We start from the raw sequence: 72,089 nt of genomic DNA, 5'->3' as shown, positions 1-72,089 counted from the left end.
AGGAGCAAACGTTGAATGAAAGAAAGCGGTAAGACTGAGTTTTTAGGGGAAGAAACGACGTAACTGTTCGATGTTTCAAGTATTGGTGAGAACGTTGCCATTGTCATCCTTCAGTCGGTAGGTGCCGGGTCAGATTACCTTGGTCACCGAATAGGGTCCTTCCCATGGTAGAGAGAGTTTATGTTTCTCTTTGGTTGATTGGGTTCTTTGGAGTATGAGGTCTCCAACGTCGAGGATCCTCCCTCTGATTTTTCTTTCATGGTACCTGTGGAGAGTTTGCTGATAGCGAGTGGGGTGGATGATAGTCATCTCGCAAGCCTCCTTGAGTAGGTCGACCATGTCCTACTGAGCCTCCATGGCTCAGTCTCTATTGAAGGCCTTCGCTCTTGGGGCACCGTGGTCGAGGTCGAAGGGCAGCACTGCTTCAGCTTCGTAGGCCAAGAAGAAGGGTGTGAACCCTGTGGATTGGTTTGGGTCATTCTCAGGCTCTAGAGGATCACTGGGACCTCTACAATCCATTGCCCGATGTACTTATTGAGTCAGTCGAAGATGTAGGGCTTGAGTCCTTAGAGATCCATGCCATTGGCCTGCTCAACCTGACTATTAGTATGTGGATGTCCGATCGAGGCCCAGTCGATCCTAATGTTGTATCCATCATAGAAGTCTAGGAACTTCTTCTTGATGAAGTTAGTTCCATGGTCAGTGATGATACAGTTAGGAACACCAAAATAGTAGATGATGTTAAGAAAGAACTTGACCACCTCTTCCGAGTGAATATTGGTGATAGGCTTCACCTCTATCCACTTGGTGAATTTGTCCACCATTATGAGTAGGTGAGTGAAGCTGTCCGGGCCCTTTTTGAGGGGTCCTACCATGTCGAGGCCCCAAACCATGAATGGCCAGGTGATAGGGATGGTTTGGAGCTCCTGTGCTGGCAAATGAGTTTGACAAGCATAGAACTAGCATTCCTCACACCTGCGGATGACCTTCTCTACCTCTCATAGCACAGTAGGCAAGTAAAAACCTTGTTGAAAGGCTATTTTGACCAACGACCTCAGGGTCATGTGATGTCCATAGATTCCAGCATGGACCTCGAGGAGGAGCTATTTCCCTTGGTCGGTAGGGATGCACTTCATGAGTATTCCTGATGGACTTCGCTTGTAAAGTTCATTACCGAATGTGACAAACATCTTGGTGTGTCGAGTGATCCATCGTGCTTTAGTCCTTTCGGGTGGGAGAATCTCCTCGAGGAGGTAGGCAAGTAGTGGCGCTCGTCAGTAGGCATGATCGAGTGCTACCACGGCAACGTTGGTGGGCGATGTCATCATGGAGGCACCGAGGTTGGAGCCCCTAAGCACCTGGTTGGTATCAGGGTGTGTCTAGATTAGACCTTCTAGGATGCGAGCGGATGGCTCATGAAGGTCATTGATGAAGACCCCATCTGGAGATGGAACCCGATAAGCAGCCAATTTTGTGAGAAAATCAGCGGCATCGTTGTCCTTTCGAGGGACATGATATAGTTTGATCCCCTAGAATTTGTCCTCAAGCTTGCGCACCTCGTGGCAATATGCTACCATGAGGGGGCTTTTGCAAGAGGACTCCTTCATGACTTGGTCGACGACCAACTTTGAGTCACCGCGGACATATAGCCACGTAGCACCGAGCTCGATGGTGATGCGCAGTCCGTTGATGAGGGTCTCATATTCTGCTGCATTGTTTGAGGTCAAAAAGTGGAGATAGATCACGTAACGGAGCCTGCTCCCATTTGGGGAGATCAGAACCACTCCAGTCCCCAAGCCAGGCGCCATCACCGACCCATCAAAGTACATCGTCCAGTACTCATGGGTGATGTCTGGGGTTGGGAGCTAGACCTTCGTCCATTTGGCGACAAAGTTCATGAGAGCCTGAGACTTAATAGTGGTGTAGGGGATATACCTGATGTCGTGGCCCATTAGTTTGAGTGCCCACTTGGAGATCCATCCCGTGGTGTTGCGGTTGTGGACGATGTCTCCTAGCGGGAATGAAGTGACGACCATGACTTCATACTCGGTGAAGTAGTGTAGGAGCTTTTGGGTCGCCATCAGCATGGCGTATAGAAGTTTCTACGCCTAGGGGTATCGCACCTTGGTGTTGGTGAGTACCTCACCAACAAAGTATATGAGTCATTGGACCTTAAGGTGGTGTCCCGGCTCCTCCTTTTTGATGACTAGGGTGGCGCTCACCACGTGGTTGCTTGCCACGACATAGAGCAGGAGGGGTTCTCCTTGTTTAGGAGCAACAAGGATTGGGGCCGACGTCAGTGACGCTTTGAGGCTCTCTAAAGCCTGCTGTGCTTCCTCAGTCTAGACGAACGCGTCTATCTTTTTGAGAAGCTTGTAGAGAGGCATCCCCAGCTTGCCTAGCCGGGAGATGAACCGGCTCAGGGCGACCAAACAGCTGGTGTGCCTTTGTGTGCCCTTAACGTTGCATGTACGGCTCATGTTGGAGATGGCCATAATTTTTTAGGGTTGGCCTCGATACCATGTTCAGACATGATGTATCCAAGTAGCTTCCCCTTTGAAACCCTAAAAACACATTTTTTGGGATTCAATTTGATGTTGAACCTTCAGAGGTTAGCAAATGTTGTGGCCAAGTTCACGATCAGGTCGCAAGCTTGAGCTGTTTTGACCACTATGTCATCAACATAGATGGCTTTTGTTGGTTTTGGCTGCTCGACCTGGTTAGGCTGGTTGAGCAGGGCGATTTGATCGATGAAGCATTGTTGTATGCATCGTTGATAGGTATGGTTATGTAATAGTACAAATCATACGGGGTGATGAATGAGGTTGCGAGCTGGTTGGACTCTTTCATCGTGATCTGGTGGTAGCCTAAGTAGGTATCCAGAAAGGAGAGGATTTCACATCCTGAGATGGAGTCGACTATCTGGTCTATGCGTGGCAAAGGAAAATGGTCCTATAGGCATGCCTTGTTGAGGCCAGTGTAATCAACGCATATTCTCCATTTCTCAGTCTTCTTTTTAACAAGAATAGGATTGGCAAGCCAGTCGAAGTGGTATACCTCCTTGATGAATCTGGCAGTGTAATCAACGCATATTCTTCATTTCTTGGTCTTCTTTTTAATAAGAACAGGATTGGCAAGCCAGTCGGAGTGGTATACCTCCTTGATGAATCAGGCTACCAGGAGTTCGGCAACCTCCTCACCTATGGCCCTACGCCTCTTGTCATCAAAGCAACGTGACCTCCCATGGTATTCCTGGCATGTCAGAAGGTTTCCATGTGAAGACATCGTGATTGGCGCATAGAAAGTTGGTGAGCTCGCATTCCTATTTGGCTGGGAGCTGGGTCCCAATCCCCACCGCCTTAGTTTCCTTGAGTGGGTGGAAGGCAGTTGAGGAGGTTGGCTTGTTGCAGTCCGGGACTGCCGGAGTCAACGATTCTCTGAGCTAAGGGAGCTCGGCTGAGTTGATGATGGTAGTGGCAAGCTCATAATGCTCACAATTGCACATGTAGGCGTGTGAAAAGGTGCTACCCATAGTGATGACGTTGTTTGGTCCTGGTGTCTTCAACTTGAGATAGGTGTAGTTGGGGATCACCATGAGCTTTGCATAGCATGGCTGCCCCAAGATGGCATGGTAGGACCCTTGGAAGTCCACCACCTCAAAGGTGAGGACCTTCGAGCAGAAGTTGGCTCAGTCACCGAACATGATGGGCAGGTCGATCTGCCCTAGTGGGTATGCCTGTGTTCCTAGGATCATGCCATGGAAGAGGGAGCCAATGGGCGGAGCTCCGATCGGGGGATGCAGATGGCATCGAGGGTGTCCACATAGAGGATGTTGAGGCCGCTACCTTCGTCCATCAGAACCTTGGTGAGATGCTTCTTACAGACAATGGGGTCAATGATGAGCGAGCAGTGACCCAGTTTAGCAACGTGGGAAGGATGGTCCCTCTTATCAAAAGTGACTGGAGATTTTGACCAGCTAAGGAAATAGGGGATGACCGTTTCGGCGACGTATGCCTCTCTATAGTGCACTTTGTGCTGGCGCTTAGAGTAGATGGTATCGGATCCCCCGAAGATCATGAGGCATTCCTCAGGGTTGGGAAAGTCGTCCCCATCCTTGCCTACACGCCTCCTTTCTTGGCCGCTGCCTCCTTACCCTTTCCTTCTTTTGGTCTACTGGCCTGTCGCAGAAAGTGCTTGAGGAGTTCGTAGTCCTTGTAGAGGTGCTTGACGAGGTAGGCATGGTTGGTGCATGGACTCTCTATGAGCTTGTCAAAGTAGTTGGGCTAGCTCTGATGGGGCTACTTGCCTATGCGATCGACCATGGCGACCAAAGCGAAGTTGGCCAGTCAGCGCCGATCCTTCTTGTTCTTTTTGCCCCTTTGTGTGGAGGGGCCCTCATCTAGGTCCTCACGCTTGGCCTTGCCCTTGTCCCGGCCTCCACTAAAGACCGCTTCAACTGCCTCCTCATCGGAGGTGTGGCTCTTGGCGACATCGAGCAGGTCGTGGGTGGTACAGGGCTTCAGACAGCTGAGCTTGTGGATCAAGGACTCATAGGTTCTCCTGGAGAGGAACGCGCTGATGACATCCGCGTCAATGATATTAGGAAGGGAGTTGCATCATTTTAAGAACCTATGGATGTAATCTTGTAGGGACTCATTGGGCTCCTGCTAGTAGCTCTTGAGGTCCCAGAAAATCCTAGGGCGGACATACGTCCTATGGAACCTGATGAAGATCCTCTTGAGATCCGCCCAGTCACGGATGTTGTCGGGTGGGAGGAATTCGAGCCATGCTTGAACATGCTCCCCCACGCAGATGGGGAGGTATTGAATGATGAAGTGGTCATCATCCACTCCTTCGGCTTGGTAGGCGAGCTATAAGCCTTTGAGCCATATACCAGGATTCATTTCCCTAGTGTACTTGGTGATGTTGGTAGGCGGTCGAAAGCACTGTGCGAACGACGCTTTCTGGATGCGACGACCAAAGGCCCATGGTCCTGGGCTGTCTAAGCTAGGACTCTGGTCATCCGGTCGATGACCATGCCTAGGGTGCATTTCCCCGCTCCCCTCGATGGTCCAGCCAGGGCCCGTGCTACCTGCTCTCACCGCCCCTTGATGGATGTCATCATCACGCTGGACTTGATGCTGATTGTTGGTGACGCTGTGAGTGTCTCAGTTCGGTCCGAGGCGTTCACATATAGATGGTCAGTGTGGAGCGGGCACTGAGTCAGGACATGGTGCAGCTGCATCCTCCTATTTCACACTCGACGGTTGTAGTGGTGAGCGGATGGAGTGATTCGACTGGTGAGCCCCCATTCCTCCGGTGGGGAGAGAGGCCATGAGTTGGTGTTGCGACGTGGAGCTCTCCGCTTGTTGGACGGTGGTGGTTTCCACTAGCGCCTGGAGGTTCCGGTGGATCACCTACTCCTAGGGGTTGATAGGCTCTACAAGGCCGCATAGAAGCATTGCCGCAGTGATGATATTCTGGCCAACCCAAGCGAACTGTGGGGGATCGTTCCCCCCATCCATGATGTTATGATAGACCTTGTGGGCATGACCCTAGGTGCCGCTCGCCAGGTTACATGTGCATGGTGCAGCATGCTATGCCGAGCATGCTGATGCAGGTGGTGGCTGGCTCTGCTGCCTTTGTCGTAACTCCTCGCCATGCTCCTACATGTGCGTGAGGGCCTCTGCATGAGGGTCCGAAGGGGTGTGAGTCTGTAGAGACTCCGCAACCACCAGTGGCTATCCTAGACTATCCGCCATAGCGCACTCCTAGGTCAGAGGGTGGCTAGGTGCCATGACATCATCGATGCTGGAGCCATCGCTATCAACCTCGTCATCCATGAGGTCATTGAAAGAGGCAGGAGTGTAGCCTGCCATCCTCATGAATTCAGATGTGAGAGGGGGCGACGTCCGCATCTTTCGGAGCCCCCGTGCATTCGTGTCCACGGGAGACGCGAGGCCATAGGGGAACTGGTTGCATGGCGGTTGCGGTGGGGACAACGGGGTCCCTTCAGAGAGTCGGCGAAAGATATCAAAAAGTGAGTAAAGAACAATATGTATGTTACTCACAGTGGGGTTTGAGCCTAGCGTGGGCTCGAAGCGAAGCGCAGGTGTCTCATTGTTGAGGTCATAGGGTGTCCTAAGCCGATGGAGGGCACTCCTCCTCCGACCGGCCCTGGGACAAGTGCCTCCTCATGAAGGCGAAGCACGCTGAGCTGGTTGGCGACAAAGTGTAGGCTTCCAAAGAGGAAGGTCTAGGATGGCTCAAAGATGGGAGGAACCCATATCCCAATAGGTGGAAGCATTGGAAACTCCAGCAAGCCAAAGCAAATCATATCGCTTGAGCCCGTCAAGGCGAAGATGGTGGAAAGGTGGGCCATCCGATGACCAAAAGCGTGAACATACAGTGTCCTCCCAACGGACGGCGCCAACTGTCGATGCTAAAAGTGACCAACAAGTAAATATTTGTCATCTTGCCGTATGTTGTAATCGGATGTGGCCTAGCACTCAATGACATAGGTTTTATACTAGTTCAAGCAACGTGTCCTACGTCCAGTTTGAGTCGATCCCCGACTTTATTCCTGAGCCCAGGTGCTCAAAGTTTGCTTTGGGGGTTACAAACGAGTGGGAATAAGATGGGAGGTGTTATAGTTCCGATCGGACTCTACACTGAAGGGTTGAGAGTGATGGGAGCTCGTACGTGCGCTAAGTATTGGAACATATGCTCTATGTAGCTTTAGAGTTCTAGAGTCGTGAAGCTGTTTGAGTGCTCAGAATGTCTAAAGCTAGCAGAGAGAGAGAGTCGGAGTGACCGTCCTTATTGGGAGAGGGCGCATCTCCTTTTATAGATGAAGGGGACAGACTTATAAGTTCGAGAGAGAGAGTGTGTGTGCCCTAGTCTTGTTGCCTAAGTCGTCGGGTACAAGAAAGTTTGTCGATGCCCACAATACTATTGACGCCCAGATGCATGTGGCAGGCTCCATCGTATTCTTCTAGTATGGCAAATGTCAGCGCCTCCCATACTGTAGGACAAATGTCGGCGCCTACAACACTATTTGTGTTCTGACATGTCTGGAAGGCTGCAAAGTACCCTTCTGGCATGGCCTGATAGTACCGTCCTATAGGTGTGCAGGGTATGGTCCTCGGTATTACAGTTGACTTGAGCGCCTTACCTTATCTACTCCGCCTAATTTCTTGGGTCCTCACCGAGCGGGCGTCCCCGGTCGGTCGTTCCCAGTTGGCTTCGACCACGCCAGTCAGAGAAGAGCCATAAGCAAAGGTTCAGTGTATTCTTGGCCAGAGAAGCAGGTCGGAGTCACAAGCGAGCGTCATTGATCCCATCCTTGACCAGGCCTTCCGATCGGAGAAGTGGGTCGGAGTCAGAAGCGAGCGTTGTCCCCTCCTTGGCCATGCCTTCCGGTCGGAGACTGGATCGCTCTTTTCGGCCTGTCATTATGTATATGGGCCAGCCCAGGAGTTGCGCGTCGTTCGTAATGCCATTTGTCGAGCCGAGCATTTGCTAGGAAGCTGGCCTATTAGGAACCCTGGGTTTATGAACCCGACATCATTATTTAGATCTTCACCTACAATAAAATATATAAGATAATAGAAGACTTAAAATAAATTATAGACATAAGCAAATGGTAGCGGACAGATCACTACCTTTGTACTGAGCACCCTTCTTCTTCTTCCTTGACTTCTTTTCAACAACATTTTTTAAATGTGTATTCTTTGGACCTTTTATTACCTGAGAAATTTTAAATGATATTACACCATTTAATAGTTGTCAGGCACATTCATTTAGAGTTGGAGGAACCTGGTTTGATTTTTCATGTAGCTCACTTAGATAAGTATCTGCTTCCAAGTTCAAGTTATGTATGGCTTTCTGTAATTTATCAAGAAGTTCTTTTGATGACAAACACTTCATTGCAAGAGATGTCTGCCAATGTTTTCAAATCTTCCTTCTCAGTTCCTTGTTTCTCAATATAAAAACCACTTTTCACATATTTTGTCCATCTAGGCAGTATATATTATGATGGCAAATTGTATACTCCATTCGTATTGAAGACTCTAAGAGCATGCTTGCACAATATACCTGTACGATATAGTTGCCAATTTGAACAATTTCAATTATAGGCTACAATGTGAAGATTGAAATGTAATAGTATTACATACCTATGGATTCAAACATCCGGCAAGAGCATGTAATGCTGAAATCATCTTTGTTGAATACTACTGTTGCTCCACGATCAGACTGCATATACTTAACAAAGAATGTCAAGTTTGTCCCAACAGCTTCCAACAATTCACAAGACAATGTAAATTGTTTTTTAAACTCTTCCTCAAACTCTAAATACATTCTTCTTGTATATGATTCAGCTGTAGTATTCAACATAGGTAGATTTGGAATGTAGGTAACTAGGTTCTTTTGACATGACTTAAAATCAGCATCCAACTCATTTGCACGGAGACTAACTGCAGCCTTCTCACATTCTACAAGGAGTTCAGAAAGACTGAGTTTTCTACGAAATCTTTTCTTGAAGACATTATTCATACCTTCGCTCCTTTGGATAGAGTTCATGTCTGCTATAAAAGAGTCACGGTATACGGCAGCCCACTTTGCCCTCAAAGCATACAGGCTTGTCATCCATGAGTTATTCTCAAGATTGTATTTAACCAACAATTCATGCCATTTCTCTATGAAGTATGTCTCTTATCTATCTTCATACACACATTTCTTGAAATCTAGTAGAAACTTGTTATCCGACTCATGAATTACATGACTAAGATGTTTAGCAGCATTTAAGCAAATGTTCCACAAACAAAGATGGTGGCTTGTATTTGGGAATACATAAGCAATTACGCTTGCCATAGTTGCGTCTTGATCAGTGAAAATTGTGCTTGGGTGCTTTCCTGATATTGCTGTTAGAAAGGTTTTTAAAAGCCAAACAAATGGTTCAATAGTTTCATTAAATAGAAGCGCACACCCAAAAATTATTGTCTGCTTGTGATGGTTGGTGCCAAGAATCGGAGCAAAAGGCATTTCAAACTTATTGTCGTGTCAAATGACACAGCTTCACCAAAGCATTTGTAATCCATGATAGACTGACCATCTGCCCAAAAGAAATTTGCAGTACGACCATCCTCCTTGTCTACCTAAATTGCATAAAAATGTAGGATCCTATAGCCGTTTATTTCTCAGGTATTTAGATAGTGTTTGTGCATCATTGGCTTCTAAGTAATGTCTGCGTTCACGACCAATCTCATTATTGCAATCTATCTTAGACATAGGCATTTTGTCTTCCCCTCCATAAAACTCCTTCATGAATTCATACACTTGGGCTGGCTTCATTCTGGCTTTCCGTAACTACCCAATTAACTTCCTGTCTGCCTTTATAACCTATCATTGGGACCTTAGTTTGTGTGACTTATTTGGACTAGCAAGATAATGGTTGTGCGCTACTGCGACCTTTTGCACTGTCCAAATCCCCTCCCTGCTGATATTAAACTGAACATGAGCATCACAACCCGTCCTTGTCAGTGCGCAGCTTTAAGCATTTTGGCGACCTTGACAACCTCTGGCCTTTTTTTGAGCCGAGCAAGCTCATTAGCGGCCATGGCTAAGTTGGCGCTTGGGGTCTTGTAGACATCGTGGCTGTCAACATGGATGAATTCGTCGTCGAGGTTGCGGCGGAGTGGGCGTGGCCTCCCTTGCGAGTTGAGTTATTCTCCGTTGCGAACAGCCTCGGCTAACACAATGGTGGCCTCATTCACTTGGCGCTGCGCATGGTTGGCGCTTCTATTGACACGAGCTGCGCAGTCCTCGTCGGTTTCTCCATCATGTGGAGGACTGTCGATGTTGACATTAAAAATCCTGCCGCCTCGGAAGGGTGGAAAAGGAGGTTGGACGGCAGTGGTTTTGACGACAATCTTTGTAGAGCCTTGGGACTCAGAGTCTGGATTTTTCTCTAGGATGGTGTGGAGGGATTCTTCGGGATGTTGGCCGATTTGTAGCATATTGATAGTCGGTGAGAGCTGGTCGACGATCGGATCGATGAGAGGATAGATGTCTCCAATCTGGTCGACAAAATTGTCCCTTAGGGCATCCTGATGGATGGTGGCCATATCCCCTAGAGTTTCCTGATCGGCTTCCGATAGATCGGAACTAGAAGGTGGTCGGTGCCAAACCGGAGTGGTCAGAGTTGATTCTGTGAGGGAGAGGTAGTCAGCGAGCTTCTGGCCGACCTAGTCGATGGATGCGATCAGATCGTCGTTGCCGACCTGCTTCCTCAAGTAGCGGGGCAGCAGACGGCGAGTTGTTGGTGAAGACGACCTCAGAGGCGGTTCCGAGATCGGATCTGCTGTTGCAGGCGTTGGTGTGGTCGGCGCAGAATCAATCTGCACCGACTTGAAGATCTCTCTGTCTCCGTCAGCATTGATGACCCAAGAGATCGATCCGACCGTAAAGATCTGGCCGGGCCTGGAGAGGGCGAAGAGCTTGAAAAGTGTACCATCTTGTTCATCATGGAAATAGCACGCACTCCCTTACCTGACGCGCCAACGGTTGATAGAATATCGTCGACAGTCCTCCGAGGGGTATCCCATGAAGGTAGATTGATCGGCGGAGGTGCATGTAATCAAGAACAAGAAGGCAACAGAGACACAAGAGTTAGACAGGTTCGGACCGTCAGCACTACGTAATACCCTACTCCTGTGGTCTGTTGGTTTGTATTGGCTATCGTATGATATTGTGTGTGTTTTGAGGGGCCCCTACCCGCCTTATATAGCCGGGGGATAGGGTTATAAGTCGGTTAAATCTAGGAGATAATCGGTAATTAATAATAGGTTACTGGAATCACGGGATCGAGCATATCCTAACAGATCTCGTAGCATCTTCAGGATATCACCCTTGATGTCTTACGGCATACGCCGAGCAGCACCGTACACCATAAGTTTTTGTCTTGTGGGCTGAGCTACCTTTGGATGTAGCCTATGTCTTTGTATTGTGGGTACCGAGGACCATACCCCCACAAATACCCAACCTGTGTTATGTGATCTTCGTCTTCTCCACGACAGCCATGACTACCACCGACGGTGTCAATTGGTACCACACATGGAGCCTCCATTACAGAAGATGATGCCATCAGATCAACAGTTGCGACATCTTCTTGGCCTCCAACGTCTGCCATGGAGGCTGCTTTTGGACGGAAGCGACGGCAACGGCGTGCAACTGCCCACACTAGCTAGGCCTCGATGCGATCTGTTAACATGTCGTGCGTGAGAAGAGCAGACTCTAAGGAGCCGAGCCATCCGAGCCGTCTGTGATTTGTCTCCAGCTGAGGATTACGACCGGTGACACGCGGCGAGCATCAACCAAGGGCACGCACGCGAGACGACGCCCATGGCGCACCCAGGGATAGTTTACTCCACTCCATTGGAGTCCGCGGACGGTAGACCGCAGCCAAAGGCCACGGGCCACGGCACATTCTGTGCTTGTTTAGTTTCTAAAAAGTTTTTCAAAAAGTGCTACAGTAGCCATCACATCGAATCTTACGATACGTGTATGGAATATTAAATATAGACGAAAAAAAATAATTGCACAATTTGGTTGAAAATTACGAGACGAACGTTTTAAGCCTAATTAGTCTATGATTGAATACTAATTACCAAATAAAAACGAAAATACTACCATAGCTAAATTCCCAAAATTCACGAACTAAACCCAGCCTTCTCAACCAACTATTGTTGCCGCCTTCCGCGGGCGACGCGAGAACTGCACACCAGCAGCGCTCCAGCCTCCAACAGCAAGCGAAACAGTGAAACGCTCCCGGCCCCAGCTGCTTGTTATGCCGAACGAGACGGGGCATAGCTTTGGGCTCTGCTGGGTGCCCGTAGCGCCGTGCCGCCATGCCCGCCGCACATGCGCGGACCCCAGGGTCCATTGCCCTCGTGGCCCCGTGCCGTGCTCTGGCTTCCTCCTGAACTCCCCTGCCCCCGACGCCTCGGGCGCGAGCTCCGAAATCACCGCCCGCTCCCACACCCGGCACGAGGCGGAGGCCGGAGGCCACTCGCCACCCACCCCGTCACACACACCCAGCTGACTCGCCCTGCCTCCTCCTACCTCCGTCGCTCTTCCCGTGAAACCCTCCAGGATCCAACGAAAAAGGCGAAATCTCCGAACCACACCGCCATAATCACACACACGCCAACCGGCGGCCTAGCGGACGCGGCCGTCCTTTTTCTCACCCCCCTTGCGCGTCAGTAAGGGCAAGGCAGTGGGTACTGGGGAAGACAGACACGCGCCGTGCCGCACCGCAATGCCGGCGCCCGACCGTGCCGCGGCGGGGAGCGGTGCCGGGGGCCACCTCCGCGGCCACGCGCACCTCACCAACTGCATCCACCTCCGACACCACCACGGGCACGCGCACGGTCACGGGGGAGCGGGAGCGGGAGGCGCGTCGTCGTCGGGCCGGAGGCGGAGCCCGGCGTCCGTGGCGTCCGCGTCGCTGATGCGCGACCTTATCGCGCTGCAGTGCTCGCGATCGCTCCGGGACCCGTCCACGCGCCGCTCCGTCGAGTCGTCCAGGGTGGCGGCCGACCCCGACGCCGACACCGAGGACGACGCAGTCGATCTCCCCGCCGCCACCAAGTCCCGCCGCAGCGCCGGGGCGCTCAAGACGCTCCTGGACCAGCTCGCGGAGAACCCCCACCCCCACCAGAAACCCGGCCGACGCCCGCCCCGCCGGTTCAAACGCCGGGCCGGCCGCCGCGCCACCGCTGTCAGTAAGCCTCCGGACCGCACGGCCGCGCTCTCCGTCAACTCCAGCTCCCAGGAGGCCGTCTGCGGCAACAGATACCTGTTCCATGGCGACGGCGGCGGCGACGACGACGACGGCGGGGAGGAGCTGCTGCAGCATTTGCCGCAGGACTCGCGCAACGTCTGTGGCATTCCGTGGAACTGGTCGCGTCTGCACCACCGCAGCAAGTCCATCCTCGACATGCCCGGCCGCAGCCTTTCGTGCGGCCTCTCCGACTCCAAGTCGGCGGCGGGGCGGAAGTCTGAAGAAGCCGCCGCCTCAGGTGGCCGCGTCAATGCCTCGCGTCCCCTTTTCCCCGTTAAGTCCGAGAGGTTGGCCTCGTCGACCAGTTGGGACTCGGACGCGCTGCCCCTGCTGGTTGAGGCTGCCACCTCCGGTGCTCGCAACCGCATTGGCGCCATCTCTGGAAGCTACTCTGGAGAGCTTGGGATTTTCTCTAACCAGACCAGCGAGATGGATTCCGACCTGCTGTCTGAGTCTCAGTCAGGGCAGAAGTCACAGGCCTCGCAGCATGGCCGTGGGCGTCACCGTAGCCTGACACAGAAATTCGCACCAAAGACGTTCAAAGACGTTGTTGGGCAGAGCTTGGTGGTGCAGGCGCTGTCGAACGCCATCCTGAGGAGGAAGATTGGTTTGGTGTATGTGTTCTATGGGCCGCTCGGCACGGGCAAGACTTCATGCGCCCGTGTCTTTGCCAAGGCACTCAATTGCCTCTCCTCTGAGCACCCCAGGCCCTGTGACTCTTGCACGTCGTGCATCGCTCACAATCTTGGCAAGAGCAGGAGCCTGATGGAGATTGGGCCTGTTGGCAACATCGACATGGATGGCATTGTGGACGTCCTCGATAATGTGATGCTTTCACCAGCTCCATCACACTACAGGGTGTTTATATTTGATGACTGTGATACGCTGCCAACTGACACTTGGAGTGCTATCTCTAAAGTTGTGGACCGGGCGCCCCGTCGTGTTGTGTTTATCCTTGTTAGTTCAAACCTTGAACTTCCTCATATCATCCTGTCGAGATGCCAGAAGTTCTTTTTCCCAAAGCTGAGGGAGTCCGACATTGTCAATACATTGCAGTGGATTTGCACCAGCGAGAGTCTAGATGTTGATAAAGATGCACTGAAGCTAATTGCATCCCGTTCTGATGGATCTTTGAGGGATGCCGAGATGACTCTTGATCAACTCAGTTTGCTGGGGCAAAGGATTTCCTTGTCTCTTGTCCAAGAATTGGTAAGATATCTCACAAGCATTACAGTGTCACTGTCATCTATGTTTTTTTTTTGCCCACGTTACTCTGCAATTTCTATGGCTGAATATAAATTTCTGGAGGATTTTACGGTCAAGATCTTGATAACTTTAGTGCTGCTGAAACATGTCATATAATTTAATTAAATAGGTAGTAGTGTGCAAATTTGTTTCCCCATATATCTAGTATTCAAACGTCTTTTAAAGTATGGACAGATGCAAATTGCAAGCACTACTATCTTACTGGTGTATTCTTATTTCTGTGCTGAACTAAGGTAGTAACTGATTTTGTATCCCTGTGTCAGGGACCATAACTCTGTTTTCATTTAGTTCTCTTCATCATCTGGTCTACTCTGACACAATAGTTCCCCATTTGTTTTACAGGTTGGCCTGGTGTCTGATGATAAACTGGTTGATTTGCTTGATTTGGCACTATCTGCCGATACGGTGAACACAGTGAAGACACTACGAGACATCACAGAAACCGGTGTTGAGCCTTTAGCACTGATGTCTCAGCTTGCCACAATAATTACTGATATTCTTGCTGGTTCCTATGCATTTACTCGAGAAAGGCCCAGGAGAAAGTTCTTCAAATGTCCTACCTGTAAGCAATGTTCATTAGCCACAGTATAGTTCAAAACGTATTGTTTTCCAGCATCACTGTTCTCTTACGATAAAATTCTGCATTGGCATAATCTAGTTCCTTTTCTTTTGCCATGATTTCCAGTGTCAAAGGAAGATATGGAAAAACTACGCCAGGCCTTGAAAACACTATCTGAAGCTGAAAAGCAGTTGAGGGTTTCTAGTGACAAGACAACCTGGCTTACAGCTGCTCTGCTTCAGCTTGCTCCTGATAAACAGTACCTGTTGCCTAGTTCATCAACTAGTACAAGTTTGAACCATGGTGTGCTGATTGGTTCGTTTCCTGATAGGGGTATAGGGAGGGCCTCAGCAGTTGAGCATAAAGGTAACCTGGCAGGCACATCTTATGGGGAAAGGAGAAATGTTGAACACACAGAAAATGGTCATGTGTTGTCAACCAGTTCTCTCAGAGCAAATGAGGGAACTAAACACAGAAAAAGGAAAATGAAATGATCTGGCAAGCTGTGCTTGAGAGTATCCAATCAGATACATTGAGAAAAATGATGGCTAAAGAGGCCAGGCTAAACTCTGTCAGCCTAGGCACAGGTAAGGTTCTCAATCTGTCATCCATATCAGTTTTTGCAATCATCACAATTTGTCCAAGAATAAATTTCCGTAATTCAGTGCTTAATATTCGCAAAAAAAAAAAGAGATTCAGTACTTAAAACAGAGAGGAAAAGCTCGTTTAGAAATATTTTGTATAAACAGTATAAAAGGACATTTTAACCAAATTTTTGCTTGCTTTTGTTAGTGGTATTGGTGTTTCTAGTAACTCTTGGATTTTTTCTGAAGTAAGATGCAGTACTCTTGCTTTTATCTCGGCTCTGAACAAAGTATCGGATATCTATCATTGGGTTTATCATTATGGCATCCTTTTTAAGTGTAGGAATACAAACATTATAACTTTACTGCTGAAGTCAAAGTGTATGGAAGAAAGCAGCAATGTAGAAGCATGTAGCTAGCTAAGCTCATAAAATTCTATTTGTACTGTTTTAACTTTTTACTGTTGTTGCTTTGCACATATATTCTAAACTGCAATGCCTCTGATAGTGGTTAATTGGTGTTCTCAATCTCAATCCGTACAACTTTATGTGCTCTTTCACTTGAGTACTTGATGCAAAGTGTTGCTAGATTGTCTTTCTAGCAGATCATTTTCTAACATCAGCTTCCTTTCTTCCAACAGCACCAACAGTGCAACTAATATTTAGCTCACGTATCAATAAGTCCAAAGCCGAAAACTACAGAGCTCAGATTCTGCAGGCATTTGAGTCTGTTCTTCGTTCTGCTATAATACTTGAAATCCGATATGAATCAAAGAATGACGCAAAAGCAGGTCATGCTTCATCAATGTCTCCTTACCCTGAGAATGACTCCTCCAATGCGACACTGAGGAGGACCTTTACTAAACATAGTCCACTCTCTTCTGGAGGTGAGAATCTAATTACGAGGCTTAAAAAGGATAGTGTTGTGAAGGGAGCTATCTCTAGTAAGACTAGATGGATGCAATCTGATCCCCACATATTAACAGAAGGTGAAATAATTGAAGTTGGACCTTCTCACATGCATTGGCATGCTCAAACAAATAATGGTGCTCTTGACATAAATGAAAGAAGAAAGGAGAATGTATGGGAGGAAGAAGCTTTGTCATCACCAAACCAAGAGAGCGTGACTAATCGAAAAGGAAGAAATGGGAACATACAGCGTCGACAGAACAGCATAGTAAAAGGAAAGGTATCTCTTGCTCATGTTATTGGGAGGGCAGAAGCTTGTTCTCAACGAGGAGGCTGGTCTAGACGAAAAGCTATATCGATTGCTGAAAAGCTAGAGCAAGAGAATTTGTAAGTGTTGTTATCCTGCAATCAATTCAGTCAAACTTTTATATAAGAACTCTTGCTTGTGTGTTTTCACATTAGAAATAAAATAAATCTCGTATGAAAAAAGTTCTGCCAACACCCAACGGTCTCATAATAATTTTCCTGAAATCACAAGGACCATTAAACATTTAGGGGTCAATACTCCATACCATTGTACCAGACATGTTTTGACTCATTTGTCAATTGAGGTTGTGCATTTGTATTGCATGTTTCTCACCGGGAAAGTATTTGTACGCAGGAGGTTGGAGCCTAAATCGAGTCTACTTTGTTGGAGAACGTCAAGGACTCGTCGGAAGGTAATCTTTCATATTTGGTATTATATCATAATCTGTGGATACCCCAATGAATTCAGTGTTACTGGGTCGAAACTTTCATTTTAGCTTGTATCAGCTATTTTCATCTCTGAGACTCTGACTCGTTTACGTATTAGTCTGGCAAAAATCGAGACAACTCATTTTGCATATTAGTCTGACAAAATTTGGGACAACTCGTTTGCATATATTCTAAAAAAAGAAACTTGTCTGAAAAATATTGTGGATGTATCGAACAGACCATGGTTAATCATGTATTTTCACTGGATGGTACTTAAAGTCTGGATAGTTCCATAGTCTCCTTTCACCTGAACATGTACGTGGATTTGATATATCCTTAGTTCGGTCATTTCTAGTCAAAATGACTCTTTAAAGAAATAGATCTTAGTCTTGTCACGAATTTGTTTAAGTAGAAGAGTACCATACTACCATGCCTCTAAACAGATTACCAAGTGCCAAGGGAGAGGAACATTCTGGGACTCTTGATTCTGAAGAGAAGAGAATTGGTGTCATCTTGCATGCATGCTAAATTGATTTCTGCCATCCTTGTGGGACTTTACATCTCAATGATATGGCTGCAGAGTGTAAGCAAGTGAAGATTAGCATCTGTTTATGTATACTCCTCTGGTGATGGCAATTTTATAGATGGTATTTTGCCAAAATTGTGGTCAGAATTATAATAGCTTTTCGAGGTTTTGTGTGGCTGCAACGGAGCAAGTGAAGATATAGTGCTAGTTGATGAAAGCCGGAACATGAGTGAATCAGAAACTGGAGTTATAGCGGGAGACTTTGGAGTCCGAAGGTTTTAGACTCAGTAGAACTAAAACTGAGTATATAAGATGTGACTTTGGCACTACTACTCGGGAGGAGGAAGATATTAGTTTGGAAGGTCAAGTAGTGCCTAGGAAGGATACCTTTCGATATTTAGGATCAATGCTACATAGAGACGGGGATATTGATGAAGATGTTAGCCATAGAATCAAAGTAGGGTGGATGAGATGGCGCCAAACATCTGGTGTCCTATGTGACAAAAGGGTACCACAGAAGCTAAAAGGCAAGTTTTATAGGACGGTGATTAGACCTGCTATGTTGTATGGTGCAGAATGTTGGCCTATGAAAAGACAACATGTTCAACAGATAAGTGTCGCGTAAATGCGTATGTTGTGTTGGATTTACGGTCATACAAGAAGGGATCGAGTTCGGAACGATTATATACGTGATAGATTAGGGGTAGCACCAATTGAAGAAAAGCTTGTCCAACACCGGTTGAGATAGTTTGGACATGTCCAATGGAGACCTCCAGAGGCACCGGTGCGTAGTGGAATCCTAAGTCAGGATAGTAATGTGAAGAGAGGACAGAGGAAGACCGAAGTTGACTTAGGTAGAGGCAATAAAATGAGACTTGAAAGGATGGAATATACCTAAAGACTTAGCCTTAGATAGGAGTGCTTGGAAAACAACTATTCTCGTGTCTGAACTTTGATGGCTTCTGGCTTCTGCTGGGTTTCAACTCTAGCCTACTCCAACTTGTTTAGAACTTAAAAAGCTTTGTTGTTGTTGTTGTCGAAGGTTTTATAGGTAGGTCAGGATAGCATTAGTAGTCAAAATGTTCCGGAGAGTCTGAGTTTCTGGCCAATTGCAACATAGCATTTGAAATCTTGCTTGGCTTAAAATAGAGTTGTGCTTGATGATTTTACCTTCTCCCACTAATTCAATTATTTCCCCGCAGCTCTCGTCAATTAAGGTCAGGAATCGAAGGTCACACGCTATATCAAGGCTCATATTGTGCGGAAGATGCATTTCGACCAAATCTCCAAGATAGAAGAATTTGAATAGTAGATTTTACAACCTGTTAACTTAGCATTCATAATTTATTCCGTCTGTACCTTGTAGGCTGTAGCCATGTCAGTTTGTAGATCCTTTTTTCTCTCTCAATTCTGTATATTTCTTGACATGTAAAAAACGATGATATAAGTGGCATAGCAAATTCTTCTGTCAAAATGCTGTGTAAATTTTTTATAGGCAGACCAGAATAAAAACTTTGTATTCGGAAGTCTCTAATAAATGTCTTTGATCTCTATGGACACTGAACATTATGTCGCATGATTGGGCTGTATTTTATTAGACTTTCCACTACAGCGCCAGTTATATGCTGAATAATTGGAAAAGGGGAAAAATAACTGAGAATTTTTTCCTCTTTGAAACAATTTGAAGGTGACAGATAGGGTTTGACCAAGCTACCAACAGTTTTGTTTTAAAAGTAGCCCGTAAGTTATCTTCTTCTATTCTTTCTTGGGCCTCAGTTTTGTGTCCATGTGGGATCTGTAATTCTGAGTTGGAAAAAGTCTCCCTGAACGTCTCCTTAGTTTGATTTTCTTCATCTAACTTCAAAATAAGACATTTTACTTGCTTGAACTCTCAAACCGTTCAAATTACCTCCTTGTCCGTGGTTTGGAGTGGTTTTGAAGATGGTTTTATCTTTATTAGTCAAACAAATGATAAATACTAGGTTTTTAACCATAGAAAATATCTCTAATTAAGCTTAATTTTTTTTAAAAAAAAATCTACAGACAGATTGGGATACACCAAGTTCAAATAAAATATTAATGCTTAGAGCTCACGATAATATCTTTTAGATGCTTAAAAAATAGATACAGCTCTAGGAAAATGAAAAAATATCCAGAAAAAAACTAGAAAATTCTTAAAACATTCTAATCGAGGTATAAACGTGTCTTAAAGTCTACCACAATAAAAAAAACATAATATGCAACCAAGACAAATGCATAGCATGAATGCATTCAACATTAAGTACGCTGCATTCATGCTAGTTGCATCTCATATTTTCGCCGTGAAATTTTTTAAAACACGTTTATACACCGATTAGAATGTTTTAGGAATTTTCTATATTTTTCTAGATATTTTTATCTATTTTCCTATATCTAAATGTTTTTTTAACATTTTGAGATATTTTCACGAGCTTTAAATCTTTTATTTGGACTGGCGTATCCCAATCTATATATAGAATTTATTGGGAATTTTTAAAGCATAATTTCTATGGTTTAGAAAACCTTATCAAGCATACACTGAACTTTTTACTAAAAAATATAAAAACTTGCCTTCGAAACCAGGTCCAAACCAGGGCGTAGAGGTAATTTGAATGGTCTCGGGAGTTTAGGGGGTAAAACTGGTTTTGAAGTTCAAGGAGAAAAAATAGATTACGACTATAGGTCAAAGAGGTATAATAGACTTTTTCCTTCCGAGTTGTAACCCCAGTGGGAATGCCATCTTTTAGACAATCTTGCAGGTCCATGGGCCGTGACTTCAGGATGGTGTGCGTTTGCTTGTTCTTGAAAAAAATTCATAATTAATTCTATCAAATATTTGTTGAATTCTATTTTTCACTCAATTGTCAAAAAATCAGATATGACAACCCATCAACTATGGAAAGCAGGTAGTTACCTCATTGACTTCAATTGAAGTTGTTTTTGGCTGACATGGCATAAATGTGGCATTTGTATAGAATGGCTTTGACACATCATTTATTGACATGACATCTAATGAAAATAGAAGGGTAAAGTCCCATTTTCAACATTTAACTATATATACTTATTAAGGTAGTCCGACTTTCAACCCTAAACTACAAAACTGGACACTAAACACTCCCTACCTATCAAATCCGGACAAACACAACTCCACACAAATTCTACATCATTTTCATTCCATGTAACACCCCCGGTGTTTATCACCAGTTAAGCAATGGGTTTGAGCTCAAACATGACATGTCAAGTGGTAATCAAGGTGTCAAGGTCAAATCTACAGGATGGAGCTCTAACTTAAACTTGGGCCACGCAAAATTGCTTACATATGGACCCTTGTTAAGATTATGCAAGAGTAATGCTAAACATGCTTATTCCATGTACATTACATCCACATGCATCCATCTAGACCCGTGGAAAAGTTTCATGAAGTTTGGAATAAAAAAGTCACATGAAATGATAAGTCATATCTTTGCATGAAATGCTTTATCAAGTGACTGGAAACATATGAAGTCAACCAAACCTTGTAACCTTGCTCAAACAACTCTAATTGAACTCTACAACAAAAGTTATGAAGGGTTCGTGTTGAGCGAAGGTGGAGAAAATGTCCGAAAATAATGGAAACCCTATATTTTATAGCAGAAAGGACTTTGCGTTGACCATGAAATAAAGTTGACTTCTGAACCAGATATGAGGTTTGACCAAAAATGAAAGTTGAAGAAAAGTTTGTGTATAACAAACTTTGTTAAAGGACCAAGTCATGATTTAGCTTCGAAATAGATCAAAATAGTGCTCAAAGTATAAGAGAAAAAGCTGAAATCAACCCGACCGTGTTTGCAGTCCGGATTTCACCGACATCGACGTTGACATCCCGCGTTCTCCAAATTTTGTTAAGCAACTTGAGTTAGTCCAAAAATAAAAGTTCAAGGTTATGTTATGGAGAAGAGGATGCAAAAGGTTGCACTAAGTTTGATCGAGTTTCGACCTCCGAAAGCGAGTTTCCGTGATTGCTGTTAACATATTGACACTATCATCTTGGAGCTTAATTATCTGCTGTTACATAGCTCAAATGGCCGGGCACCTTATATAGAAATTGTAGAGCATTATGTGGGCTGCAACTTTTCTTTTGGGCCCATGTCCAAATTTGGCCTACAAATGGCCCAAATTGGCTCCCCACGCTGATCGCTTTGCTGCCCGCCACGTGCTCGGTATAACGCCTCAATGGGCGGCGCGTGTCCAGGGCGTGGCCGCCATGCGCAGAGCACTCCCACCATGGCTGACACACGTCCAAGCGTCGTGCCACGCGCTGCCTCATGCCCTGCTCTTCCTAGCTGAGCGCCCGAGCTGCCCAGCGCTCATTCGCTCGCCCTCCCATTGCCCTCTCGCTCCGACCGCGCGCCTGCTCGCGTGCCAGTGCACGGCCGCCATGGCCGTCGTGGCCGAACTCCCTTGCGCCACTGTTCCTTCTCCTGCAGCTCTCCAGCGGCGCCACCGTGAATGCCTACGTCTCCGCGACCACCTCCCCAAGCCCTAGGCCGAGCCGTGACCACCGAGTGCTTGCCGTCGACGAAGCTGCCGCTGCCGGCAACGCTGGCCTGGCGAGGCTCTGTTGCGGTGCTGCTGCTGGCTCTAGCCGGCCAAGGCCAGGGCTAGGCGTGGCCACGGCGGTCCACGGCCAAGCCCCAGCACGCCCCTCTGTGGCCGCCGACGCCCTCCAGCCGGCCGAGTTGGCCGCTGGCCGGCAACAGAGCGTGCTCTGTGTCCGTCTGTGTGTTGGAGAAGAAGATGGACCTCGCGCGGCAATAAGGGAAAAGGCGGGGGGTTTGTGAAGACTAGTGACTCCTGTGAACAGTGCCGAAAAGGATCAATGTGTTCGTATTTAATTTGTGTTTTCCGTAGGGGCCCCGATGCAAGATTTCAATTTCCTTGTTTTCTCTGGTTTTTACAGATTTGAATGCTACACTTTGAAAATCCATATTAATTAGTAGAAAAATCCTAAAATAACAAATGTGGACTTTTTGGAATCCTTGCGAAATTCTCTATGCACTAGATCTATAATATTACATGTTTTACTTTAAAGGTTTAGCTGTAAAAATAGATTTAGGAAGTTAGGTTCTTAATGCTAGTCATGTCTTGTTCTTTTTATAACTGCAGTTATTTTACTCAAATAAATGTGAAATTTTTATGGAGTGCTCATAAGGTTATTGTTGTTGTCTGGTAAAAATTTCAGAAGTGTAGGATTTATATTTTAAGAGTTATAAAAATAACAAATGTACTGTATTGCTTTGCTCCAACCCTGAATAGTCCTGCATGCTTGAATTATTTGGCTTAGTTAAGTTATGAATCATGACTTCATGATACTACATGAGTTGTAGTACTTTTATTAAGATTTTCAGAAAGCTAAATATCATGATTTTTGGTTAAGTAGATCTTGAGTTATACTTGCTTAAATATCAGTGGCTGTTTCTGCCCAAACTCTGACAGGGTTATCCTTGTTGGTATTGTGGGGCCTTCTTAATTGTAGAATTTGCTTTAGGTGTTTACAACAAAGTTGTTTATAATTTGATAAGATTTCTAAAAAGTCTAGAACCACATTTATTGGATATGTATAACTCCATTTATAGCTGTTTAAAGTGGCATGTCAGTTTCTGTCTATGTTTTGGACAGAGATGCAATTATTGGATTAATTGACCCTTCTAACTGTAGAATCATCTTATGATGATAATAAGAAAGTTATAGATAACTCATCTAACTAGCTTGTGTTAAATTTTCATGGCAGGTGGCCAAGTAGTTTGTGAGTTATGACTGTTCTAAGTTGGTCTTTAGAAATTGTAGCTTTCTCGAATTTCTGGACCAGCCTTGATAAATGTGCCTGTTTAACCTTGTTAACTTTGGAATCATGCTGATAGGTTTAAATATGAATTGTAGACAATTTCATAAGATTTCCAGAATGTCTTCTTGCAAGTCATTTGGATTTGTGTAACTTCAGTTATGCTTCTCTGAAGTTGCAATCAGTTTTATGTCCATGTCTGGACAGGTCTGAAACATCTACATGTTTGACCTGTTTAACTTTGTAATTAGCTTTTTATGTAAACATCAATCTTGTAGACAATTTCTATGGATTTTCATAAAGTCTTAGATCATCCTTGTGGGATGTTTGTAGCTTAAGTTATGTTTGAAACAAGTGACTGTTTGCTGCTGTCCAAATCTGCTTGTATCTAGAATTGTTTGCTTCTACTTGCTCTTGTTTGTATGATTGCAAATGGTTATCTTTGACACCTAGAGTTAAGGTAGCAGGCCTAAAATGTTTTGCTAAATTGTGAAGTACTTGATCATGTATAGCTAGCTGGTTGTATGACATGCTTATGTGTGTATAGTGTAACATATGCTTGTTTAGTATGCTTGTTGCATTCCTTCATGTGTATTCTTTATGTTCATGCATCTGCATCTATGCATCTCATCCTAGGTACGCTAGGTACAGCACGTGGACGTGGAGCGCATGATGTGGAGACAGACGATGGTGTAACGGTGGGCTGTCCAGAAGATGGAAGAACCCCTGAATGCAAGTGCTAGGACCTGAGATGTCACCAGGACGGTGCAACCTAACTGAACTGACTTGTGTCGGATCCCAGGCAAGCCCCGGAGCATTCTAAGCCTCCCATGTTTTTACAAAGATCTTGAGTATCTTTTATTGTTGATGATGCATTAAGTATAGGAATTGGTTGGAACCAATTGTTGCATTATATCCTTACCTTGTCCAGATAAAATCCTATGAACCCTAATTAAGTGTAGGATCGAATGATGCTTAGCTATGCTTAGACCGGTAGAAGTCGGGTGATTTCCTGTCACCTACGAGATGTAGGATGAGCTCCGATCACGGTTGGCTATAATTGCTATCATGGAAAAGAACCATGTGTTAATAATGAAAAGAGACCGGACGGGATGATGGTAGTGCAGCAACAAGGCATGGAGGTCTTAGGTGTGAATCTATCCCCGTCTATGTCATTTAAGGACCGATTCACTGTACGTCCTCATGTCATGTTGAATGCATGCTTATCACTTAGTTGGCTGGATAACTCGTTCCGACCACGAAGCTGAGTAGCTCAACTCAGGCCGAAAGACCAAGAAGTGAAAGTACGCACCCTGGCGGTAGTAAGGATGTGCGGGGAGCTATTGTTGTAAGTCCAAGGTGAGATTGACCACCTGGCAGAGTAGACTCCCTGAGGGTGCGGCGCTGCTCGGAGCCGCGATTCCTGAGATGTACCAAAGGTGACCCGAGGAAACCCTTGATCAGGTGGATTGGGTGAGTGTTAGGAATACCCCTCTAGCTAGATAGGAATCGATTCGAATCACCGTCTCTCCCAGATAGTGAGAACTTGACTGAGCAGCGGCAACGTAGACTCACTAAATTTAATGATATGGTTAAATGATGATGATGATGACTATGATAATGAGCCATGAATTACCTGATATGGTTATTATTGTTTGCAACTTAATTAAGTGATTGATTAGTATAGGTGCTAATATAGATGGTAGGTAATGGCTAAAAGTCGCTGCTAGTATAGGCGGATAATGATTATGATTACTCAAGCTTTTATGCAAAAAGGTTGTCAGCTCAGCTCCATCAAATAAAGCCTTGCATAATCCTTGGTGTCACTTTATTTCTGGTTTACGACGGGTAAGTCTGGCTGAGTACATTCGAGTACTCAGAGTTTATCCCACCATGTTGCAGGTGAAGTTCTCGGCCTGTTGAAGATGGTGGATAACCGCCGGTGGGCTCGGTGATTCTATACTTACTTCTCATCTATATGCTTTTGTCGGATGATGTCACTTATGCTAGCAATATATTTGGAACTTATATTAATGTAATCATTGGAAATCACTTATGCTAAGTGGTTTTAAAACTAAAACTTGTACTATTATTTGTGAATCCATTTGTAATATTATTTTCCGCTGCAACCCTGTGTATGTGATGTGTATTTGCTTAATCCCGCGATCTTGGTTGTGATGTTGATTTACCGAGGTCTTTCGGGACACTCGGCGGACTACCGGGTTTATATGAGTGAAAGTATGCGCGTGTCAACGTGTTAGCGGGGACAGCCGTACTTGATCTTGTATAAATTGGGCGGTTCTGTTACAGCTGGCATCAGAGCAAGATTAAGCATAATACTGTCATGTACATTGTTTTAAAAACAAAGTTTTGGTTTTAAAAAGCCTATTTTAAACTAAAACTTTAGCTACAGGCAAATTTATCAAAACTAATTTGCAAAACTATGCTAGCGACATCCTCCTTTATGCCCAGTTAAAGACTATTAGGTGGCTATCTAAGTACTAACATGGGGGTTTTTACTTTCGTCGTCCATACGGCGTGTTATTGTATGGATGCCATTCGCTTGAATGGTAATGTATGGATCAATTGTCTCTACGCCCAGGTAAGTGTGAGTTGTGAGAGCATGACCGTCCCACTGTCGGTCTAGAGGAGAGTTAGCTGTGGTTACTGGAATATTTACATGTTACACACATGTATATATGAAGGTACTTAATTGCGGGTATATCTGTCGGGTAGCTATAGATATCGAAGTATATACGTCTAGGGATGTATATATGGAGAGTATCTTAGTTTACTGCTTTCATTGTGTGCTTATTTATCTCTTGTGGGGATGGGCTGCAATAAATTTGCCTACAGGTACGCTAACCACGAATGCGTAGATTGAATGTAGCTGACGACTAGATATATATCGAGAGAGTACATGTTATGCCACCGACATAGGACGTGATTGCCACCTTAGGCTGGCAATTTTGTGAGGACGAATAGGACGAGCATGCATCATGATTGTGCTTGTGCATCAATATGCTTCCCTCACCTTGTTCTAATGCTAAGTGACTTGTGATCAATGTGATGTTACTATTTTCCCTGTGTGAAGCTAGCCAAAATGTCTTGTCCCATGCTGCTTGAATAGCTGTGCTTGAAGATAGGATGTGATTAGCTTTGCCTTGTATGTTTGCTTCCAAAGGAAATAAAAAGATAACGATACCTTACTACCATGTTTGCATGTTTGTGTGTAGTGGTGTTGTTGTAGGTGACTACTTGTTAGGTGTGGATGCTCGTTATCTAGGTAGTGCCGTAGTTGTCACCCTTTTGTCCTCGGTAAGCATATGAGTGTGGAAGAGTGCTATCCTAGAATAGCATCCAAGTTTTGGTAATCTCATGGTTGTTGTCACCCATTAAGTTCTCTCTTAGGAGCCTGAGCCTATACACGTGGTTGCTAGCCTTGAACGTTGCGCTACGAAGACGTTATCTATGCCTTTGCTTGACCTTAGGCCCAAGCTTAGTTCCCTTAAATGCTTGCATGTGTCGTGGTTGTCCCGCTCCTATGTGGGAGGACCTTGCTCAAAAAAAATTCTTGTTGGACTTCATTGCTCCTTCTCCTACAGATGATCTGGTGCAACGTTAATCTCTATCTACCCTGGCTTTGGAACTTTTTCCTCGTAGATCCTGTCATTGCTTTATCAACTCAATCCCTAGTCAGTGCATTGGCTATGTCCCTTGAATCTCATTTATTTTGCCTCCAACTCTTTCAAGTCCCTAGATGTTTATCAGTCTTGATCTCATGTTGCTGCTCGACAAGACCAAATCTCATGTTAATCTTTATCTGGTAATCACTTTGATGGACACGAGGCGTATATGGAAATTAGGCCAGAGTCCCTTGCTCAATTGTCTTCGGTAATTAAGCTATGTTCTCTTGCGCTATATTTTGATCTTTGGATCACCTCCTTGTTGACTCCTAACCTTGTGACTACCATTGTTTGCTATCCCTCCTTTTCATGGTGCTTGCTCCTGTGCAACAAAAATTGTGCCACATGAAAATTATTTTGGGTTGTATGTTCAGTAATGGTGCCACGATTAGCGATCTACGGTGCCGTGATGAAACCGAGAGCCTCCTGTGGGTGCACACACAAGGCTGTGCTGCTCGGCACGCGCTGGTATCGGGGTTTCTAGTCATGGTCCATTGCAGAACTGCACCGAGGTGTTATTTTCATGTGAACCCTTCCTTGGTTATCTCTCCATATCTTATCGAAGATACATATATCAGACCAAAAGTAGTAGAGCTTCCTTTTGAAGTCACAAAAAGGATAACCTTTGTAGAACTGGTCACCGACATAAACATTAACAGACTACAAGAGGTGGTAGACAAGTGACTCCACTTGGTTGTCCCTATAATGATGTCAGTCATCTAGTGAGCAACTTATGTCGTCCCTATTGGATCAGAAAGGTACCCAACACTTAATGTTGGACAAGTTATCAATCTAATGATAATGGATGGCGATATCATGTGGTGTAACAGGTCACCGGGTGCTAATGAACCTCCCGTTCAAGTTCTTGATCTGTAGGTGCATGATGGCCATACAGTTGAAATCAACCATCTCTAGTGTGACTCCTTATTTGCAGACTTCGATGACGACCGTCTGTTTGTGCCTTGATTGCAATTATTGTTGTGGTCAAGAGTCAGAATTTGGAACTTTGAGTGTTGAGAGACAACTGATTAGTTACCATAGTAAGGTTAATCTCTAGCTAGGTAACAACTTGTGGTAACTACGAAGGCCAGATCTCACAGAATAATGCTAAGCAAAGAAACAGCAAAACCGGTTATCTTCAAGCCGGCGATTAGTGACTCAAACAAAATCGGATTGACTCCAAACTTGGTGATCTCATTCCTTGCTTAGGACCCTTCCATGTCTTAAGTTGGTTTGAGTATTGGTTGAGTAAAACATCGGATTTGAGAGATATCTTATCGGCTCGGTTTGCTGCCATTTCAGAACAGAGTAGTTTTGGTAGACGAATTGTTTGGATGGTCAAACGGAGTCCGGTTGAGTTGAATTTTGGTGAGTAGTTAGAAGACCCATGGATCTACGTGCCTACCAAAATTCATGCACAATGGAGCACTAGTTTGTGAGATATGAATAGAAAACAAAAGGGTATAGAATCTGTAATTTCGCTCTGACTGCGATCATCCTTTGCATTAGACGGTTGTGTATGTAATTCATACCAAGAAATTACAACTTGTAGGTGTATTGCTGTTAGGCAACCCTCCATACCCTTGAGAAGATTAATTGCACCCCTATGTGCCTTGCTTTTGCCCTCTTAGATCAGCAATGCGTGAGCAGTCAAGGTGTTCTAGAAGTCAAATTGTGCCATGCAATTCGAATGTAATTGGAAAGGTGTCAAACCATGGATTTTTGGATTATGGTTTTTGAGATATCAATTGGCCTAAGAATGGAAGCCTCGACGTCAAATATAGTTTAGGAAAGCTGGTTTTGCTACAATGCAAGTCAACCAACTTGCTGTGCAACTGCACCACGAAGGCAAATCTTACTTAACCTGCTTGGTAGTAAACTAGTCCCTAGTTTTGTGATTACTTGCAACTTGTGTTGCCCTCCAAGCCTCGCTAACATCCTTCTGCATCAATGGTTCTTCAATGCTGACATGCCTAAGGTATCTTTCATGCATTCTACCCAAGGGGTTGCCTCAGATACAACTCAGATAACTATTGCCGTTTGGATATGAGAATTCCCTTAAAAAAATGGTCGTTGAAAACGCTGAGTCAACAGAGTCAGCTATCACATTCACCGCTCACTCAACTGACTCAGGTAATACAGTATTGTTATCAGAGAAAGAGCACTGCACACATGGAACATTATGTAGCTTTCCATCAGTTGACATATGAGTGAGTGCACCGCTACAACTAGTTTGGATAATGGTTAACTAGCTTCTCATACCCTCAAAGGATGTTTACCCCATCTTTGTTCACCTCCTTTGCGAAAGGTTGTGCTCAAGCTACTTTTGTAGAGAACTGCTTTTCAAACCTTGGGAACAAATATAGCACCATTACAAGGAATATACGTCAACCGACTGTGATCTAGTGCAAAGTCCATAGGTCTATGTTATATCCACTAGGGAAGTAGATGTTACAAGTATTTAGTCTACGCTTGTATCATTCTTCGTACATCATGGACGAAGTACGTAGGATAGTGATATCTTGGATTCCTTCCAATGTAACAATGCTTTATGGACACCAACGAAAGAAATTCTTTAGACAATAACTTACGACGAAGAGCAAGTATTAGAAAGTGTCATGACCAAATTAGCCTCTCTAATGCTTCGAAGTTAAGTAGCCTAATGCTATCACTGATGTTGGAAACTGGATGACAAGTTTCTCTTCCCTTAAAAAGTCTTTCGCACCAAATCTCGGGACGTGATTCCTTTAAGGGGGGAGGGTTGTAACACCCCCGGTGTTTATCACCAGTTAAGCAATGGGTTTGAGCTCAAACATGACATGTCAAGTGGTAATCAAGGTGTCAAGGTCAAATCTACAGGATGGAGCTCTAACTTAAACTTGGGCCACGCAAAATTGCTTACATATGGACCCTTGTTAAGATTATGCAAGAGTAATGCTAAACATGCTTATTCCATGTACATTACATCCACATGCATCCATCTAGACCCGTGGAAAAGTTTCAAGAAGTTTGGAATCAAAAAGTCACATGAAATGATAAGTCATATCTTTGCATGAATTGCTTTATCAAGTGACTAGAAACATATGAAGTCAACCAAACCTTGTAACCTTGCTCAAACAACTCTAATTGAACTCTACAACAAAAGTTATGAAGGGTTCGTGTTGAGCGAAGGTGGAGAAAATGTCCGAAAATAATGGAAACCCTATATTTTGTAGCAGAAAGGACTTTGCGTTGACCATGAAATAAAGTTGACTTCTGAACCAGATATGAGGTTTGACCATAAATGAAAGTTGAAGAAAAGTTTGTGTATAACAAACTTTGTTAAAGGACCAAGTCATGATTTAGCTTCGAAATAGATCAAAACAGTGCTCAAAGTATAAGAGAAAAAGCTGAAATCAACCCGACCGTGTTTGCAGTCCGGATTTCACCGACATCGACGTTGACATCCCGCGTTCTCCAAATTTTGTTAAGCAACTTGAGTTAGTCCAAAAATAAAAGTTCAAGGTTATGTTATGGAGAAGAGGATGCAAAAGGTTGCACTAAGTTTGATCGAGTTTCGACCTCCGAAAGCGAGTTTCCGTGATTGCTGTTAACATATTGACACTATCATCTTGGAGCTTAATTATCTGCTGTTACATAGCTCAAATGGCCGGGCACCTTATATAGAAATTGTAGAGCATTATGTGGGCTGCAACTTTGCTTTTGGGCCCATGTCCAAATTTGGCCTGCAAATGGCCCAAATTGGCTCCCCACGCTGATCGCTTTGCTGCCCGCCACGTGCTCGGTATAACGCCTCAATGGGCGGCGCGTGTCCAGGGCGTGGCCGCCATGCGCAGAGCACTCCCGCCATGGCTGACACGCGTCCAAGCGCCGCGCCACACGCTGCCTCATGCCCTGCACTTCCTAGCTGAGCGCCCGAGCTGCCCAGCGCTCATTCGCTCGCCCTCCCATCGCCCTCTCGCTCCGACCGCGCACCTGCTCGCGTGCCAGTGCACGGCCGCCATGGCCGTCGCGGCCGAACTCCCTTGCGCCACTGTTCCTTCTCCTGCAGCTCTCCAGCGGCGCCACCGTGAATGCCTACGTCTTCGCGACCACCTCCCCAAGCCCTAGGCCGAGCCGTGACCAACGAGTGCTTGCCGTCGACGAAGCTGCCGCTGCCGGCAACGCTGGCCTGGCGAGGCTCTGTTGCGGCGCTGCTGCTGGCTCCAGCCGGCTAAGGCCAGGGCTAGGCATGGCCACGGCGGTCCACGGCCAAGCCCCAGCATGCCCCTCTGTGGCCGCCGACGCCCTCCAGCCGGTCGAGTTGGCCGCTGGCCGGCAACAGAGCGTGCTATGTGTCCGTCTGTGTGTTGGAGAAGAAGATGGACCTCGCGCGGCAATAAGGGAAAAGGCGTGGGGTTTTGTGAAGACTAGTGACTCCTGTGAACAGTGCCGAAAAGGATCAATGTGTTCGTATTTAATTTGTGTTTTCCGCAGGGGCCCCGATGCAAGATTTCAATTTCCTTGTTTTCTCTGGTTTTTACAGATTTGAATGCTACACTTTGAAAATCCGTATTAATTGGTATAAAAATCCTAAAATAACAAATGTGGACTTTTTGGAATCCTTGTGAAATTCTCTATGCACTAGATCTATAATATTACATGTTTTACTTTAAAGGTTTAGCTGTAAAAATAGATTTAGGAAGTTAGGTTCTTAATGCTAGTCATGTCTTGTTCTTTTTATAACTGCAGTTATTTTACTCAAATAAATGTGAAATTTTTATGGAGTGCTCATAAGGTTATTGTTGTTGTCTGGTAAAAATTTCAGAAGTGTAGGATTTATATTTTAAGAGTTATAAAAATAACAAATGTACTGTATTGCTTTGCTCCAACCCTGAATAGTCCTGCATGCTTGAATTATTTGGCTTAGTTAAGTTATGAATCATGACTTCATGATAATACATGAGTTGTAGTACTTTTATTAAGATTTTCAAAAAGCTAAATATCATGATTTTTGGTTAAGTAGATCTTGAGTTATACTTGCTTAAATATCAGTGGCTGTTTCTGCCCAAACTCTGACAGGGTTATCTTGTTGGTATTGTGGGGCCTTCTTAATTGTAGAATTTGCTTTAGGTGTTTACAACAAAGTTGTTTATAATTTGATAAGATTTCTAAAAAGTCTAGAACCACATTTATTGGATATGTATAACTCCATTTATAGCTGTTTAAAGTGGCATGTCAGTTTCTGTCTATGTTTTGGACAGAGATGCAATTATTGGATTAATTGACCCTTCTAACTGTAGAATCATCTTATGATGATAATAAGAAAGTTATAGATAACTCACCTAACTAGCTTGTGTTAAATTTTCATGGCAGGTGGCCAAGTAGTTTGTGAGTTATGACTATTCTAAGTTGGTCTTCAGAAATTGTAGCTTTCTCGAATTTCTGGACCAGCCTTGATAAATGTGCCTGTTTAACCTTGTTAACTTTGGAATCATGCTGATAGGTTTAAATATGAATTGTAGACAATTTCATAAGATTTCCAGAATGTCTTCTTGCAAGTCATTTGGATTTGTGTAACTTCAGTTATGCTTCTCTGAAGTTGCAATCAATTTTATGTCCATGTCTGGACAGGTCTGAAACATCTACATGTTTGACCTGTTTAACTTTGTAATTAGCTTTTTATGTAAACATCAATCTTGTAGACAATTTCTATGGATTTTCATAAAGTCTTAGATCATCCTTGTGGGATGTTTGTAGCTTAAGTTATGTTTGAAACAAGTGACTGTTTGCTGCTGTCCAAATCTGCTTGTATCTAGAATTGTTTGCTTCTACTTGCTCTTGTTTGTATGATTGCAAATGGTTATCTTTGACACCTAGAGTTAAGGTAGCAGGCCTAAAATGTTTTGCTAAATTGTGAAGTACTTGATCATGTATAGCTAGCTGGTTGTATGACATGCTTATGTGTGTATAGTGTAACATATGCTTGTTTAGTATGCTTGTTGCATTCCTTCATGTGTATTCTTTATGTTCATGCATCTGCATCTATGCATCTCATCCTAGGTACGCTAGGTACAGCACGTGGACGTGGAGCGCATGATGTGGAGACAGACGATGGTGTAACGGTGGGCTGTCCAGAAGATGGAAGAACCCCTGAATGCAAGTGCTAGGACCTGAGATGTCACCAGGACGGTGCAACCTAACTGAACTGACTTGTATCGGATCCCAGGCAAGCCCCGGAGCATTCTAAGCCTCCTATGTTTTTACAAAGATCTTGAGTATCTTTTATTGTTGATGATGCATTAAGTATAGGAATTGGTTGGAACCAATTGTTGCATTATATCCTTACCTTGTCCAGATAAAATCCTATGAACCCTAATTAAGTGTAGGATCGAATGATGCTTAGCTATGCTTAGACCGGTAGAAGTCGGGTGATTTCCTGTCACATGCGAGATGTAGGATGAGCTCCGGTCACGGTTGGCTATAATTGCTATCATGGAAAAGAACCATGTGTTAATAATGAAAAGAGACCGGATGGGATGATGGTAGTGCAGCAACAAGGCATAGAGGTCTTGGATGTGAATCTATCCCCGTCTGTGTCATTTAAGGACCAATTCGCTGTACGTCCTCATGTCATGTTGAACGCATGCCTATCACTTAGTTGGCCGGATAATTCGTTCCGACCGCGAAGCCGAGTAGCTCAACTCAGGCCGGAAGACCGAGAAGTGAAAGTGCGCACCCTGGCGGTAGTAAGGATGTGCGGGGAGCTATTGGCGTAAGTCCGAGGTGAGATTGACCACCTGGCAGAGTGGACTCTCTGAGGGTGCGGCGCTGCTCGGAGCCGCGATTCCTGAGATGTACCAAAGGTGACCCGAGGAAACCCTTGATCAGGTGGATTGGGTGAGTGTTAGGAATACCCCTCCAGCTGGATAGGAATCGATTCGAATCGCCGTCTCTCCCGGATAGTGAGAACTTGACTAAGCAGCGGCAACGTAGACTCACTAAATTTAATGATATGGTTAAATGATGATGATGATGATGACTATGATAATGAGCCATGAATTACCTGATATGGTTATTATTGTTTGCAACTTAATTAAGTGATTGATTAGTATAGGTGCTAATATAGATGGTAGGTAATGGCTAAAAGTCGCTGCTAGTATAGGCGGATAATGATTATGATTACTCAAGCTTTTATGCAAAAAGGTTGTCAGCTCAGCTCCATCAAATAAAGCCTTGCATAATCCTTGGTGTCACTTTATTTCTGGTTTACAACGGGTAAGTCTGGCTGAGTACATTCGAGTACTCAGGGTTTATCCCACCATGTTGCAGGTGAAGTTCTCGGCCTATTGAAGATGGTGGATAACCGTCGGTGGGCTCGGTGATTCTATACTTACTTCTCATCTATATGCTTTTGTCGAATGATGTCACTTATGCTAGCAATATATTTGGAACTTATATTAATGTAATCATTGGAAAGCTGTGTTGTTTTCACTAAGCGGTTTTAAAACTAAAACTTGTACTATTATTTGTGAATCCATTTGTAATATTATTTTCCGCTGCAACCCTGTGTATGTGATGTGTATTTGCTTAATCCCACGATCTTGGTTGTGATGTTGATTTACCGAGGTCTTTCGGGACACTCGGCGGACTACCGGGTTTATATGAGTGAAAGTATGCGCGTGTCAACGTGTTAGCGGGGACAGCCGTACTTGATCTTGTATAAATTGGGCGGTTCTGTTACATTCCACGTGGCACTTGTGTGGAGCGGTTTTGACACTTTAACTAATGGTTTAAAGAATTCTGATGATTTTCATTCCACATAGCATTTGTGTGGAGCGGCTTTGGTACGTCAACTAATGGTTTAAAAATTGAACTTTTATGATAGTTGAAGGTCGAAATCTAGACATCATCTTAAAAAATCATGTTACTTGGAAAAATATTTTTCCAATATATTTTCTTAAGTCCGTTTAAATTTTATCCTAAGTAATACCTTTTTCTATTTTTGAAAATGAATGTCTAAAATTGTAATAGAGCTGATAGCAACTTTTTTTAATCATGCATGATTTCTATAATATAAAAGTGATGTTATTAGATGCATACTAGAAAATACTTGTTTATTTTTGTATCACATAGATGCTATATTAATAGAGTAGTTGTTGATTGAAGTGGTATTAGAGTCATACTGTCAAAACAACTCCACAGAGGCACCATGTGGGATGAAAACCATGACAAAATTACTTTGGAGTTGTCTTTCATCCAGCTTCGATAGTTGTGGCACGTCCATTGTCCAGTTTTATAGTTTAGGATTGAACATCAGACCAAAATGATAGTTGAAGTTTGAAAAATAGGCTTCATCTAAAATAGAATAATAGGTCCACATGCCACTCTCGCGTTCTCACCATTCTCTTCTCCTTTCTTCCTAAAAACCAAAGAAGACAAGAGTTCTCGCCCTTCCCCGTCTATGATATTATAGCCACAGGAGCGAGAGAGAAGATAGTTTTTACTTTTTAAAAAAAGGAAATTCTCATGGCATTCATGATCCAATCCAATTCACCGTCCTCGTGTTTGATGTATTAAAACCATCACCATGCCACTTCAGGCCAGGGGTGGATCCAAAACGGGGCTGCGCCCCGGGCTGAGCTGCTGATTCACGTTCAAAACAGTCTGATCTGGCGTCCTAGGCCTCATTTTGTCTAATTAAGATAATAGTTTTTTAGGCTAAACACCACATATGTTAAAGGGGCTAAATGGACTCGCCCCGGGCTGCAGCCCGGGCCCTGGACCCACCCCTGCTTCAGGCCAAACCAACTTGAAACTGAACCAGGGAGGTAAAGTAAACGGTAATGGCCCTGTTTTTCAGCACTCTTTAGCAGTACTTTTTAGCGAAGAAACATTGTTTTTCTCTCACAACAAATCAACGTCAGCCAAATTTCAGCAAACTAAGCCAATGATAGAATGATAGTCTGAGGTCAAGTGTCTGGTTTTACGACGGAGGAAGGATCAGACTCCAATAACAGTTGAATGCTGTAGACTGTCAGGCTTGCCTTTGTAGCTACCTGTAGCACCTCTCTCTCTCTCTCTCTCTCTCTCTCTCTCTCTCAGTGTAGGCTTGTGACTTGTGAGAGAAATATGGCTGCCTCTTGGCCTGGTGGGTCAGCTGACCCAAGTGCACAGTAAGCTCGTGGATTGCATGTTAGCAGGTACAGTGACAAGAATTTAGTGGCCTTGCAAATAGAAAGCCTTGTTAAAGTTCTGGCACTGACGTGGAAATGCTAGTATGAATGGCATAGGAGGCCGCTAAATTGGCTTATAGTGTTCAAGTTTACGCGGCAGAGAGATCATGAATATACTTTTGATTTTTGGAGGAATAGAGAACAGCCAGTAAAACAAGCAATGCATCGGGAGACACCCGAAGGTTCTTAGTCTGGTGCTTGCTCGGTGTTCGGCACGCCAAACCTTGCAGTAAATAATCCACTACATCACAAGGACTGTCCAAAGATAGACCTTATGCTCATCAACATCTGAGTAAGGCCTCACAGTAATGTCACTACATCACAAGGACTGTCCAAAGATAGACCTTACAACACTGTTATGCCTGCTGAAACTAACTCCTTCAGATGCTCCTCTGTTTAATGAATCCAACCAGCCTGAGCAAAATTACATACATTTTGCACCCTCTATCAGAGTATGAGGAACCATGTCAGATTGTTCAGCAGAAAGTTTCAGATAGGTAGGCAACTGTGCATGAAATGATCCACGTCAGGTGACCAAAGAAATTAGTTTACATGGTGTCAAACGTCAACAAGTGCAGGTACTATCAGCCAAGTTGTTCACTAATTAAAAATTTAAACCGAGGCAATAGAAGTTTATAGGTTGAAGATTGAGTTGGGTAAAGACCAACCTGACAACTGGAGGTTTCATTTGCTCATTGTGGTCGACAGATAAAAGTTCCAAAAAATGGAACAAGAGGACATGAAGGCGACACGAGCAGCCAAGGGAATAACCCTGGTACGCACATAAAAAAACTAGCATAAAAACCAGTTGCATTGCTCTAATGGATTAAGCAGTGATTAAAAAGGCACCCAGTTTATTCAACCATAGCCATGATTAGAAACATCTGAGATGAATATGAAAAATGACAAGCTAAGTATCCTTACCCAAAGTTGACAATTGATACAGGAATCCAAAACTTAAACCCTGTGATATCCATAACAGAGTGAAACATATAATAGTATCAGTTATTTCTGCTAAAGTTGTTCAGATATAATACATTCAGGCAGAAGGATTACCATATAGAAGCGTAGGAAGCGCATCATTCTGATATTTGGATGGGAGTTCGGAAAGTTTCCCCAACCATAAGTTGTTCCAAGCAAATATTACAGCAATAACACAAGGACCAAGCACGATCTGGTTCAGGATGACCTGAAATGACAAATAGTTATAAGAAAAAGGATGCTTTGCATTAAAAAACTTAAATAGCCCAGCGCATTAGGCTACCAAAGGAGAAACAAAGCGTACCTTAGCAGACAAATTTACAAACGTCTGCTTGGGCATGCACCGATCAAGGAGCTGATACCATGCGTATGAACCTGGACCATAAAGAAGAAGTCCATAGGAAGCCATACGAAGCGCACGAATCCAATCATGGTTCAGCAATATGTCTGGTATGAGTTCCTGAAACAAGCACCTCGATAGATATCAAAATCACAATATGATGTGCTGCACAAGCATTCATTAGAATGCCCAATGCTACAATGCCAGCACCATATATACTATCCAAAAGTTTGATTTGGTAGTGTTGGATCACACGCGCACTGCACAATGCACATACTTGAGCATTACAATTTAATCTGCATTTGAAGGTAAAAAATACTGAAGTGGAATAGCGTTGAGGTGGCAGTCTGCTATGGTCTCAAGATACAGTCATACAAAACCAAAATCTATATGGATTTACAAAACCAAAATCTATATGGATTTAATTTGCTCTCATGCTTTCCACTCCCTCCCCTCCGTTCCAAACTATAGGAGTAAAAGCAATGACATCTTATAATTTGGAACGGATGGGGTATTAAAAAACACTACCAAGTCGGCTAAGCATTCAAGGCATAAGGTGCACGATAAAGGCGATGGGTGACCTTGGTGTCAGGAGTCGGGACAGCATCGTCGGCGGTCGACGATGCGGCCGCGGACTTGCGCGATGGTGTCGCCGGTGAAGGTAAGAGAGGCCGCCGTGACAGCCTGCCTGAAGGGGAATTCGATGGGCCAGCCGCGGCCCTGCTCGATGGACTCCGAGGAGGAGGACGACGAGAGCGGCTCCCGCGGGGGACCGCGGCGGCGGCCACGGGGGTCAGTGTTGCGGCGACCGCGGCGGCGGGAGTCGGACTTGCGGCGGAGAGAGGGAAGGTTCCACCACCACTCCCCGCCGTTCCCTATGGCCTTCATGTTGGCGACGCGGCGGCGGCGGCGTGAGAGGGTGCTGAGTGCTCACCGCTCGAATCGAAGCATGAGGCAGAGCGCGGAGCTGCGCTTGAGGAGGGGAGGCTCCGAGAGTGTTGAAAGGCTCCGAATCCTCCGGGGGTCAGTGTCCCTGCAGGTGGGCCGCGACGTCAACGTGGGCTGGTGGGCAGGGACACTGACCATCAAACGGCCTTTTTCTTTAATTTTCTTATATAGGCTTCAAAACGGCCCTTGGCATCTCTGAGAAGACACCCACAACCTTGTACTAACGGCCCAAGTTGGATGGGCTGCTTACGTTTCCACGGTCTCGCCCGAAAGGCTTTCCGTTCGGCCTTCTCAGGCACAAATGGCTTCCTGTCTCCGCTCAAAAAATAAAGAAAAAAGACTTCCTGTCGACCTGTCCTTCGCTGCACTGCCTCTGAACTTTTAAGAAAAAGGATAGACGGCCTTCGAATTAGATGATCATTATAATTTCATCTCATCAAAGATGATAAATATAGTTCCATAGACTACAGGTGAAAGCACTTCAATCTTATGTGCTAGTCTAGATACTAGATGGATGTACTAAATCTCATAGTAGTTCATAGAGCGAAGCAAATAGTTCAGACATAAACTAGAAGACCTTGTCCCATGATGCCCTCCACTTTGAGGGCTTGAGCAGTTGAGAGTCTATGGATCAAACAGCCCCAGATTGCGCTGATGGTATTGCTAAAACTATTCATACAGACATGCATGCTGCATTCTGCTGGTGACCAGCTTAACATATGCCACAATCATTTTCTGTTTCCTTTTTCTATTTCAAAACACCAGCTGTTCCCGCGTTCCCATCCGATGCTAGGGAAGTTTTGAGCAGGCCAAGAAGTTGCACTACACCCTCTCTTCCGATCCCTAGATAAACTAACCTGTGGTTGAGCTTTTTGTCAAACGGGATGGAGTTTTATATGGGAGCAGAGGTAGCGGTGACTGGTGAAGTGGTGAGCGAGACGAGATGCAGCTGGTGCTGCCTGCTGGTGTGATGCCGCTGCCACCTCATGATTGAGGCCTCGGTTGAACAAGTCATCAGTTCCATAAAAAAAACAAGTCATCAGGACTCACAAGTTAGGATGGATGACAACATCCGAGGAATAAAGAAATTCAGCAGCCGAGAAGGATTGTGATGCCATAACTGAACAGATTAACGATTGAATAATCCCGTCAGAGCACGATCGAAGAATTCGCAAAACAAACAAACCAAAAAAAAAAGGATGGCTTCGTGTTGCAGTGGATGTATGGAACGCGTGATGTCTATTTCCATGCAAGAATTTGCGCAAGGCTGTTCACCATTGGACGATGATGATGATGGCTGCGGTTGGATTTATTGGACCTGTCAAACACGAAGCTGCTAAGGAATATGTCTGACATGACGTCCTACCGTCCTGGGAATGGGATTCGGCTTTCGGCCTTCAGTTCGTTCCCAGCATCCAAAGGTTAATATGACCCAGGCCAGAATATCATATCATATCTAGACTCTCCTAGAGGAAGTAATCGACATGTAAAATTCTGAAGAAAATGGTACTGGCTGCTGGTAGCGAAGTTGTTGTTGTTTCTTGCCCAAGCAATGGGGATAACGACAAGTCCTGTCCTGAATTACCACGACCTTACTCATGTCTCTTAGGCTGTCCGCACCGCTGCGCGCTAAACGGCCCTGTATCGGGTACGCGCGCCTGTAAACGCTGCACCGCGCGTCTGTACCGCGCATGCGCGCGTAGCGGCCGGCTACGCGAGCGCTATTTCCAGAGGCCGGCTGTTCACATGCCAAAACACTGTAGCGAGAGTGAGAGAGAGTTGGGGAGAGAGAGAAAGGGGGAGGGAGGAGAATAAAATATGAAATAGTGGGTATAGAGTATAGGATAGAGATAACACGGGTGCGGGAGAAATTGGTATAGAGTAGAGAATCTCGATGACTAGGATAGAATATTCCTTTTTAGAGATGAAAATAGAGGTGGACGAGTGTGGATAGCCTTAGCTTGGACGCATCTGCCGAAATATCGCACGCCTCTATAATCTAGATTCTTTTATTTATAGGAGTAGGCGGCAAAAGAATTCCGGCGTATGTAGTTGTCAATGTAACCCTCGATAGAAACGCGTGGGATGGTGATGGGATCTGCCGGGCTCCGGCTCTGAAATGAGTTGCCACTGCGATGCACGTCTCAGTTACAGTCACTGTTGCAGCGCGTGGGCATGACGGCGAACCGAAGCTGCTGCTGATTTCTTCCTCGGTTTGAAACCACGCACGTCTGCTATTACACACCAACCACTCCAATGCATAATATGCGTACGGTGATTAATTAATAAGATAACTAATACTGCCTCTCGTCTAATTCCCGATCGATCCAAGGAATAAGCAAAGCAACCGCTGACAGATGAGGGACGATGATCGATCATCAAGACACGGGCATGGATGGACATGGGGATGGATAGCTGGGGAGATGTCGCCGTCGCACGCTCGCGCTCGTCTTCTCAAGCAGCTTGTCTGGCTGTCTCTCCTCTTTGTTTAAGTTCCCCGCGGTCTCCAAGCCTAGCTCAGCCAGCGTGCGCGCCCACAAAAACCCACGTCCTCCCCGCCAATCACACCGCACGAACCCAGGACGCGACACCGTCAGTCACCGCGACGTACGTAGCCTCCCTCGTGGTACTAGTTTAGCTCGATCACTTCCACACCGCACCGCCGTTGCGTTTCTTTATATCCCGCGGAGGATAAGCTGCCTCGGGGCAGCTGGTGACATCGGATTCGGATCAGGCCGAGAACTGCTCCGGCAAACCTGCCGCGCCCCGTCCCGGCCGTTGTCTTGTCTGCTGTCTCCACTCCAGCCGATCACGCCGCGCGCGCGCGCTTTCTTCCTCTCTGGGGCTGGCCGGGCAAATGGACGGCGAGTGGAGCGACGGGGCGGCGGCGTCCTCGCCGACGGTGTCCGGCGGCGAGAGCAAGGCTGGCGCTGCTGGTGGCAGTTTCGTCGTCGGCTGATTGCCCAGGGTCGCCGGTGTCGCCTGCGCCACCGTCGACGTCGCCAGCTGCTGCTACCGGTACCGGGAGGAGGCGGTCGGCGAACAAGCGGGTGGTGACCGTGCCGCTGGCCGACGTCAGCGGGCCTCGGCCCAAGGGCGTCGGCGAGGGCAACACGCCGACGGACTCGTGGGCGTGGCGGAAGTACGGCCAGAAGCCCATCAAGGGCTCGCCTTTTCCGAGGTACACGGCACGTACTAAAAGCAATCAATCATCATGCATCCATAGTTACATGATCGCCCCGTGTTCTTCGAGTTCTTGTGGATGCAGCCACTCTAGATTTTTTTAATTTTTTCTTATCTGGATTTCGGTTTTGTCGTTCGGAGCAGGGCTTACTACAGGTGCAGCAGCTCCAAGGGGTGCCCGGCGAGGAAGCAGGTGGAACGGAGCCGGGACCGAGCCGGACAAGGTGATCGTCACGTACTCGTTCGAGCACAGCCACTCCAACGCCGTGGCGAGGGCGCAGAACCGCCAGGCCCCGAAGCCAAAGGCGGCCCAGCAGCAGCCAGTCCCGCCGGAGCCGGCGGAGTCCCCGTCATCCGGCAGCCACGACGTCACGCCTGCTGCTGCAGCCGAGACCGAGGTCGTTGGCGCGGCGGCCGCCGTCGAGGTGCACGACGAGTTCAGGTGGCTCTACGATGGCGTGTCCGTCACCTCCTCGGCGTCGCCCTCGGACGTCGAGGTGGCGGACGAGATGCTGTACGGGGCGACGATGTTCTACGGCGCCGCCGCCCCGCCCGCCGCGCCCCTCCCCGACGAGTTCGGCGACGTCGGCGGGCTGTTCGACTACGGGGAAGGGGGCGAGGAGGACGCCATGTTCGCGGGTCTCGGCGAGCTGCCCGAGTGCGCCATGGTGTTCCGGCGGCACGCCGGCGACGGGCTTCCGGTGGCGGGCGGGGTGAAGTGAGGTGAATTGAAGGTCGAGCAGCCGGCGGAGCAGCACAGCAGGCCTGGCCTGACACTGTGGGGCAGGCTGGCCGGACTCCAATAAAACCAGATAAACTCGTGTAGAGCTCCTTGATCTATCTACTTTTGGCTTGTTCCTCTGTTCCCCCTTGTCATCACCTAGCTTTTCTTTCATCCTTCTCTCATTGGTTGTTTATACACAGACACAGACACAGACACGGTAGCGCGTAGAAAAACTTGAGGCATTTTGGCATTTGCACAGAGTTGATTCGATGGGCATGAGGGGTTTGAGAAGGACACACAGATCTTTCTTGCCAATGGTTTGGTTGAACCATTTTGTTTTCTGTACAAGATTGGGTACGTTCAAGCACGAGAGCCAGACAGAGAGAATTGGTAAACATTGTTTCAATCAAACCAACGTTGCCTAGCTAGGTCACTGACATGTGGGACAGGCCCGACACGGACTCAAATAGAACCGGATAAACTCATGTAGAGCTCCTCTTTGATCTATCTACTTTTGGCTGCTTGTTCTCTTCCCTGTTGTCCCCTAGCCATCCTTCTTTGATTGGTTGTTTATACACAGACACGGTAGCACATGGTAGAATAACAAACTTAAGGCATTTTTTAGTTGCACAGAGTTTTTTTGTTTTTTTTGGAAAGATCTAGTTTCGTAGCTTTGATTTATAATAAGGAGAATGAAGCAACCGTCATTACATGCACGAGGAGAGCTACTCCCCACAACCTAAGCTGCGAGGAGTTTAAGAAGTTGCACCGAGTTGATCCGGTGGGGATGAGGAGATTGAGAAGACCACACACACACACACACACACACACACACACACACACACACACACACACACACACATATTGTCAATGGTTTGGTTGAAGCATTTTGTTTCCTGTGCAAGATTGGGTACGTTCAACCACGAGAGCGAGAGAGAATTAAACATTGTTTCAATCAATTCAAACCAACGCTGCCAGCCTAGCTAGGTCACTGTCGTGTCCTGCGCAAATGGATAATAATAATGTAACATCGAATTCTTCATGACAGCGGGAATTAGCAAAGGGCTTGTTAGTCCCAGCACTTTCGTGCCAGAGGTAGGTTCTATGCAAGTCTTCAAAAAGGACACTGTCACCACCGATCGGCGTCCCGACAACAGAGCTGAGCGAGCATGCGTTTCGTTGCTGTGCTGCACTGGCACACGACGATGACGCCACGGCGGCGGTGTGAACTCTGCCTCTCGACATGCACCTTTCCTTCTTCTCGCGCGTTCGCCGTGTTGCCGTCGACGAGCCGAGCGCATGCCTGACTCTGACACTGACACTGACAGCAACGCGGCGATATCTCTATAGTCTAAAGGGTTGACTGGATCTCTCTCCGCCAATGTGCACGCACGTCGGCGACTCTTGCGCCCGCCCGTCGCTAGCCAAGTACCGCGCCACTTGATCCGAGATGGCTTTGACCGAGCGCGCCCGGGATCGCGACGTGCCCCGGCAAGTTGCTTCGTCGGGAAGGGGAGAGGGTGGTGGCGCGCGCGTGGCAAATTATATACGGCGGCGTCGCGCGGGCACGAGGAGTTAACAATCCCCTGAGTAAACGCTAGCTGCCGCCCTCGTTTTGTTTTGTCTCGCTGCATTATAATTTTGTTATTATCTTGTAGTAGTAGTAGTAGTAGTATATGGATCAGATGCACATATTATATCTGGTAGTAGTATCTCACATGCAGATGCTATGTGCCGTACAGAATACAGATCATATGTGCTGCAAACGAGCACCTACACCTACATCTACACGACTACACGGCTACTACTACACAGCACACACCTATGGGTATGCCGGAATGCATTGGTGTCGAAGTCAGAATCTCCTTACAACTAAAAAAGACTATTTTTTTGGTGTGGTTTTTTTTTTGGGTCGTTCCTCCGTTCCGGTCATGCGATGTCCCGCGCGATAGGAAAAGAAACTGTTATCCCTGCGATTCTCGCATGCTTTTAAGAAAACAAATCGATCACCTGAGGCCACATGCATGAAAGGAAACAATAATCATGCACGGAAGAAAATAATTGGCAAAGATCAAGCAAGACTCCTCCTTTCCGGCCATGCGATACCCCGCACGATAGAAAAAGAAACTGTCATCCCTGCGATCCTCCGTCTGCTTTGAAGGAAACAAATCGATCACCTGATGCCATATGCATGGAAGGAAACAATAATCATGCATGGAAGGAAACAATTGACAAAGATCAAGCAAGACGGCTCAATGAGGTTGGCCTTTACTTTTAGTGTTTTCAGTATGTTGACCTGAAATTAAAAAGTGGCTGCTCCTTGAGAACATCAGTGATGCCAAATAAAAGATGTGCATGGTATATATGGTGAGACTGGTGAACCTTCTACAATTTCCTAAACGAATATTCCCGCCATTCGTATATAGGTCCATTCCCCTACATTTCTTCCTGCTTCAATTAGCATATAATATGAAAGTATTATTGTATTCATCACGACTTTCAGTTGACTACTCCCATTAGTATATACTTCATCTGCCCCAAAATATAAGTCGTTATGGGATGTGTGCAGATCAAACTTTCTCAACTTTGACTAGGTTTGTAAAAATTACGTGCAACATTTATATCTCTAAATAAGTTTATTATGAAAATATATTCAATGGTCTATGTAATGATACAAATTATGTATTATAAATATTAATATTCTTTTATATACAATTGGTCAAAGTTAAAAAGTTGACTTCTTGGGAAGCGAGAATGAATTCCATTTTGGGACACGGGGAGTATATGAAAGCAGTGTTGAAAATATTTTAACAATCAAGTTCGTCTCTGTCTGGTTGGTAAGCTTAGACATCATAATGGCATCAAAAATTTTGACTCTCATGAACACCCTCATGGATCAGTGCAAAGCATCTCAATCCTATAACATACACAAATAGCAACCTTAAAGTTATGATATTTTCAAAGGGTGAACAATAAAGACCATCTTAGACGTTCTGGCATTAGAGTATATACGTGCAGACACATAGGCATGGTGGTGCAAGTGAGCAGCCAGCAGGAGTCGAGAGTTAGGGGGATGTTTGGATCCCAGGACTAAACTTTAGTCCCGATCAAATTGAATTTTTAGATATCAATTAGAGAACTAAACATGAGCTAATTATAAATTAATTACATAAGTTATGGCTAATTCGCTTGCCAGCGCCGTGTACATGATGGCATGGAGATATGGAGATGTGGTGGAACTTATTTGTGGATTTGTTGGCGCATGAAAGAAATGGATATCGAAAATCTTTTCCTGTCGGTATAAAAAATGATCTTAGCCGCATCACGGAAAGATCTACACAGTAGAGTTTGTGAGCCTGCGACGCCATGCTCTGTGTGACTGTGTAAATTTCACGAACTTAGCTTTTTGATTAAATGTCACTTTAACGTCGGTCATATACTTTTACAGTATTGTTATCTTATCATGCGATCCGTGTGTTTTTAGTATAAAAGTTTAGCCGTCCCGTAGCAACGCACGGGCACGAACCTATTTACATATATACTCGAACCTATGTGTACATGATTATATGGAGATGCAGTGGCACTTATTCATAGATTTATTGACGCATGAAAGAAATGGATATCGTAGAATTCTTTCTGCCGATATAAAATATTATCTTAGCCGTATCACGAAAAAATATATACAGTGGAGTTGTGACCCTGCGACATCGCGCTCTCCGTAACTGTTAATTTCACGAACTTTGTTTTTTGAATTAAATGTCACTTTGACGTCGGTATTTAATTTAACAATATTGTTATCTTATCGTGCGATCCGTGTGTTTTTAGTACAAAAGATTTTGTTGTTCCGTAGCAACACACGGACACGCTACCTAGTAACATATAATGCTCAAAATTGTGACGAGAGTTAGCGGCAAAAAATACTTCATCAGTTCCGGTCTAAATTATAAATCGTTTTGACTTTTTTAGTATATTTATTTTATTATACATCTAAATATAATAATATATATAAATACATAGTAAAATGAATAAACCAGAAAAATCCAAGCGACCTATCGTTTGGAACTGAGTGAGGTGTAAACTACAAAGCGAGCAGAGTACTAGTAAACTACTCCACACGCAAGTCAAGCCAGCAGCACAGGCAGACAACAGTAACGTACAGAACCGGTGATGATGAGGCTGAATCTCGGGGGATTCGGGGCAATTCTTAGTTGACGAAATTTTTGACGAAATGGTACTGTAGCATTTTCGTTGTTATTTAACAATTAATGTTCAATCATAGTTTAATTAGGCTTAAAAGATTCGTCTCGTGAATTTCGTCTAAACTGTGTAATTAGTTTTATTTTTTATTTATATTTAATGCTTCATGCATACGTCCAAAGATTCGATGTGACGGGAAATCTTGAAAAATTTTGTAAAATTTTGGGAACTAAACACTACGCAGGCTCCACATGCAGCTTTTTCTCAAACTTCCACTCAGATCTCCCGCACGCCGCATCAAGGAAAACCCAGCAGCATCCAAAGGGATTCTGCTTCTGCACTGCACGGGCGGATCGCAGGGCAATTCTCCTTTGGCACGCATGTTCAGCTCAAGTGGCCCTCAAGTTCTGGACGTGCCTTTGTGCCAAAGACGAACTGCCCCGTAATTCGCCGGCGCCGGCACCTCGACCGCCGTGGTACCACTGGGCCGACGGCTGTTCTTCCTACGGTGCTCGCCGACCGACAAGCACACTGGCGGACGCAAAATAGGGCCCGTTTGGTTCGCCTAGTACCTACTAAATTTAGTAGTTTTTAATTACTTTAGTAACTTTTTAACTCAACACTATGATTAAAAGCTACTAAAAGAGTTTTAATCATCTCTAATAACTCTGGAGTTACTAAAAGTGACTAAACCGTTTATTAGCTACTAAAATTTAGTACCGCGCGCCGCGGGAGTTGCATTGCATCCGGAAATGGATCCGAGACAGCGTATGCCGGAGGAGGGGAGGAGGGGAAGAGGACTATTCCAGAGGAGCTTGCCTGATGGCGATCTGGAGGTCTCACGCCGGATTTTTCCTGCCGAATGTGCTGCCGGATGTCCCCGCGGTGCCCCTGCCCTATCGCCTCCGAAAGCGCGAGGGAACCGAGCTCCTTTTTCTCTCCTACGAGTATGACTGCCCCAGTTGCCTCGATCAGATGTTTCGTGTGGTAACCTTCATTTCTGCGTTCTGTAACTGATCGATTGCAACAATCGCCAGCCATCATGCCAAGTGTATGCTTCGTGGCGATCGACCAGAGAGAATCATTTTTCAATTTTCATGCCCGGGCCGGCATAGCTATGCTCATGCAAAAATGAGCTGGTGCCCATGCGGCCATGCCCGATGGTAGTGGCAGGCCGCTGAGTTGCTGCTGGTGAGGCCGAGGCCTCTGGGGGCAGGGGCACATTCCGCCGCATCTCTTTCCTCATTGCAGGCGGCGAGTTTTCTCGGCCTGAAAAAGCACGGCCAGGGCACGGCACGAAGCTCATACTGCCAGTGCCACCACGGGTATAGTTCCATGCTCGGGCTATGACTTCGGTCCATAGGGCACGGCACGGTTTTTAGGCCGGCACTATACTGCCCGATGTATTTGAGCTCTTGGATGAACCCCTGATGAATAAGAGCCTTTGATCGAAAGCACAAGTATATAAATCACATCGTCATCTCTTTCAAACCCTAACCTCTTACTCTCTCTCCACTCTTTTCCTCACCCATATTGGTAGGCGGCGGCGCACTCGTGACCGTGGTTGAGGCCCAGGGCACGTGACAGTGGGCGGGTCCACGCGTTGGCGGCACGAGGCTAAGGGCTCCCTTTTGCGCGGCACGGCACCTTATCCAGAGAGTTGGGGAGCAGCAGTGTCGCGCGCGGGGGCAGGAGATGGTGCTCCCTCTCCGCAGTAGCGCGACGAGCTAGGCACAGGACGGCACGGTGGGCTACCATGCTCATCGGCACAGCATGGCTAAGAGGTTGTCGTAGTGCCGTGCCTAGACCGAGATGTCGGCACGGTGGCACGTGCTGGCACAACACGATTAATCAGTTGTGCCGCGTAGTGCTGTGCCTAATAGTGTCGTGCCGCATAGCCAGTGCCATGCGCTGGTCTCGCCATCTACGCGACACGACACTTCGTGCCGCATTGCCCTCCGTACCACAAAGAGTAAAGGATGTCATTCCCACTTCTCGAGAGATCAAATGTTTTAATCTTTAATGAAATATATATAACAAAATATTAATATTAATATTTATGGTTCATAATTGGTATCAAAAAATAAATCACTAAATATATTTTTCATAATAAATTTATTTGAAGATATAAATGATGCTAAAATTTTATAGAAACATAGTCAAACTCAAGCACCATAGTGACACTCTTTTTAGAAGAGAAAATTCCTTAGTTGCCACTGAAAATTATAACCATCCCTTCGTTGCTATTGAAAAAATGATATTCCCTTCATTGCCATTGATTTATGTTTTCCTTTCCCTTGGCTGCCATTTCGTTAATTTCATGCGTAACGACGTTTGGAGGAGCTTTGCTGTGCCTCTCGGATCAAGTGTGCGTGGCATGATGGATCATGGATGGGATGGGGGTTGAGTGTCTGGGCAGCCGCAGCGGTGGCGCAGCACTTCTGGAGAGGGCGGCCGTCGGCAGGCACGCCGCAGCGCCGCCGCCAAGTCAGACCGCGACCTGCACGGCTGCACGCGGCTACACAGGGGCGGCTCTACACACGTGGGGCCGCGTTGGGTCACGTCCATGTGCTCTGCGAGCTCGGGTACTGACTCCAGGATGGCTATGGAGTGCGGCGGGACCTCGTCGAGGGCCACCGCCTCCTAGTCACTGCGCCCGTGGTGCCGGCTCTCGCCATCGGCGTCGAAGGACTCCTGCTTCTGCCGGACTTCGGGTGGAGCGTCCCCGGAAGCTGCTTCTTCCTTCCAGGCCCAAGATCCAGAAGCTGATCGACTCGCTTTGATGGAGAGACGGCTGGCGACCGGAGAACGTGGAGATGAGGAAGCTCGCGGCACCCATCGTGGCGCATCTCGCCAGCGACCTCCACCTGCCCCAGTTCCCTGGTGCCATCCAGTGCGTATCCTACCTTCTGCAGGATGAGACCACGCTGGCGTACAACGACCAACAAGGGCTCAGCTCACCCATCGTCCACAAAGGAGGCTTGCATCAGAGAAACATGCCATGGTCCTTCGACTCGAAAAGAGAGAAGCGCGTCGCCGGAAAAAAAGACATGAAGAGACGAGATGTGGACAACGCGAGATGCGGGGCGGCGGCGGCATGAGTTCGATCGGCGCATGATATGGCCACATCTCTAGCACACGCGCTCGACGACTAGCTCGCTCTTTCTTCTACATGCGCATGTGTGCGAGCAATTCAGCACTAATTCATGCTGTGCCGCCGGAGTTGATTTGCCCGGGCCGCCGATGCGTCGCAGACTCGCGGTGTGTCGTTGGCGCCGATTCACAGGACTAGGTAGTATGTGCGACTGATTCACACCGTGACCATGAAATTGACGGAATGGCAACCAAGGGAAAGGAAAACATAAATCAATGGCAATGAAGGGAAGATCATTTTTTCAATGACAATAAAGGGATGGTTACAATTTTCAGTGCCAACCAAGGAATTTTCTCTTTTTAGAACCAGGAACCACACTCCTTTGTAGACGGCAGGAGACCATTGACGAAAAGGGAGTGTGGAAAGCTTGAACCCAAGTTATACATTTGTATATAAATAAGTACTAAATAAGAAAAATAAAACTATGGGTGCGTTTGGTTGGCTGCCGCACCTTCGCGCCGTATTTTTGGCGCAGCTTTGGTTCGCAGTGGCATGCCGCGGCCTCGGTATCGTATTCCAATTTATTTTTGATGCCAAAACGCGCCGCAATGCGGCGGACGAACTCAGCACCGGCGGAGGCATGGCATTCAGAGGCAGGAACTTAACGCGCCCTATATGCGAGTTTGTGCCGTTTTGCGGTCACCGATAGGTATCTATCCAACACTTCAGCCAAGTGTACTAGCCAGTACTCAGTAGTCAGTAGTACTGAAGATTTATGAAGCTAAAGGAGAAGAAGATTTATGGTTGCCAATTGCCAGTCAGCCTTGACCGGAGAGATTAAGCTAGTCAAAATGGTGGAATCACGTACTGTTTTAATAAACAAATTCTTGAGTCTTTGAGCACGAGTAATGGTTAGAAAGAGATAATTAGTGATCAGTTATACTCACCGATGCAGAAAGTGAACAACACGTAAATATTTATAGTTTTGCTGTATGTTGTGATCGAATGTGGCCTAGCACTCAATGACACTGGGTTTATACTGGTTCAGGCAACGTGCCCTACGTCCAGTTTGAGTCGGTCGGTGACTTTATTCCTGAGCCCAGGTGCTCGAAATTTGCAGTGGGGTTACAAACGAGAGAGAGTAAGATGGGGAGTATTAGACGTCCGATCGGACTCCGGACCGAAGGGCCAAGAGTGACGGGAGCCCCGACGTGCGCTAAGTGTTGCTCCATTCGGCTTTAGAGTCCTAGAGCCGAGCAAAGAGAATCGGAATGATCTGTATTCTGTTCGTTGGGATCCTTGGTCGTTTGGATTGATCGTCCTCATTTTAGAGAGAGCACGTCTCCTTTTATAGATGAAGGGGATGGCCTTATAGGAGAAAGAGTGTGTGAGAGAAAGGGAGTGTATGTGCTACCTAGTCTTATTACCCACGTCGTCGGGTATAAGGTGTTTTGTCGGCACCCACAACACTGTTGATGTCTGGATGCATGTGGTAGGCTCCATTGTGATATTCTAGTATGGCCAATGTCGGCGCCTATCATACTGTAAGATAAATGTCGGCAGCCACAACACTGTTGGTGTTCTGACATGTCTAAAAGGTTGCGGTGCATCCTTCTGACATGGCCTGACAGTACTGTCCTGCAGGTGTGCAGGGTACGGTTCTTGATATTGCGGTTGACTGGAGCGCCATGCCTTACTTGCTATGTCCGTTTCCTCGGTCTTCATCGAGCGGGCGTCCGCGGTCGGTCGTTCTCTAGTTGGCTCCGGTCTCCCGGTCGGATAAGAGCTGTAAGCAGAGGTTTGGTGTACTCCCGGTCGGAGAAGCGATTCAGAGTCGGAGGCGAGCGTCGTCCCTTTTTGGCTAGGCCTTCTGGTCGAAGAGGCGGGTCAGAGTTGGAAGCGACGGAAGCGAGCGTCGTCCCTCCTCGTCCAGGCCTTTTAGTCGGAGATGCGGGCCAGAGTCGGAGGTGACGGGAGCGAGCGCCGTTCCTCCTTGGCCAGGTCTTTCGGCCGGAGAGGCGGGCTGAGTTAGAAGCGAGCGCCGGAGTCGAAGGCGAGTTGGCCAGGCCTTCGAGTCGGAGAGGCGGGCCAGAGTCAGAGGTGAGCGTTGGTCCTCCTTGGCTAGGCCTTCCGATCAGAGACTGGATCGCCCCTGGCCTGTCATTAGGTTTTTGGGCCAGCCCAGGAGTTGTGCGTCGTTCGCAACGTCGTCTGCTAGGTTGAGCTTTTGCTAGGAAGCAGGTCCATGAGGGACCCCGGGTTTATGAACCCGACAGGAGCCCCCGAGCCCCTGGGCGATTCGAGTAGAATTTTCTATGGGATTTTTGTCTCGATGGCGTGTGCGCGCGAGCACACCCGCGGGTGTACCCCTGAGCCCCCGTGCGATTCGGGTAGAATCGTCCGGAGGGGGTTTCGTGTTGCCGGCGGGGGAATTTTTGTTTTGACAATAGGTGTGTGTGAGCGCACCCGCACGTGTAGCCCTCGAGCCTGCGTCCAACTGGTGAGTCGGTTGGAGGCGGAGCATCTTGGTACTCTTTCCTGGGGCCGCAGACTGTCATTCGGGGTGTTCGCCCGTGTTTGCCCACGACCTGCGCGGTCGGTTGATTTCTCGAGTTGGTGTTGGGTGACCTGAGCCCCCTTGAGCTTGGTAGGGGTTGGTCTAGTTTCGTGCGTTACCCCGTCCATGGTTTTCGCAACCGGAGGAGCTGAGCTAACGTCACTTGCCTCGATGGCTCGAGTGACACGCTCGGTGAGCTCGCTAACGGACACGTTCGAGTGGAATCTAGGTCCATCGTTCATGATGGGGTTGGCATAGCCCTTGTCGGGGACCTAATACCGGGGTACCCAATGAGGTGAAACTGATAACCATCGAACGTTGACACTCCCGATCAGACGAGAACGTTACTGCGTCTCTTGTCCGAAACGACGAGAGACTAGTTCCGCCTCGCCCGACCCCTGGTGGTTAGACTCCGCCTCACTCGACCCCCGAGGGTTAGGCTCCACCTCACCCAACCCTCGAGGGCTAGGCTCTGCCTCGCCCGACCCCCGGTGGTTAGACTCCGCCTCGCCCGACCCCCGAGGGCTAGACTCCACCTCGCCCGACCCCTGAGGGCTAGGCTCCGTCTCACCCGACGGCTAAGGGTAGACTCCGCCTCGCCCTACAAGTACACCCTGCTCCATATAAGGATGAGCATAGGGTACGACTTGACACTCGAGTCAAACACAGCACCAGGGACCATGCCCTACGCCGTGGCAGGAAAAGTACCGCCAAGGTACGACGGGATAGGTGCTTTAGACCATTCCAGCATTGCAGAGTCCGAACAGTATTGTAGGCGCCGCCTTCAGCCCTCAGACACGGAACCCGACATAGACATACGACAACCACTACGGTCTAGGAAGAGACTCGCGCCCTCTACAATAACGGATGTGCTATCACCACGCCATGGTCCCAAAGGAGCGGTGCCCGCTCCATGGCCCCTCGGGCCCACCAGATCGGAGCACTCGCTTTGGCCTCCGGATGCCCTCTCCAATCAGAAGGCCTTGCCCAAAGCGCTACTTCTGACTCTGACCCCGCATCCCTTCGACCGAGGCTCGTAGGAACCAGAAGGCATGTGGAGAAAGGCAGGGCAAGGCTCATAAGTCAAAACCACTGTACCAGAGACCATACTCTGCGTGGAGCAGTACTCTACAGCCATCGTAACATTATACAGTGGCATCGACAGTGTTGTAGGTGCCTACCATTATTTGGTATCCGCTAGTATGGGCAACAAGGCTTGGTAGACATGGACAACAAGGCTCGGTAGCATACGCACCCTTTCCCTCTCACTTGTAAAGCCATCCCCTTCATTTATAAAAGGGGATGTGCTCCCTCCAACAAGGGGGACCGACTCTTGACGGATAAGTTGAACACACACGACACGACATAAACAGCTGAGCAGCGACCAAGCTCTCGGCAACCTTTTTGATCATTCCATCAGAGACCTAGGACTCATCCCTCTCTTGACTATTTTGTACCTCCTACTATGAACCATTTTCCGTACTGATAACATGAGCAGCAGCAGCAAACTAGATGTAGGGACATTCTGCCTGAACTAGTATAATCCTTATGTCCTTTAGTGCACCATCTGGGCCTAACACACAATAATCACAAATTTACTAGCCGGTGTTTGTTCGAAACACCAACAACCCTCATGTGGCATTCCACTGCTCCTTAACCTGTGTCCTGACAAATGCCTAAGTCGTTCCAGAGACCGACCCAGGTGGCCCGCTGGCCTCCCCTCGATGGAGATTCTGTGGGCATGGCTCGAGGTTAGGATCGAACGAGAAGGTTGAGATAACCTTGTCTGCTTTGGAGTAGACTAGGCGAGGGCCGCTGGGGCTCATCTATGTTTTCTCCCCTGGCTCTGTTTGATGTGAGGCAGCCTTGAGCCCTTCGCTTGCCAGCCTTCGAACCCTAGTCGGTCATTGCTCATGTTGAATGAGGCAACTATCGTTTCATGACGCAACATGAAGCGTTGTGATGCATTAGCTGCATATGCGATGCTTTGGATGTATGGGATGAATGAATGATTGTATGAATGAATGCATGAATGCGTGTATGAGAATGGATAAATGAATGACCATGCATTAGAAAAAATAATGTAAGAGGGATTGGTAGAGTTACCTTGATGACCCGAGTGATAGGCTTGAGGAGTTTTTATCGGATATGTCCGAATAGGATCCGCGCCCATCATGCATGACGGAGTTGGCGTGGCCCACATGGGCATCCCTCTGCTCCTTACCTGTCCCTCGGTATTTGCCTGAGCTGTCCGATCGACTCAGGAAGCCAGTTGGTCTCTCCTTGGCGGAGATCCCGTTGTTGGGCCCTTCCAAGTCTTGCTTGGGAAGGTAGAGGCCCGCCTACGTGCGGTTGCACCTTATTGCCCATGCCCAGCGTGCGGTAGTGGTGGGCCATGCCCAGGCCACATCCCATCTAACCAGGCACCATCTCATCAGGCAGGGCGCATCCCATCGGTCAGGCATGTCCTGTTGCATCCCATCCACATTGAATGGGGGAAGGGAGAGGGCTTTTGACTCGTTCCTTCGCCTATTCCCCAACTATTACCTCTCCTCCTCCTTTCTTCTCACCAAGAGAGTTCATGCCGTAGCGGTTCCTAGGTGAGAGAGGGTAGGACGAGGGAGAGGAGAACTCATAGATCTATTTCATGAATCCAAAGCGCAATGTCAAGCTGGAGGCCATCCACTGTGGATGAGTTGGTGCTGGCTGCTTTTGCTGGGAAGGGGCTGCTTCTTCCGAAGGAGGTGGCACACTGGAGGGCTCCGGTGGGGAGGCTTTTCCTTTCCCTTGGGCCAGCGAGGTCGTCTCCTTCCTCACCTTCCATGAGAGCGGGCTGGGATACCCTGCATACTCGTTCCTACATGGGCTCCTCAATGATTGAGGCCTAGAGCTGCAGCACCTTAATTCAACTGGGGTGCTACACGTTGCTGGATTCATCACCATGTGCGAGGCCTTTCTCAAGATGGAGCCACACGTGGACTTCTTCCATCGAATCTTCCCTGAGCAAGCTTTGTCAGAGGGGAAGCCAGCCAGGACCGCACTGGTTGGTGGCTTTGCCCTATAGAAGAAGCCGAGCTCGTTGGGCTCGTACCCCGCGTACAACCCCTGTGAGTCCAATCAGGGGTGGCATGAGGAATGGTTCTACATTAGGAACTTGGAGGAGGTGCCATTCACCAGTAGGTGGCTGGAGAGGTGAGAGAGCTGGTCGTGGGGCCCCTCCAGCCGGTAGAACAAGCTGGAGATCATCGGGGCGAAGCTCCAGAAGCTATTATAGCACGACCTCAACAGGGTGCGGGTGTTCCACACCCTCTTCCACCATCGGGTCACCCCGCTGGCGGAAAGGACATGGCCAATGTGGCTGTACTCTAGCCTGACTGACCCCAGCCGTGCGTCACTGGTGGAGTTGGTGAAGGACGAAGTCTGGAGCCGACTTGACCGGTTGCTGCAACTGAAGGCCCAGGAGACCCTCGAAGGAAAGCCCAGACCTCTCCACACTGGGAAGCTACCCAATCTAGTATGTTCTCCTTTCCTCATTCTATGTCTCTTTCAATCTTGCTTTCCTATAATTTGACTTCAAGTCATTCATTTTGTAGGGAGGCAGAGAGGCACAGTGACATTCCCGCACCAAGGAAGCACGCTGCGAGCTCGGACGTCATCGGTGAGCGGGAGGCAAAGCAGACATGGTCGCCATGCCCTTTAGAGGCATCACCGGCCTTGTCCCCACCTGCTCTGGGCGTGGTAGGGTAGGACAGGCAGTCGGAGGAGTGGGCTCGCACCCGCGCATCATCAAGGCTAGCGTCGGCATGTGACCCACAATGGGGGGATGCCTCGCCAGCTACTCAGTTGAAGTGAGGGGGCGTGGCTCATGACCTATGAGCGGCCCTCATCCAGCGGGCCCATTGCCAATGGGTTGGGGCTTTAGAGCCCTGCCGCTTGTGTCCCAGTATGCTCTCTTTTTTTTTGATCTCATAGTTGAGTTTTTTGGGGTGCGACTGACCTGTACTTTTTTTGACAGCGGCCAGATACTGATAGGGTTGAGCATCGCCCCACCTCCCATGTGAGAGGAGTGGAGGCCCACCTTGCAGTGAGTCACGATGAGCGGCGGCAAGAGTAGGGTGGCGGTGGTGTCTCCTTCCCCTCCGGGGGTGGTGCCTTCCTAGGTAGTCGCAAGTATGGTGGCGGCGGTAGCGGAGGTGATGGCGGTGATCCCGGCGCCGATGGCGGAGGCCAGGTCTGAGGTGACCCTCACGATCCCTCCTACACTGGTAGCGGTGGAAGAGAGGGGGAGACGAGGCTCCCTACCTCACCTGGTGGAGGGACGCGTGGCTCACCCTCCTAGTCGGAGCTATCGACGTCGGGAGGCGACGCAGCCAGGCCAGAGGCGGAACAACCACCGATGTGCGGCGAGGTCGAGGAGGTGGAGATCCCCTACCCTGGCGAGGTGGGCAACAGGGTGGAGCTGTTGGCCATCCTACCATCGTAGGAGCTGGTGGTGGTCCGGTCATCAGTTGGGCCTTCTAGTGGGTCGAGGGCGACCACCGACCTGGTGTGGCCCTGCCTTGGCGACCCATGGAAGGTTCGGTTCATCCTTTAGGATGAGGAGGAGGTGTAGCTCTAGGACGTACTTAGGGGGAGAGGACTCGCCATTGAGTCTGATCACACCCAAACCAGGGTGAAGCTTGAGAAGGCCTTGGAGCGGGTCAAGGTCGTCCATCAGGCAGTGACAGTCGACCTGCCCCATGTTGTAGAGGAAAAGTTTTTTGTGTTCATCCTTGGCTCCTTGGTCTTCCACCAGTTGTCTCAGCACGCCTGCCTCTTGCTTTGTAGGGCTTGGAGGAGATGTCGAGCCGCAAGTCTCGTTTCCTCTAGGAGGAGCACGCTCGAGAGGCCGTGATGTTGCAGTGGGTTGCTGAGCTCGAGCGCCAGCTAGAGTCTGCCTGCCGTGAGTCTCAAGACCAAGTGGTCGAGGTGATAGAGGCATGGGTGGTGGAACTACTCGAGGTGGAGCGGGCGACCACCGCTGAGCTAGGACTCGATGTGGCGAAGGTCCAGCAGGCGGAGACCGAGGCGGTGCTCTAGAAATCCCTAGTGGAGACCAAGGCGGCACTCCAGAGTTCCCTGGAGGCCCTAGAGTTAGAGTGGAAGGCCCGGTTAGAGGTCAACCAGGTAGTGCTCGTGCTCCGGGGCTAGGTGCTTGGGATGGAGGAGGTGAAGGCCTGGCTATGCGAGCAGGTGACTCAGCAGGAGGAAGGACTCTCCATCCTCAAGAACACCCATGTCGGTATGTACCTTTTCTGCTTTTGGTTGATGTCTTAGTTTTTCCTTTAACTTGCTTCTGAGCTTGCCATCCTTCTTCTAGAACTAGGCGGAAAGGTTGGTTCGGTAGAGCGGGACCTGGAGACGGCCAAGTCGACGATTGGTCAGAATGCGAAGGTGCTAGCCAAGTCCCTTGAAGAGCGATGTGCTCTTGAGGGGGAGCTCAACTAGGTCTGCAACGTCACCTAGGTCATTATCATGAAGGTGTTTGGGTCGGCGCCGAGCACTAGCATGCCCGCCATCTGACTGGTAGAGGTCCCGGATGAGGTTTGGGCCCTCATCTCCGACGGGATGTTCTATGGAATGTCAGGGGTGCTGACTTTGGTGGCGATGCACCACCCGAACCTAGACTTCGCCACCATCTGTAGTGGGTATGCTGATGGCTAGAGCCCAGATGGCATCCATGCGCTCAGGGAGAGCTTGCTGCCACACGCATAGTTGGTGGTAGAGCAAGTCTCCGTGGAATGGGTGATGGAGGCTCGCCATGCGAACACGGCTGAAGGCATGGGCTAGAAGACATCGCCTAGCGTGTGGATAGAGTGGAGCCTAGGTCAGAAGCGAATGTCGCCCTGCCTCCAACCGAGCCAAATGTCATCCCATTAGAGACCGAGCAGCCCCTATCTTCGCCGGTCGAGCCGGTAGCTGATGCCACCGGGCAGCCACAATAGAAATTAGAGTAGAAGTACTTAGCATATGTAAAGGATAAGTTCATGGGGGATCCTCCTGTGGAAACATTTTTGTGTATCCATGAATACAACAACTTTGTTTTTGTGATCAATCACTTCATTCGGGGAAGCTTGTCCCATCCGTTCCTTGTTTTTACCCTAGCATAGCTCTATTTTTATTCTTTCTTTTTCGCACTTGCCCGTTTGTCCCATAGGCTACAATCTTAAAAGCCCAAGCATGGCCCGCAAGGCTCAGCTGCTCATAACTGTAGGTAGTGGCGGGGTGCGATCGGTCGAATTGTTTAAAGAAAATTTATGTAAGGTAATTAAAGGAATGAACTACCCTTTCGTTTGGGAAAAAAGCGTTTACCATATGATTGTAAAAAGAGAGGTGGTATCGCACCCCCGTGGAGCCCCCGAGTGACCTAGGCCATAAGCGTTTGGGTCGGGGTGCTTTGTTGGAGCAATCGTTGAATGAAAGAAAGCGGTAAAGACCAAATTTTTAGGAGAAGAAATGACATAACTATTCAATGTTCCAAGTGTTGGTGAGAACATTGCCATTGTCATCCTTCGATCAGTAGGTGCCTGGTCAGATCACCTTAGTCACCATATAGGGTCCTTCTCATGGTGGAGAGAGTTTGTGTTTCTCCTTGGTCGATTGGGTCCTTCGAAGCACGGGGTCTCCGACCTCGAGGGTCCTCCCTCTGATTTTCCTTTCGTGGTACCTACGAAGAGTCTACTGGTAGTGAGCGGAGCAGATGACAGTTGTCTCGTGAGCCTCCTTGAGTAGGTTGATTGCATCTTGTTGAGCCTCCGTGGCTCGGTCACGGTCAAAGGCCTTCACTCTTAGGGCACCGTGCTCGAGGTCGAAGGGCAGCACTGCTTTAGCTCCGTAGGCCAGGAAGAAAGGTGTGAATCCTATGGATCGGTTCAGGGTCATTCTCAGGCTCTAGAGGATCATTGGGACCTCTGTGTCCCATCGCCCGGCATACTTGTTGAGTCGGTCAAAAATGCATGGCTTGAGTCCTTGGAGGACCATGCCATTGGCACGCTCGACCTGACCGTTAGTACGTGGATGTCCGACCGAGGCCCAATTGATCCTGATGCCGTATCCATGACTGAAGTCCAGTAACTTCTTCCCAGTGAAGTTAGTTCTGTGGTCAATGATGATACAGTTAGGAACGCCGAACTGGTAGATGATGTCGAGGAAGAACTTGACTGCCTCTTCTGAGCGGATGTTGGTGATGGACTTTGCCTCTATCCACTTGGTGAATTTGTCAATTGCTATGAGTAGGTGTGTGAAGCCACCTAGGCTCTTTTTGAGGGGTTCTACCATGTCGAGGCCCCATACCATGAACGGCTAGGTGATAGGGATGGTTTGAAGCTCATGTGCCAGCAAGTGCATTTGCGAGCGTAGAACTCGCATCCCTCACACCTACGGATGACCTCCTCTACATCTCATAGTGTGGTGGGCTAGTAAAAACCATGGCAAAAGGCTTTTCCAACCAATGACCTTGGGGCCACATGATGTCCGTAGATTCTAGCATGGACCTTGAGGAGGAGCTATTTCCCTTGGTCCCCACGGACGCACTTCTTGAGTACTCCCGATGGACTTTGTTTGTAGAGTTTGTTATCGATCGTGACGAATGTCTCGATGTGTCGAGCAATCCATCATGCTTCAGTCCTTTTGGGTGGGAGAACGTCCTCAAGGAGGTAGGCGAGTAGCGGCGCTCGCCAGTTGGCTTGATCGAGTGCCACCACGGCGACATCGGCACTGGGGTCTGAGCCCCAGAGCATCAGGTCAGCATTGGGGTGTGTCTTGATCAGACCTTCTAGGATGTAGATAGAGGGTTCGTGAAGGTCATTGATGAAGACCCCTATCTAGAGACGGAACCCGCCTGGCAGCTAATTTGTGTGAAAATTGACGGCATCGTTGTTCTTTCGGGGGACATGGTATAGCTTGATCCTCTAGAATTTGTCCTCAAGCTTGCACACCTCCTAGCAGTATGCTGCCATGAGGTTGCTTTTGTAGGAGGACTCCGTCATGACTTGGTCAACGACCAACTCTGAGTCACTGTGAACGTAGAGTCGCGTTGCGCCGAGCTCGATGGCGATATGCAGTCCGTTAATGAGGGCCTCATATTCCATGGCATTGTTTGAGGATGAAAAGTGGAGGTGGATTGTGTAGCAGAGCCTACTCCCATCTAGGGAGATCAGAACCACTCTAGCCCCCAAGTCGGGTGCCATTACGGACCCATCGAAGTACATCGTCCAGTACTCGTGGGTGACGTCTAAAGTCAGTAGCTGGACCTCCATCCATTCAGCGACAAAATCCATGAGAGCCTAAGATTTAATAGCGGTACGGGGAATGTACCTAAGGTTGTGGTCCATTAGTTCAAGTGCACACTTAGAGATTCACCCTATGGCATCACGGTTGCGGATGATGTCTCCAAGCGGGTATGAAGTGACGACCTAGACTTCATGGCCGGTGAAATAGTGTAGGAGCTTTTGGGTTGCCATCAGCATGGCGTATAGGAGTTTTTGCACCTAGGGGTACCGGACCTTGGGGTTGGTGAGTACCTCCCCGATGAAGTATATGGGTCGTTGGACCTAAAGGTGATGTCCTGGCTCCTCCCTTTCGACGACTAGGGCGGCGCTCACCACGTGGTTGCTTGCCATGACATAGAGGAGGAGGGGTTCTCCCCGTTCAGGAGCGACGAGGATTGGAGCCGACATTAGTGACGCTTTGAGGCTCTCCAAAGCCTATTGTGCCTCCTCAGTCTAGACGAAGGTGTCCATCTTTTTAGGAGCTTGTAGAGAGGCATCCCTCATTCGTCGAGCCAGGAGATGAATCGGCTCAGGGCAGCCAAACAGCTGGTGAGCCTCTATATGCCCTTCACATTGCATATGGGGCCCATGTTGGAGATGGCCATGATTTTTTCATGGTTTGCCTCGATGCCGCGTTCAGACATGATGTATCCAAGCAGCTTCCCCTTCGGATCCCCGAAAACACATTTTTTAGGATTCAATTTGATGTTGAACTTTCAGAGGTTCATCAACGTTGTGGCCAAATTTGCGATCAGGTCACAAGCTTGAGCCGTTTTGACCACTATGTCATCAATATAGATGGTGATTGTTGGTTTTGGTCGCTCGACTTGGTTAGGCTGATCGAGCGAGTCAATTTGATCGATGAAGCATTGCTGCATGCACCTTTGGTAGGTGGTGCCAGCGTTCTTTAGACCAAAAGGCATGGTTACGTAATAGTACAAACCATATGGGGTGATGAATGAAGTCACGAGCTGGTCGGACTCTTTCATCGTGATCTGGTGATAGCCTGAGTAGGCATCCAGAAAGGAGAGGATTTCGCATCCTGAAGTGGAGTCGACTATCTGGTCTATGCGTGGTAAAGGAAAATGGTCATTCAGACGTGCCTTGTTTAGGCCAGTATAATCAACGCACATTCTCCATTTCCCAGACTTCTTTTTAACAAGAACAGGATTGGTAAGCTAGTCGGAGTGGTATACCTCTTTGATGAATCCAGCTGCTAGGAGTTTGGCGACCTCCTCGCCTATGGCCATGCGGCTCTCATTGTCGAAGTGACATAGGCATTGCTTGGTGGGCTTCAAGCCTAGGACAAGGCGTAGTGCGTGCTCAATGACCTCCTACGGTATGCCTAGCATGTCAAAAGGTTTCCATGCAAAGACATCATGGTTAGCGCATAGAAAGTTGGCAAGCTCGCATTCCTATTTGGCTAGGTGCTAGGTCCTGATCCGCACCATCTTGGTTGGGTCGATGGGGTCGATCCCCACTGCCTTGGTCTCCTCGAGTGGGCGGAAGGCAGTCAAGGAGGTTGGCTTGATGCAGTTTGGGACTACTAGGGCCGACAACTCCCCGAGCTACGGGAGCTCAGAAGAGTTGATGATGGTAGTGGAAAGCTCATAATGCTCGCGGTCACATGTGTAGGCATGCGAAAAGGTGCTACACACGGTGATGACGTCGTTTGGTCCTGGCATTTTCAACTTTAGGTAGGTGTAGTTGGGGACTGCCATGAACTTGGCATAGCATGGCTGCCCCAAGATGGCATGGTAAGACCTAGGAAGTCCACCACCTCGAAGGTAAGCACCTTCGAGCGGAAGTTGTCTTGGTCGCCAAACGTGATGGGCAGGTTGATCTACCCGAGTAGGTATGCCTATGCTCCTGGGATCACACCGTGGAAGGAAGAGCTCGCTGGGTGGAGCTTCGACCGAGGGATGCACATGGCATCAAGAATGTTGACATAGAGGATATCGAGGCCACTGCCTCTGTCCATCAGCACCTTGGTGAGACGCTTCTTGCGGATGATGGGGTCAACGATGAGCAGGTAGCATCCCGGTCTAGTGACGTGGGAAGGGTGGCCCCTCTGATTAAAAGTGATCAGAGATTCCGACCAGTGAAGGAAGGAGGGGACGACTGTTTTGGTGACGCATGCCTCTCTGTAGCGTACTTTGTCTTGGCACTTGGAGTGGATGACATTGGATCCCTCGAAGATCATGATGCATTCCTCAGGGTTGGGAAAGCCATCCCCATCCTTGCCCATCGTGTCTCCTTTGTTGGCTACTATCTCCTTGCCCTTTCCTTCTTTCGGCCCGCTGGCCTATCGTTGGAAGCACTTTAGGAGCTTGCAGTCCTTATAGAGGTGCTTGACGGGGTAAGCATGGTTGGTGTTGGGGCTATCCATGAGCTTGTCAAAGTGGTTAGGCCAACCTGCTGTTGCTATTTGACCGTGCGATCAGCTACAACGACCAACGCAGAGTTGGCCAGTCAATGCTGATCCTTCTTGTTCTTTTTGCCCCTCTGTGTGGAGGGGCCCTCGTCTTGGACCTCACGCTTAGCCTTGACCTTGTCTTGGCTTCCGTTGAAGACCACTCCGACCGCCTCCTCACCGGAGGCATGGTTTATGGCGACATCAAGCAGGTTGCGGGTGGTCTGGGGCTTTAGGCAGCCAAGCTTGTGGATCTGGAACTCGCAGGTTATCCTAGAGAGGAATGCGATGATGACGTTCATGTCAACAACATCAGGAATGGAGTTGCATCGCTTTGAGAACCTATGCATGTAATCCTACAGGGACTTGTTAGGCTCCTGCTGGTAGCTCTTGAGGTCCTAGGAGTTTCTAGGGCGGACATACATCCTCTGGAAGTTCCCTACGAAGACCCTCTTGAGGTCTGCCCAGTCACGGATGCTATCATGCAGGAGGAATTCAAGCCATGCTCAAACATGTTCCCCCACGTAGATGGGGAGGTACTGAATGATGAAGTTATCATCATCCACTCCTCCGGCTCGGCAGGCGAGCCATAAGTCTTCGAGCCACATATAGGGGTTCGTCTCCCCAGTATACTTGGCGATGTTGGTAGGCGGTCAAAAGTGCTGTGGGAATGGCGCTCTCTGGATGCGCTAGCCAAAGGCCCATGGTCCCTAGCCATCAGGGCTGAGACTCCAGTCATCAGGTTGGCGACCATGCCTGGGGTGTGTCTCATCGCTCCCCTTGATGGTTCAGTCGGGGCCCATGTCGCCTGCTCTTACCGTCGCCCGATGGATGTCATCATCATGCTGGGCACGACGCCGATTGCTGATGACGCTACGAGCGTCTTAGTTCGGCCCGAGGCGTTCGCGCATAGGTGGCTGATGTGGAGAGGGTGCCAGGTCAAGCCATGGTGCAGCTACGCCCTCCTATTCTACGCCAGTCAACTATAGTGGAGAGTGGATGGAGCGATTCATCTGGTTCATCCCCATTCCCCTAGTGGGGAGAGAGGGCCGCAAGTCAGTGTTGCGACATGAAGCTTTCTGCCTATTGAACGGCGGTGGTCTCCACTAGCGCCCGAAGGTTCCGGTGGACCGCCTACTCGTATGGGTCGATAGGCTCGGGAAGGCCATGTAGAAGCATTGCCAGCCTGAGTAAACTATGGAGGATCGTTCCCCCCATCCATGATGTTGCACTAGACCTGACGGGCATGACCCCGGGCGCCCCTCGTCGGGTTACGTGCATGGGGCGCAACATGGTGCGCCGAGTGCACCGGCATAGGTGGCGGCTGGTTCTACCGTCTTTGTCATAGCTCCTCGCCATGCTCCTGCATAGAAGCGAGGGCCTCCGCACGAGGGTCTAGAGGGGTGTGGTTCTATAGAGACTCCACCACCACCGGTGGCTGTCCCAGATCATCCACCATAGCACATTCCTAGGACAGAGGGTGGCTAAGTGCCACGACGTCACCGATGCTAGAGCCGTCGCTCTCAACCTCGTCATCCATGAGGTCGTGGAAAGAGGCAGGAGCATAGCTCGCCGTCCCCATGAATTTAGATGTGAGAGGGGGTGGCGTCAGCATCCTTTGGAGCCCCGTGCATATGTGTCCATGGGGGACATGAGGCCATAGTGGAACCGGTCGCATGGTGGTCGCAGCAGGGACAACGGGGTCCCTTTGGAGAATCAGCAAAAAATAGTAAATAGCGAGTAAATGATAGTACATATGTTACTCACAGTGGGGTTTGAGCCTAGTGTAGGCTCAGAGTGAAGTGTGGGTGCCTCATCGTTGAGGTCGCCGGGTTGCCTGGTGCCGACGGAGGCGCTCCTCCTCCAACGGGCGCTGGGACAAGTGCCTCCTCATGGAGACAAAGCACGCCGAGCCAGTCGGCAATGAAGTCCAGGCTTCCAAAGAGGAAGGCCTAGGATGGCTTGAAGATGGGAGGAGCACACATCCCAATAGGTGGGAGCACAGGAAACTCTAGCAAACCAAAGCGAGTCATATCACTCAAGCCCACCATGCCGAAGATGGTAGAAAGGTGGGCCATCTGATGACCAAAAGCGTGAACGTATGATGTTTTCCCCACGGACGGCGCCAACTGTCGATGCAGAAAGTGACCAACACATAAATATTTGTAGTTTTGCCATAAATTGTGATCGGATATGTCCTAGCACTCAAATACATAGGGTTTATACTAGTTTAGGCAATGTACCCTATGTCCAGTTCGAGTCGGTCGGTGACTTTATTCCTGAGTGAAAGCATCTAGGCCCCTAGTTGGTTTTGATGAGAAATGACAATATGAGATTACTATGACTAACATGTGTTTTGCAGAGACAATTAAGTTAGGTCATGGTAATGGCAATTGATTGGACAATCATGGCTGTCATGCCCCTATGATGGAAATCATTTTGGTTTCAAAGGATGGACGGCAATGTTAAGGATGAACTAGTTCTAAGTGTTGTTTGATGTTGAAGAGACACTTAGAGTAGTTTAGGACTTTGTTTTTCCTTTGGATGTACTATTAAGAGGGGTATGGACTAGTAGCTTGACCTAGGTGAGTCTAGTGGGTTAGGTATGGTGCACACTTATCAAATCTAGCACTAGGTAGCTTAGGAGTAGCCCTAAGATCAATTGGAGCAAACATCATTACATACTCGTGCTCATGTATTTAGGCCTAACCGCCTAGAGAAAGATGTCCCATGGGGATGGACCTCCTCGTATCTTTGAGGGAGTTGATTTTCCTTATTGGAAAATCCGCATGGAGGCATACTTAGAAGCTCTAAATGTTGGAATTCTTAGAGCCACCTCTCAAGGCTTCCCAAAACCTAGGGATCCCGCATGTCTTCAACGCGATGAGGTCAATTATGAGAAATGGAATGCAAAGGCTAGAAACACCATCTTTAGAGGCCTTTGCAAAAATGTGTTGAACCATGTGCGGAACCACAAGGATGTCCATGCACTATGGTCGGACATTTGTGTGCTCCATGAGGAAACTAAGAGTGAGCGTGAGGAACGCTATCATCTTATCATGAAAAAGCTTAATTCATTTGAGATGCTTCCGAAAGAAAGTGCTAATGAAATGTACTCACACTTAAATGTTCTTGTAGAGGAAGTGAATGGGCTTGGACTCACACAAATGCAACCATCTAATGTTGTAAGAAAGATCTTGAGTGTCCTCCCCATTGATAAGTATGGGCATATTGTGACCGTGCTTCATCATGGTGATCTTTCCACCGCTACACCAACACAAATATTGGGAAAGATCAATGCACATGAGATGTATTTGCACATCACACCATAAGATGGCTCATCTTCCACCAAGAAGAAAAACTTGGCATTCAAGGCAAGCCAAGAGAAGGGCAAAGCAAGAGTTGAATATGAGAGCTCAAGTGATGATGAAATTAATGATGCAAGTCTTGGTCTCATGGTGAGAAGAACCACCAAGATGCTAAAGAAGCTCAACAAGAATGGTGTCATGTTTGATGGCAAGAAAAAGAAATTCTTCACTAGCAATAGAAGAAAGCCAATCTCAGAGATGGATTGCTACAATTGTGGAGAACTTGGTCATCTAGCTCATCAATGTCCCAAGCCAAAGAAAGACAAATACAAGAAGAAGTATAAGGGCAAGAAAGATGACTCAAGTAACGAAGATGAAGATGAGAAGAAGAAAAACAAGCCATACAAGAAGGATGGCAAGAAGAAGGATTTCCACAAGAAGAAGAAAAATGGCAAGGCATACATCATCGGTGATTGGCTCACGGATATTGATTCATCAAGTTGCTCATCCGATGATGATAGTGAGAATGAGAAGGTGGCCGCTATTGTGATTGACTCCTCATCATCTTCACCGACACCACCGCCATCATCCTCTACACACCTATGCCTTATGGCCAAGGGTGAACAAAAGGTATCAAATAATGATGAAAGTAGTGGTGATGAACATGCTAGCAATGATGATAGTGATAGTGATGATGATGAATTTGAATCACCTTCATATGATGATCTTGTTAAATTGCTAAATCAATACACTAAGATCATTAGAAAGTCAAGAGCTAAGAATCAAAAGCTAGAACTTAAGAATAACTCTCTTTTAGCTATTTGTGACATAGTGGAAAAAGCTAGTGTTGAGCTTAGAGAAGCAAATGATGCTATGTCATCCAAACTCAAGGAGCTCAAATCTTCTAAAAAGGAGCTTAAAGAAAAACATGATAAACTTGAGGGGATACATAATGAGCTCATCAATAGCTATAATATGCTAAAAGAAGAGTATACCAACCTCAAGGTTAATCATGATAATCTTGTTGTCTCTCATGAGTTTTTATCCAATGAGCCACATGATGCTACTAACCATGTTGTTAAGATTAATATAGCTACATCATGTGATGATTTGATTATTGAGAGCATTGAGCAAGGTTCTAGTAGCAAAGGCATGCAAGTGGTTGAGTCCTATAACTATGATGAGTATGTCAAGATCAACGATGAGAATGAGAAGCTCAAGAAAGATCTTGAAAAGCTATCAACCACCAACACCATTGTGATAGAGAACCTTGACCATGATAGCGATCTAGCTCTTGAGAATGAGAAGCTTAAGGAAGAGAACAAGAGACTCAAGAAGGAGAAAAATCATGATGAGCTAAAAGAAGAGAACAAGAAGCTCAAGTTAGAAAAAGAACATCTCAAGACCGGATTGAGCAAATTCACAGGAGGTCAACATCTTCAAAGTGAGCTACTCATGAACACCATCATGAAGATGGATAGAAGTGGCATTGGGTACTTGGCACATCAAGAGAAGAAGGTTCAACCTCAACACCAACAACAACACAAGTCAAAGCCAAAGCCAAAGAGGTGTTTTGAGTGTGGACAAGAAGTCACTTTGCCCATGAGTGTCAAACTCCACCACCACAACCCTTGCCCAATTATGCTAGACCTTTTGCTTTCAATGCTCATTACATGCTTAGAAAGGACTCTAGTGGTAAAATGAAAGTCATATTCTTAAGATCTCCCAATAAGAATAGGCCTAAGAAAATTTAGGTTGCAAAGTCACTTGTTGAGAAAGTCAAGGGCCCTCAACAAGTTTGGGTCCCTAAACAAGCTAGATCTCTTGTGTGTAGGTGAACTACAAGACCGGTGGAAGTCATTGGGTAATTGATAGTGGTTGCACTCAACATATGACCGGTGATCCTCGTATGTTCACCTTACTTGATGAAGAAGTTGATGATCATGAAAGAATTACATTTGGTGATAATTCAAAGGGCAAAGTTAAAGGATTGGGCAAAGTGGCAATATCAAATGATCATTCAATCTCAAATGTGCTATATGTTGCTTCTTTGAGTTTCAACTTGCTATCCGTTGGATAATTGTGTGATCTTGGCTTTTAATGCTTGTTTACCGAGAAGGAAGTGGTTGTATCTAAGAAAGATGATGATCAAGTTATATTCAAGGGATTTAGATACATCAACCTATATCTAGTGGATTTCACCTTCGAAGATGCTAACTTGAAGACATGCCTATTCATCAAAACATCACTTGGGTGGCTATGGCATAGAAGACTTGCCCATGTTGGGATGAGCTCACTCAAGAAGCTTATCAAGAATGAATTGGTGAGAGGATTGAAGGATGTGAATGTAATAGAACCGGCCAATTTATAAGAGCACAAGTACAAAAGCAATCACCGGACTAATCAAACCGTTATACTTGAACCCATATAACCCGGTAGTCAACTGAAACCACGAAGGATTTCAAACCAACTTGCATACAACCAAGATCACAGTAATTCAACATAACAAGCCACATGTTACATCCATTTCACAAGTAGTTCACAAGTACCTCATACATCATAGTACACATAGTTATTACAAAACGAGTTCACAAATAGCGGAAGCAAAGTAGTTTGAGACCATCACACACACTTAGTTCAATTACAAGCTAGTTCCATAGTCATATCCAGCAAAAGCAGTAAGATAAGATAACATAGATGATCATGCCCATGATCTAGTCTTTATCCCCCACAAGGTGGAGACAATACTTGTAGTAGCCATTACAGAGCACGTCATCTGCAACAAGGGGGAATAAACCTTGAGTATGAGAATGTACTCAACTAGACTTACCCGTCGTAAACCAAAAGTAAATGACACCAAGGAGTATGCAAGGCTTTATCGGTGGATCTTGCTTGACAACCATTTTGCATAAAAGCTTAGTGATATAAGAGCATAATTTTATTATGAGTAAGTAGCAAGTTATCAATATTAACCTATCAACTAGATTAGCACCTATACTAGAGCAAGCAACTGATTAACTCCAAACATTAGTAACCATATCCGGTATAATGTTGTATCATCATCATCATCGATTTAACCATCAAGTTCCATTAAGTGCATCTATGTTGCTGCTGCTCAGTCAATTTCTCACTATCCAGGAGAGACGGCGATTCGAATCGATTCCTATCCAGTTGGAGGGGTATTCCTAACACAAACCCAGGCATACCACGCGAAGGCAGCCTTAGGTCACCTTTGGTACAACTCAGGAATCGTGGTTCTGAGCAGCGCCGCACCCTCAGGGAGTCCACTCTGCTAGGTGGTCAATCTCACCTTAGACTTACGCCAATAGCTCCCCGCAGATCCTTACTACCACCAGGGTGCACACTTTCACTTCCCAGACTTCCGGCCTAAATTGAGCTACTTGGCTTCGTGGTCGGAACGAGTTATCCGGTCAACTAAGTGATAGGCATGCATTCAACATGACATGAGGACGTACAGTGAATTGGTCCTTAATCGACAAAGACGGGGATAGATCCACACCCAAGACCTCCTTGCCTTGTTGCTTCTCTATCAACATCCCACCCGGTCACAATTCATTATTAACACATGGTTATTTTCCACGATAGCAAATATAGCCAACCATGACTAGACATTATCCTAACTTGCAGGTGACAGGAAATCACCTAACTTTTACCGGTCTAAGCAAGGCTAAGCTTTGATTTGCTCCTGGACCTAAATAGGATTCAGGGTACGTTTACTGGACAAGGAATAGATATATATATGCAACAAGTGTTTGCATCCAGTTCCTATCACTTAATGCATCACAAATAAAGATACTCAAAGTAACCATTTTCAAAACATAGGAGACTTAGAATGCTCCGGGGCTTGCCTTTCAGAAAAGATGAAGGTTGGTGATCAGGACACTCAAGAACTTCTTCGTTGGCTCCTTCTTCGGGTGTCTGCACCTCCTGCTCCTGAGCTTGCTGCTGCTCCTCCAGAAGTACTTGCTCGAATTCCAGAAGCGTGACTCCCTCTAGAACACCTATTGCATGCATATGCATAGTATAAGGATCATGTATGCACAAGATATGGAAGGTGATGATGAAATGTACAGCCATGTATAGATGGATGCATGAACAACATGATGATACAAGCTTAACATCGATTTTACCGAGTAGGTGCATATCTCTATTAGAAAACAAGAACTGCACACTCACCAAGCTCTAACAACCTAAGATAAAGTTGTTCATCTTCAGTAAGAGGTCTAGCACCTGCAACTAACAATTCATCTTAATTAGCCTAGCATCTAAATCATCATACAGACTCATATCAAACAAACAAGCTATTCACTGAAATCACAGAGTCAAGGCTGCAAACAGCAGTAACTAGTTTTATCCATAACTAGAGTTGTACTAATCCAAAAGACATGTAACAAGACAATCTAGAAAGCTTATAAAATTTTCTACAATTCATTATTAATCACCTCAGCATGATTCCCAAGTTTAGCATGTCGAATTTACATAAACACCGAATCAGGTCTAAACAAGACAGAGAGCAAACAAAATTGTGATCCAACTTTGAACGACTGTAACTCCTAAACTACTAAGCCAAATGCCACCAAATATTAATAGGAGATAGATACATAAGTTATCTACAACTTTTGTATTCACCACTTTCCCAGCAACCCAAATTATCATGGTGAACTTTATAAAGTTCCTAGAACTATCCAGAAAGACACAATGCAAGAAAATAATTATTAACTTACATTGTAAACATATAAATGGACAAAACCAACTTTACTAACTCATCACACATGTTGGAATAACACCAGAAAACATAGTGGCCATTCCTAAATAAATTATTTTCATGCCTTTATTAATTTATTTAGATACTTAGGTTAAATAATAAACATATGTTCAAATTGTACATAAAATTCCACAAAAATTACAGTAGCTTATAAATGTCTCCAATAGGCTACTACATAAATTTCACATCATTTAAACAAGTATAATATCCTACACAAAAATAACAAGGCATAAAGGCTTAAAATGACATAAATAGGAAACCCTAGTGAAAAGTCTCAAGCAATAGATTTTATATTTTTCCTAGCATCTTTAAGGTACTAGGACATTCTCCAATAAATTTCATAGTCATTGGATTCATAGATAAATTACTAAAATTCACACAAGGATCATCCAATGATAAAAGGAAAATCTATAAATCAAAAACCATACATGCACTAACTGTCAAAGTTTTACCAGAGCTTCTTCTCATTAAGAAGAGCTCACCCACAAAATTTCATAATTTTTGGAGCACGGGAACTCAAGATATAAATTAAACAAGTTTGCATTCATTTAAAAACACATTTCAAATTTCAATTTAAATCTTCCAAAAATTCCACTACAAGTGTTCATGTTATATTTTTACTAAATACTACACTTCCCCAAGATCCTAACCAAATTGGAACCACTCAATTTAGATCTACCACACTCAAGATATGAATTTTTCAAATTGCATTCAAAAACTGAATAAATGAGCTAGCTTTCCACTCAAGAGACCCTCCAGCCAGTGGAGCCCGCATGTCAGTCAAACCAAAATAGAGGAGGCGGCTCTCCGGCGACGTGGATCGGTGGAGCTCGTCGACAGCGGCTTCTCTAGCGAAACCAAGGGCCCCGGCGTGCTCCCAGCAACGAGCCGCACCTATCTATGCCCTTCCCCCAACCGCTACCAAGCTCTAGCTAGGACGGCGGCGTGCATGGCAGACGACGGAGGAATCTGATGATGCTCTGACGAGGCCCGACCATGTAAGGCACGACTAAGCTCGGTATGAGCTTCTAGGGTTCACGGGGAAGCTAAGGGAAAGAAGAACGGGGAGTGAGAGGGCTCCGATGGT

General features: G+C 46.9%; 3 pseudogenes; 2 read left to right on the top strand and 1 right to left on the bottom strand.

Annotated features, from left to right (window-relative positions):
- The first annotated feature begins 11,787 nt into the window (after window positions 1-11,787).
- Window positions 11,788-18,967, top strand: LOC136456493 (protein STICHEL-like 4; annotated as a pseudogene).
- A 17,346-nt stretch (window positions 18,968-36,313) lies between these two features.
- LOC136458927 (protein sym-1-like) lies at window positions 36,314-38,435 on the bottom strand (annotated as a pseudogene).
- Window positions 38,436-40,814: 2,379 nt separating this feature from the next.
- LOC136458926 (probable WRKY transcription factor 65) lies at window positions 40,815-42,515 on the top strand (annotated as a pseudogene).
- The last annotated feature ends 29,574 nt before the right edge of the window (window positions 42,516-72,089 follow it).

This window comes from Miscanthus floridulus, chromosome 6, assembly GCF_019320115.1.
Source record: "Miscanthus floridulus cultivar M001 chromosome 6, ASM1932011v1, whole genome shotgun sequence".
NCBI classification, from domain to species: Eukaryota; Viridiplantae; Streptophyta; class Magnoliopsida; order Poales; family Poaceae; genus Miscanthus; species Miscanthus floridulus.
Note: the sequence above shows the minus strand (reverse complement) of the source record. Positions and strands in the feature narration are given on the sequence as shown.